Source organism: Microcebus murinus, chromosome 4 (genome assembly GCF_040939455.1).
Source record: "Microcebus murinus isolate Inina chromosome 4, M.murinus_Inina_mat1.0, whole genome shotgun sequence".
NCBI lineage: Eukaryota > Metazoa > Chordata > Mammalia > Primates > Cheirogaleidae > Microcebus > Microcebus murinus.
The window spans coordinates 113,645,564-113,717,652 of record NC_134107.1 but is presented as its reverse complement, the minus strand read 5'-3'; the positions used below and the strand labels follow the sequence as shown (position 1 = coordinate 113,717,652).

The 72,089-nt window shown below is 40.8% G+C and overlaps 1 protein-coding gene and 1 pseudogene across 1 annotated transcript; one reads left to right on the top strand and one right to left on the bottom strand.

The window, feature by feature from the left end:
• Window positions 1-29,796: 29,796 nt before the first annotated feature.
• On the bottom strand, window positions 29,797-32,156 carry LOC105875375 (iron-sulfur clusters transporter ABCB7, mitochondrial pseudogene; annotated as a pseudogene).
• A 30,098-nt stretch (window positions 32,157-62,254) lies between these two features.
• PATE1 (prostate and testis expressed 1) lies at window positions 62,255-64,636 on the top strand. The gene is made up of 5 exons (XM_012772388.2): window positions 62,255-62,306; window positions 62,580-62,615; window positions 63,317-63,352; window positions 63,638-63,760; window positions 64,503-64,636. Exons 1-5 carry the CDS (start codon window positions 62,255-62,257, stop codon window positions 64,634-64,636), a joined length of 381 nt encoding a protein of 126 aa, XP_012627842.1.
• The last annotated feature ends 7,453 nt before the right edge of the window (window positions 64,637-72,089 follow it).

The following is a 72,089-nucleotide window of genomic DNA, read 5'->3' as shown; positions in this document are numbered from 1 at the left end:
AATTCTAACCAGAACCCTTCCTCTGCATTTAACTCTAACCCTAACCTTTACGGTAACCCTAACCCTAACACTACCCTAACCCAAAACCTAACAGTAACCCTAACCCTAACGCTAAACCTATCCTAACGCTAAACATGACCCTGACACTGACCATGACCCTGAACATTACCCTAACCCTGAACCTGATTCTAACGCTGACGCTGACCTTGACCTTGACTCTGACCCGGACCCTAACGCTAATCATGACACTGACCCTGACCCTGACACTAACCATGACCTTGACCCTGAAGCTGACCCTAACCCTGACCCTGACCATGACACTAACACTAACCCTGACCCTGACCCTAAACCTAAAGCCTAACCCTAAGCCTAACCCTAACCCTAACCCGAACCCGAACCCTAACCCTAACCCTAACCCTAACCCAAACCCTAACCCTAAACCTAACCCGAACACTAACACTAACCCTAACCCTAAACCCAACCCCACCCTAACCCTAACCCTAACCCCTAACCCCTAACCCCTAAACCTAACCCTAACCCTAACCCTAATCCAGCCCGTCCTAACTCTAACCCTAACCCTGACCCTGACCCCTAACCCTTATCCTGACCCTTCCCTGAACCTGAGCCTGACACTAACCCTAACCGTATTGCTAACCCTGACCCTAATCCTGACCCTGACCCTGATCCTAGCCTTGACCCTAACACTGACCCTAACCCTGACCCTGACCCTGACCCTGACTCTAGCCCTGACCCTAACCCTGACCCTAACCCTGATCCTGATTTTGACCATGACCGTAGCTCTGACCCTAACCCTGACCCTGACCCTAACCCCTAACCCCTAACCCCTGACCCCGACCCTGACCCTGACCCTAACCCTTACCCTAACTGTGTACATTGTTTTGACAAACACATATAAGAAACACACAATTCTTTCATAAATAATTCCCACATTTGCAATGACTTACACAAAGGAGAAAGTAACTTCCTTATATGCTTGTTCTTCTCTGAGAACTAAAAAACTATCTAAAAGATTTTGGTGACCGCATGTAAGAAACATTCAGTTCTTTCATAAAGAACTTCCATATATAAGTGGTTACAGTAAGACAAACCAGATAGAAAGTGCCTTGCTTATATGCTTGTTCTCTGAGTATGGAAGCAAAGTATACGTTGTATTCAAACACGTATATAACAGTCATTTAGTTCTTTCATAAGTCCCCACATGGGTCAATGACTTAGATCAAAAGTTTCTTGCTTATACGGTTGTTCTCTGAGAACTGAAGACTTGTGTACATTGTTTTCACAAACGCATATAAGAAACAGTTTCATATAGAACTTTATGATTGTTTACAATGACATAGACAAAGGAGATAGAAACTACCTTGCTTAGATTTTTGTACTCCTTTAAGAATTGAAACACTTTATACACTGCTTTCAGTAACATCTATAAGAAACATTTAGTTCTTTCATAAAGAACTTTATATATGTTTACAGTGACGTAGACAAAAGAGCTAGAAAGTGCCTTGCTTAAACTCCTCTCTTCTCTGAGAACTGTCTACATAGTTTTCAGAAACACATAGAGGAAACATACATTTCCTTCATAAAGAACTTCCATATGTAAATGTTAACCGTACTTAGAAAAAGGTAAAAAAAAAGTACCTTGCTTATATGCTTGCTTTTCTCTGTTAACTGAAACAAAATGTACATTGTTTTCACAAACTTATTTAAGGATGTTTTAGTTCTTTCATAAAGAACTTTCATATGTGTGTGTTTGCAGTGATTCAGACAAAGGAGATATAATGTGCAGTGCTTATATGCTTGTTCTCTGAGAATTGAAACACTGTGTAGAGAGATTTTAAAATGCTCTTAAGTATCTTTCAGTTCTTCCATAAAGAACTTTTAAATATAAATGTTTACTGTGACTTAGACAAAGGAGATAGAAAGTGTATTGTTCTTCCCTGAAAACTGTAGTAAAGTGTACAGTACTTTCATAAAGACCTCTCATGTATATATATCCTTACAGTGACTTAGACCAAGTGAAAGTGCCTTACAAACATAAAGACCCTTTCTTCTCTGAGAACTGAAACACTTTTTACATTGTTTTCACAAATGTATTTAAGAAACACTCAGTTGTTTCATATAGAATTCCCATACATAAATGTTTTCAAAGACGTAGACAAAAGAGATAGAATCTGCCTTCCTTATATGTTCTTCTTTAAGAATCGAAGCACTTTGTACACTGTTTTAACTAAAGTATGTAAGAAACAATTCCTTCATTCATACTTTATATATAAAGGTATACGGTGACTTATACAAAGGAGATAGTTCCTTGCTTATACACTTCCTCTTCTCTAAGAACTGTGGAATTGTGTACATAGTTTTGAGAAACACATAAAAGAAACATACAGTTTTTTCAAGAAGAACTTCCAACTAAAATAGCCTCACTTATAACCTTCATCTTCTCTGAGAACTGAAGAATTGTGTACATGGTTTTCAGCAACACATATAAGAAGCATTCAGGAAGGAGGGGAAAATGGTGGAGTAGGGGTGCCCTCCTGGCTCCCTGCTCCCAGAGCGAAAAGTGAAGAAAGCAGATAGCCACACTCGAGCGATCTGCACTTAAACGAGACCAGCTTTGCAAGCCTGCAGACACCCACCAGGAATCGGAGGGATAAGACCATTTGCAGCCTAAAGCAAATGTGAACGGATCATTCTTCGGCAAAACTTGGGGATTTGGAGGCACACATCAGGGAGGGAGCAAGGCGCGGTTTAAGCCGCTGCCGGCTGGCAGTGGCGCCAGCCTTACCCGGTGCAGAGAAACACCCCCTCCTACACCGAGCTCCACTTTCACGTTGGTCGGGAGGTGCCTGAAGTTGGTGAGAAGTGGCAGTGCGGGACTAAGCCGTGTGGAGAGGAGACTAGAGCAGGGAACGCGCTGAGTTCGCCAGAGCACACAGCTGTCACAGATTAAGGCGCGGGAGGGTCCGCGCGCAGCAACCATTCTCCGCGCAGCAGGAACCAGAGCCCACCCAGGAATCTCCCTGCAGAACACTCCCAGGTCAAGGTTAAGGGGAGTTTACACAGAAGGAGGCTTTGACTTTGGATATAGAGGAGGTTTGGGATAGCACTGAGAGGTCAGAGTGTGCAAAGTTAGACTCCTTGATCCATTAGGACCCCCGTCCCTCTGCCCCTCCGGCACTGCTCCTGGCCCTGCATTCCAGCGCTGACTCGGCATTCCAGCGCTGACTTGGGCTCGGGGTTTGGAGAGGAGGTGAAGAGAAAGCGCTGGTACGTGCCACTGCTCCACCAATTTGATATTGAACCGTCACTTGCTGCAGAAGTGGCACTGACTACTTGCTCAGAGAGTGGACCCTGCCTGGACAGGGCAGTGCTACAGGGGAGATTGCCTTTGGCGGATTTAAGGCAGAGAAACATTGCCTTCCACACTCTTCTGCGACCCGGAGCCCCGCCCTGGGCTCCAAAGTCTCTGTCCCAGCCTTGGGGGCAGAGCTGAGGTAGAAACTGTTCTCATTCCTGCCGCTTATCTCCACCTGGGTAATTAAAGAGACAAAAGGCAGGGATAGGTGGGTCCCATTGACTGACTGCCTGCCTGCTTTTGGTCAGTTTCTCCCTGCACAGGTCTCCTGCGTGCTGTGCCCAGAGTGTGGAGCCCGCCTGGGCAGAGCTGGGCATTGCAGGAGGCAGCCGTCAGTGGTTATAAGGCAGAGATATTTTACAACCTCCACATCCGGGCATTTGGGGCTAGGCCTTTGGCTCCAAAGTTTATATCCCCGCCTTGGGGGTGGAGCTAAGATAGAAACTGCTCCCGTTCCTGCCGCTTATCTCCACCTGTGGAATTAAAGAGTCAGAACACGGGGCCTGGTGGATCTGGCTTCAGGACAATCTCTCACTGCACAGGTCTCCCACGCTCTGTGTCCAGAGTGCATAGCCCGCCTGGGCAGGGCCTACCATAGAAGGAGGCTGCCCTTAGTGGCTATAAGGCAGAGAGACTTTAAGTCTACCACCGTCCTGTGTCTTGTGGCTGAGCCTTCGGCTCCAAAGTCTCTGCCCCCACCTTGGGGGCAGAGCTGAGATAGGGACTGTTCTCATTCCTGTCACTTATCTCCACCTGGGTAATTAAAGAGACAAAAGGCAGGGATAGGTGGGTCCCATTGACTGCCTGCCTTCTTTTGGTCAGTCTCTCCCTGCACAAGTCTCCTGCGCTCTGTGTCCAGAGTGCGGAGCCCGCCTGGGCACGGATAGCCTGGTGGGAGACTGCCCTTAGTGGCTATAAGGCAGAGAGATTTTACGTCCACCACGCTCCAGCGACTTGTGGCTGAGCATTTGGCTCCAAAGTCTCTGTCCCCCGCCTTGGGTGCAGAGCTGAGATAGGAATTGTTCCCATTCCTACCACTTATCTCCACCTGTGTAATTAAAGGGACAGAAGATGGGATTCCGTGGGATTGGTTATGGGCCTGCCGGCTTCAGGCCAGTCTCTATCTGCACAGGTCTTCTGCGTTCGGTGTCCAGACCCTGGAGTTTGCCTGGGCAGGGCCTAGCCTAGTAGGAATCAGCCTTTGGTGAATACAAGTCACAGAGACGTTACGACCCACACACTCTGGTCGTCACGACTTGGGGCTGGGCCTTCAGTTCCAAAGTTACTAGCCCCGCCTTGGGGGTGGAGCTGAGATAGGAACTGCTCCCGTTCCTGCCATCTATCTCCACCTGTGTAATTAAGGAGACAGAAGATGGGAGGCCGCTGGAACAGCCTGGAGACCAGCAAGAAGGGTAGGGTAACTGGTTGTGTCCCCTCCACTATATCTCAGACTGCTGGCTCCCTAGCAGGTAGAGAGACCTACAGACACCACCCCGGCGACGGCAACCACCAGAGAGCAACTCCACCTACTGGCTCAAACACTAAAAAAGACGTGTGAATACCCAAATGAAAAACTAAAGGAAAGATACAACAACTGAGCAAAATGGGAAGAAATCAGGGAAGGAACTCGGGAAATATGAAGAACCAAATGGAAAACACACCCCCAAAGAGGAGCACCAGCCCCTTAGAAACAGACAACAACCAAAACCTGGCAACTGAAATGACAGAAGAGGAATTTCAAATGTGGATCATAGGAACACTCACTGACCTGCAACAACAACTCGATAACCAACACAAAGAAACCACAAAAAGCCTCCAGGATATGGAACAAAGGTTCACTAAAGAGATCGACACAGTGAAGAAAACTTTAACCGAAATCCTGGAGATGAAGAATCAGTTAGGGAATTACAAAATACTGTAGAAAGTCTCAAGAACAGGGTAGATCAAACAGAAGAAAGAATTTCAGAGATTGAAGATAACACCTTCCAATTAAATAAATCAGTCACAGAGATAGAGCAGAGAAACCAGAGAAAAGAGCAAAGCTTACAAGAGCTGTGGGATTATGTGAAAAAACCTAACGTGAGGGTCATAGGGTTAGCAGAAGGGGAAGAAGACAACACTCAAGGGTTGGACAAGCTTTTTGAAGATATAATAGAGGAAAATTTCCCAGGCCTTGCTCAAAATATCGATATACAAGTTCAAGAAGCCCAGAGGACCCCTGGGAGATTCAATGCAAACAGGAAGATGTCACAGCATGCAGTCATCAGCTGACCAAAATATCAACTGAAGAGACCCTTCTAAGAGCTGTAAGAAGAAAGAAGCAAGTAACCTACAAGGGAAAGCCAATTTGAATAACACCAGACTTCTCTAATGAGACTTTACAAGCAAGGAGAGACTGGGGCCCACTCTCACTCTTCTGAAACAAAACAATGCCCACCCTAGAATCTTATTCCCTACAAAACTAAGCTTCATATATGAAGGATAAATAAAGACATTCCCAGACAAGCAAAGCCTCAGAGAATTCACCAAGACAAGACCAGCCCTACAAGAAGTATTTAAACAGCGTTATGCACGGAACATCATAATAATAACCCACGAATATAAAAACAACCAAAACCCAAAGATATTAAAGGCCAGATATTACAATGGCTCAAGACAGAAATCATAGCAACAACATCCAACCCAACAGAATGATCAGTAATCTACCTTACCTATCAGTTCTCTCAATAAATGTGAATGGCTTAAACTCTCCACTCAAGAGACATAGGCTGGCTGAATGGATAAGAAAATACAGGCCAAGTATATGCTGTCTTCAGGAAACACATCTAACCTGCAAGGATGCATATAGACTAAAAATCAAAGGGTGGAGATCAATATTCCAAGCAAATAGAAGCCAAAAGAAGGCTGGTGTGGCAGTTCTAATTTCATACGATTTAGTTTTTAAACCAACAAAAGTAGTAAAAGACAAAGATTAGATGGCTATATGAGGATGGTTTTCTATCAGGATTCTCACATCTGTTCCACTGGTCAATGTTCCTATATTTGTGCAAATACCATATTGATTTAATTACTGCAACTTTGTAGTATAGTTTCATATCTGGCATAGTAATGCCTCCCATTGTGTTTGTGATGCCTAAAATGGCTTTTCATATTCAGGGTCTTCTTTGGTTTCATATGAAGTGTAAAATTATTTTTTCTATATCAGTGAAGAATGCTGATGGGATTTTAATAGGTATTGCATTGCATCTGTAGATCAGTTTCAGTTGTATAGACATTTTAATGATGTTGAGTTTGCAGATCCATGAGCATGGAATAGATTTCCATCTGTTTACATCTTCTGCTATTTCCTTCCCTAACGTTTCATAGTTCTCCCTGTAGAGGTCTTTTACCTCCTTGGATAAGTATATTCCTAGGTACTTTAATTTCTTTGTTGCTATTGTGAAGGGAATTGAGTCATTGATTTGGTTCTCAATTAGATTGTTGTTGGCATATATGAATGCCTCTGATTTCTGTGCATAGATTTTGTATCCTGAGACTTTAGTAAATTCATTGATCAGTTCCAGGAGTTTCTTGGTTGAATCTTTGGGGTTTTCTAGATATAATATCATATCATCAGCAAACAGTGAAAGTTTGATCTCTTCTGCCCCTATTTGGATACCTTAAATTCCATTTTCCTGTCTGATTGCTGTAGCCAAGACTTCCAGCACTATGTTGTATAGAATTGGAGAGAGTTGGCAGCCTTGTCTGGTTCCAGTTCTAAGTGGTAATGATTTCAATTTTCCCCATTCAGTATGATGTTGACAATGGGTCGGTCATATATAGCTTGTATCATTTTTAGGTATGTCCCTTCTATGCCTATTTTCTTAAATGTTCATATCATGACAGGGTGTTGAATTTTGTCAAAAGCATTTTCTGCATCTATTGAAAGAATCATGTGGTCTTTGTTTTGGCTTCTGTTTATGTGGTGAACTGCGTTTATAGATTTACGTATGTTGAACCATCCCTGCATACCTGGGATGAAGCCCACTTGGTCGTGATGGATTATTTTTTTGATAAGCCTCTGGATTCGGATAGCTAAGATTTTGTTGAAAATTTTTGCACCTATATTCATTAGTGATATTGGTCTGTAGTTTTCTTTTTTTGTTGCATCCTTTCCTGGTTTTGGTATCAGAGTAATATTCGCTTCATAAAAGGTGTCAGGGAGGTTTCCATTCTTCTCGAATTTGTGGAATAGTTTCTGCAAGATAGGTACTAGTTCTTCTTTGTAAGTGTGGTAAAATTCAGGTGTGAGCCATCGGGACCGGGACTTTTCTTTTTAGGGAGATTTTTAATTGCTGTTTTGATTTCAGCTCTTGAGATTGGTCTGTTCAGGGAATCTATTTCTTCCTGGTTGAGCCTAGGGAGGCTGTGTGTTTCTAGAAATTTGTCAATTTCCTACAAATTTTCTAGTTTGTGTGCATAAAGATTTTTGTAGTATTCATAAATTATATCTTGTATCTCTTTGGGATCAGTTGTGATATCACCTTTTTTATTCCTGATGGAGCTTATTAGAGATTTCTCTTTTCTGCTTTTCGTTAGCTTAGCCAAGGATGTGTCAACTTTTTATTTTTTCAAAGAACCAACTTTTTGTTTTATTAATCTCCTGAATAGCTTCCCTGTTTTCAATTTAGTTTAGTTCTGATTTGATCTTGTTGATTTCACTTCTTCTGCTGGGTTTGGGGTTGGTCTGTTCTTCTTTTTCCAGCTCTTTGAGTCGTTTCATTAGAATGTTTATTTGTGATCTTTTTGTCTTTGATTATAGGCATTTATGGAGATAAATTTTCCTCTCAGAACTGCTTTAGCTGTGTCCCAGAGGAGATGATAACTTATCTCTCCATTGTCGTTTTCTTCATAGAATTTTTTTATTTCCGTCTTGATTTCTTCATTTATGAAGTAAAAATTTAGTAGGAGGTTGTTTTATTTCCACGTTTTGTGTAGAAATGTGAGTTTCTGTTAGGGTTGATTTCTAGTTTTATTCCACTGTGATCTGAGAAGGTACATGGTGTGATTTCTTTTTTTTAAATTTCTTGAGATTTTCTTAGTGTCCTAGGATACATCAATCTTAGAGAATGTCCCGTGAGCTGATGAGAAGAACGTATATTCAGTGGATTTTGGGTAGAATGTTCTGTAGATGTCAGTCAGACCCAATTGTTCTAGAGTTTTGTTTAAGTCCATTATTTCTTTATTAATTTTCTGTTTGGAAGATCTGTCTCGTGCCGTCATTGGAGTGTTGAAATATCCGGCGATTATGGAGTTGCTATTAATCCATTTGCTTAGCTCCAGTAAGGTTTGCTTTATGAATCTGGGTGCACCTAAGTTGGGTGCATATATACTTAAAATTGTTATCTCTTCTTGTTGAAGTGTGCCCTTCACCATTATATAATGACCCTCTTTGTCTTTCACTACTTTTGTTGGTTTAAAAACTAAATCGTATGAAATTAGAACTGCCACACCAGCCTTCTTTTGGCTTCTATTTGCTTGGAATATTGATCTCCACCCTTTGATTTTTAGTCTATATGCATCCTTGCAGGTTAGATGTGTTTCCTGAAGACAGCATATACTTGGCCTGTATTTTCTTATCCATTCAGCCAGCCTATGTCTCTTGAGTGGAGAGTTTAAGCCATTCACATTTATTGAGAGAACTGATAGGTAAGGTAGATTACTGATCATTCTGTTGGGTTGGATGTTGTTGCTATGATTTCTGTCTTGAGCCATTGTAATATCTGGCCTTTAATATCTTTGGGTTTTGGTTGTTTTTATATTCATGGGTTATTATTATGATGTTCCGTGCGTAACGCTGTTTTAAGTACTTCTTGTAGGGCTGGTCTTGTCTTGGTGAATTCTATGAGATTTTGCTTGTCTGAGAATGTTTTTATTTCTCCTTCATATACGAAGCTTAGTTTTGCAGGGAATAATATTCTAGGCTGGGCATTGTTTGGTTTCAAAAGAGTGAGAATGGGGCCCCAGTCTCTCCTTGCTTGTAAAGTCTCATTAGAGAAGTCTGATGTTATTCAAATTGGCTTTCCCTTGTATGTTACTTGCTTCTTTTGTCTTACAGCTCTTAGAAGGGCCTCTTTAGTTGATACTTGGTCAGTCTGATGATTGCATGTTGTGAAGTCTTCCTGTTTGCGTTGAATCTTCCAGGGGTCCTCTGAGCTTGTTGAACTTGTATATCAAGATTTTGAGCAAGGCCTGGGAAATTTTCCTCTATTATATCTTCAAACAGCTTGTCCAACCCTTGAGATTTGTCTTCTTCCCCTTCTTGTAACCCTATGACCCTCACATTAGGTTTCTTCACATAATCCCACAGCTCTTGTAGGCTTTGCTCTTGTCTCTTGTTTCTCTGCTCTATTTCTGTGACTGATTTATTTAATTGGAGGGTGTTATCTTCAAGCTCTGAGATTCTTTCTTCTGTTTGATCTACCCTGTTCTTGAGACTTTGCACTGTATTTTGTTGTTCCTTGAATTGGTTCTTCATTTCCAGGAGTTCGGTTACACTTTTCTTCATTGTGTCTATTTCTTTTCCCATATCCTGGAGGCTTTTTGTGGTTTCTTGGTGTTGGTTATTGAGTTTTTGTTGCAGCTGGGTGAGTGTTCTTATGATCCACTTGCGAAATTCCTCTTCTGTCATATTGGTTGCCTGATTTTGGTTGGTGTCCGTTTCTAGGGGGCTAGTGCTCCTCTTTGGGGGTGTGTTTTCCGTTTGGTTCTTCGTATTTCCTGAGTTCTTTCGCTGATTTTTCCCATGTCGATCAGTTGTTGTTTCTTTCCTTAGGTTATTGTTTGGGTTTCACACACCTTGTTTAGTTTCTGAGGCGTTAGGTGGTGTCTGTGGGTCAGATTGGACCACTCCCTGTATATTGAGTCAGTGGGTGCTGTGGAAAGGCTGTGCAAGATGCCGTCCCTGTCAGTAGGTGGCGTTTGCTTGGAGGAAATGGCTATGCTGTTGATTTTGTGTCCTCTTATCAGCTCTTGTTCTGGGCGGAGCTGGGTTGGGTAAGCCTGCCCTCAGGCCGTTAGCAGGGGTCAAAGTTCTGTCCTCTGCTTCCAGGGAAAGCTGTCAGGGCGGGGCTGGAATGGTCCACACAGGCAGAAAGTTGGGTGTGGGGGTGGGGCTGTCTGAGACCCGCAGTCTGGAGCGGGCCTCGCTTCTTTCCACCCTCCCCAAGTCCGCAGCTACTCCTGGACCTCTGCCAGCAGGGGAGGGGAAACAACAAATCCACCTACCCTTGCCGCTGGTCTCCGGGCTGCTCCAGTGGTCTCAGCTTCCAGTTCTCCTCCGCAGCCTCCTCCCGTGGAGTCCCCCGGGGTCTCAGGTAACCCTCCTTCCGGCCCTCGTCCACTGTATGCTCATCTTCTTGCTTGTTTTTTCTAATTTCTGCTAGAATCTGTCTTTTCTGCAGAGACACTCTGTCTGGCCATGTTATTCGCCCACCATCTTGCTCCTAGTCTCAATTTCTTTAGAGAATTTTTCATTAATTTTCTGTATTTTTCTTGTGGCTTCTTTATGTTGAGTTTCTATTTTCTCTTCAATTCCATTGAGTTTTCTTACAATCCATAATCAGAATTCTTCCTTTGTCAGTTTAATCATATTGTGTAAGCTGGTCTCTATTGATAGAGATCAAATATTTTCTTTTGGGAGTGACTTACCTCTGATCTTTCATGTATCCTGTGTTCTTTCACTGATTCTTTCTCATCAGGCTACTTTGTCAAGAACTCAGTAGGGGGATGGGGCTGGTTTATATTGTCTTAACTCCAAGTCCCTGTAGGGACATTCCTTGACAGTGTTGGGGAGATGCACTCTGGTCCTTTATATCCTTAGAGTTGTTTTAGCCTCTTGGGTTACCTCTGACCTGTTGTCTTCACCTCTTGCCAAAGGAGATTAGTGAGTTTGGACCCATTGCTTAGTCTCCCAGGTGGTGAATCACTCTTGTGTATGTGACCCCACTGCCCTCCACTAGTTTGCAATGGAAGGCACTGTGTTGGGTTGTAATGTTACCCTCTCTTTTGTTGCTTGCAGTTTGCATGAAAGAGTCAATAATAAAAGTATTTCAATACGTTTGTATTAGGCTCTAAACCCTCAAATGGGGTATACAAGTGTCTCCCACTTTGGGGAATGTCTTGCCACTCCCAAAGGTTACTTGAGCCCTGTTACCACTTTAGGTGGGGTAAGAAGAGTGACAGATATCTACAAGCCTGATGGTGTATAATTGTGTGGTTGCTTGATCTGCTGCTAGGGGAGAGCTGCTAATATGTTATTCAGGGCTTTTTACCACACTTACAAAGCATCTCTGTTAGGGGGTTTCAGTTGGTGCAATTGCTAAGGGTTCTGGCCAAGATTTTCCTTCCCAGACCACAAGCCCCAAAGCTGGCAGTGGCCTGGTCACCAAGGGTGAGCCCTAGTGTTATGTTCTTGTCAGATGATCAAAACCAACCTGTTGGATGGAATCAACAGTCTGTCCCCTTTTGCTTAGTTCCAAAGTCCCCCAGATTCACACCAATTGCACAGAGAAACCGACTTTTCTCCTTTCTCCATGCCTCCAAGGGTGGAGTCTGCCCTGCTGGGCTGGGGAGGGGCATTGCCTGAGACCGCTGCACATACAAGCCCAGAAAGTGACTTCTCTCATTACTCTGCTCCTCCAAGAGTGGAGCCTGCTCTGCTGGATGGAGGCAGTAGCGCCGCCTGGGTCCATTGCCTGGGCTTGCACTGCTGGACTGAAGAAGGGGAAGTTCTCATATCGGCAATGTGCCACAGCATTTTTAGGCTATGAACTCCCAAAATGATGGCTTCCCACCTACAGAGAGCCAACACTGGAGGTGACTGCTTGGGGGCAGTGGGTGCTGGGGTTTGCAGGCTGTCTCAACAAGCTGCTGCTGTCTCCACTGCTTCCCTGATGCACTATTTCTTGTCAATCCAGTGGGGGATATGTACCCTCTGTTCCACCCTGTGACAGCCAAATCTTTGGTGGTTTCCAAGGGCAGAGCCTCCCTTTCCACTATCACCTCCCTTGTTCTGGTCCTGGAGACCGCCTGAGTCAAGGTGCCTGTCTCCAGACTCCCTCCTGTGGATCTGGGAAGTGTCCACTCAGACCAGTCCCCCACCACACCACACCCAGTGTGTATCTAGCACAGAGCACTGGAGAGTTCAAAATGTTTCCTGCTTTTGTCTCTTCTCCATGCTGCCTGTCATCCCATGCCACAACTTCACACTGACTTCTGGCACTTCCCTGCCTGAGTGGATGTGGAGGTGAGTGGAGGAAGAGTCGTCCTCCTATGGGTCATATCACACTGTCCCACCCAGCTGAGGGTGCAGCCATCCCACACTCTATTCACTATTGTATATCTTGCACTCTACAGACTTTGTGGTGGATTCTCCAATTCATTATTTTTTTCCCAGCACTTCTTGTCCTGCACTGCTTCTCTGCAGATTCGCAATGCTGTTCCTGTGGGAGAGTGATCCACTCATGTGTAGCTGTCTGCATTCTTTACCTCCTACTCTTGGAGCAGAGAACCAGGTGGTCACTACTAATCCACCATTTTCAGCCCCCTGAAACTTTGAATACAGAGTTTCTGTTTGGGATGATGAAAAAGTTCTGGAAATGGATAGGGTGATTGCACAACACTGTGAGTGCACTCAATGACACTGAATTGTACACTTAAAATGGTTAAAGAAGTAATTTTATGTTATGTATATTTTATATTATTTTTAAAAAACTAGCATAGCCTTGAATTTCTGTTATTGAAATGTTGATCCTCTTTGATTTAGGAGGTAAATTATTACTATAGTAATTATTTCCTATTGAGCAGTTAATATGTGCCAATCACTACACAAAGTGCTTTTTATATGTTGTCATTTAACTTTCATAACAGCCAAGTGAGGAAGTTTTTGTCAGTCCCAGTTTACAGAGGAGGAAATGAAGGCTCAAAAACTTCCATAATATTCCAAAAGTCACATGTGGCTAAGTGAAGTGATGAGCCACAATTATAGCCCACACCTACCTGGATCTGAAGCATGTGTCCCCTGCTCCAGCTCCTGGCTGCCTTGTGGTTGAATCATCTCATGCTACCTGCTGGAACCCAGGGCAGAGCCTGGGCAAGAAACCTGGACAAGGAGACAGCCTTTGGAGTAGAGAGCACTGGTTTTTATCTTACCTTTTATCTTGGTTTAGTGATACGTCAATAATACTGTGTGACATTGGGTGTTTTAACCTCATAAGCCCAGATTCCTTACCTGTAAATTTGACTATCACAAAATCAAAGCAGATACACTATACAAAGTACCTAGCAAGTAGGAAGAGTAGTAATAGCTTCCGTTTATTGTCATTGAGTCCACTGTGCCAGGTGTTTCATTATATATATGCCATCTCTTTTAATTATCACAATGACCATCAAAGTAGGTATATTTATCTTTAGTTTACAGAAGAAGAAACTTGGAATCAGGATGGTCTTTCCCAGAGTTTTGCAGTCCTATAAGTGTCAGAGTCCTGCTGTCTATGTGAGTCTATTTGACTCCAAAACTTGTGCTCTCGACCACTTGACTCTCCTACCTCAATGAGCCACAAAGTTAACAAAACACAGGGATGAGATCAAGAATGGAGAGTTTGATGGCAGAGTCCTGAATAGAGTGGAGAGGGAGCTCTGAGCCACAGTTAAGAGAGCAGGGCCATTGGCTGAAAAGAGGTGAAGGTGAGAAAAGCAGGACTGACCATAGTCATGCTGGCAAGGGTGGGGATCCCTTGGGAACCCTTATAGGGTCCTCATGTCCAGGCAAGCATGGGATGAGTGCAGGCAGATGCCTCTGCCTCTGCATCCAGCTCTGGCATTACCTGCTCTGTGCACTCTACAAAGTCAATTAACCTCCCTGACCCACAACTTCTTTCTCTGCAAAAATGTAAATAATAATCCTCATTGCATTGGAGAGTTTATGAGATGATTTGTAAAGTGGATGACCCAGTATTTGGCACACAGTTGATGAGAAATATGTTTAATATGTTCCTAATAGATACAAACTCATGTAGTCCTCACATCATCAGTGTAAAGTAGGAAGTGGCTCTGGTATAAAGGAGCTAAGTAAGTTGCCCGATGTCACTAGGGCTAGTAAGAAGTGGTGGGATTCAGATACAAGCAATCTTTTCCAGAATTTGTGTCCTTTAATACTTAGGTTCTACAATGACCAGAAATTTTTCCTTCCCACTGCCCTCTTCATACCTCTCCATCCTAACCATCCCCAAGAAGACAGAAAATCCCCTTGTCAAAAGGCAGGCCCTCCCTGTAAGAGCACCCTGTTTCCAGAACCTCCCCAGACTAAGAGTGTAAAGAGCCTAACAAGATCTAGGATGCTAACATTTGAGGAAATGACTTGAGGACCTTTGACAGATCATTCTCTGCTTGGTATCCCTTTCTTCTTATCTGGTCCATTATAAAAACAGCACATGAGTACCCTGTGTATGTTTATGTTATTCATTAGAGTTGTTATTGCAACACATTTGGGGTATTTCAGGTGTCTCAGCACAGCCTGATGCCCTTTCCCACCCTTAGTTGGACTTGGGGTTTGGCCCCCAGCCAGAACAGCAAAACCAGACACTGGGCGTGGTTGGTCTGACTCAGGCCCTGATGGCATTTCAAAGTTCTACCACCTTCCGTCTTTATACACGGCTCATTTCTCTTGGGCCTCTTGGCTCTCTAAAGACAATGTGGGTGGAGGTTGAGAGCGAAGGTATTTCTGGATTTTGATGTATTTCATGAAGGAATAAGCAGGATGCATTCAGAAAGAAGTTTCTGCAAACCAACTGAGTATTTCAAATAAAATTCTTTAGTGAGATAGGACTGAATGGAACGTTGTCTTTTACTGACAAGCTATTGCAATAGCTTTCATTACAACAGAAGAATATATTTTTCTGCCACTTGGTGATGCGTACATATTCCACACATCTTTTTGGGCAGCCCAGGATGGAATATTGGTACAGGTATTCTGAAGAGAGTAAGAAAATAACATAGATCCCAGGTTAGATGTGCGATGGGGCACGGAATGTCACTAAGCATTCTCTCTCTTCCTTTCTGTACCCCCAGGTAGAGCCTGAGACTTAAAGACCCTTCCACAAAAGGAGTTGTCTTCTCCTAGTGCAACTCACCCTGCCCACAGCACAAACAGACATTTATAGCAAAGGAGCTGTAATGGCCATACTATATTAGGGACTAAGTTATTGAGTATCAGAGATGTATGGGAATTTGGTGGTCACTTATTAAAACCCAATCATTGTACAGATAAGAAATTTGAACTCAGAGAAGTAACATATCCTAGACCATCAGCTGAATTAAGGCCAGAGCTGTTGGCACCAGAGAATTCTGAGTACAGATCTATTCTTTTTTCCCCCAGTGAAGTCATAAAAGTCAACCTTCCATCCCTCCCCTTTATTCTGCCCCTACCTCACCTCCAGTGAAATGTTGAGTATACACTTCTTTGGTCTGGCATGCAAAGTCTGGATATTTGGATTGACAGAAACCCGAATTCCTTCTGCAGATCTTGTCAACAAATTCATCACAGGAGGTGCAAAGTGTAGATTTCCTTGTAGGATCTACATCTTATGTGAGAACCATAGTGTGAGACCAGGGGATGACAAATAGTTGGGAGAAGAAAGAAGGGCCACTGATGCAGGTGTCTGCCTTGAGGCTGGGACCCTGGACTTTTCAGACTTCCCTAGCCAGACTTCTGGGGACTTCTAAGGACCTTCCCTTCTAGGCGGATCTCTCTCTGCAGAGTCTAGGTCTACCAGGGAATCTTGTCTTAGGAGTATGGCACTATCAGGAAGTCCTCTGCTTTCCTCTTTTCAGGATCTGCCTGTAGCTCTGTTTTGTGAAGAGGACACTGAGACAGACATTTAATTGCTGGTAACACCGGGCAAGTTTGGCTGAGAGAGAAGACCCAGGATCCAGTGGGGAAAAAGAAAGAAGAGGATCTCCCTTCTGAGTTATTTACCAAGACCTGGGCCTTGGTTGAGACAAGAAATGCTATTGCTCTCTAATTTGCCCATACATAGACCCCCTGGGATTCCTTATCACCTCTTCCCCTAAAGCTTCCCTCCTCACAATTTTACTAGAGTTAGAGTTGGGTGGACAGCTGCAACAGCAGGGTCCCCAAGAAGCACCAGCCAGAGGCTCAGGGACCTAGACCCAACAAGCACTGTCCTTGTATCTCCTGCTTCTCCAGATCAGGACTTTTAGAACATTACTCCCTGACCCCATCACCCCACTCCCTTTGCCTCTCTGTCATGGGACTCACCATCCATGGGAGACCAGCATGAAACCAGGAAGGCTCCTGAGAGCAGGAGGAACAGAAGCCAGTCCATATATGTTGGAGAAAGCTGTAGAGGCAAAGAGTGATGAGGCAGGCAATCAAGTTCCTGGAAGGACTTAGTAATAGTGAACTGGACAGGGTGTGGGGTGGAGATGAAACTGCAGTTTCTTTCCTGGTCTCTTACTCTGTGAAGTATGTCCTGAGCTGTAAAAGGAACTGTTCATTTATATTTTGGGAGGTCCTGCCTCTAGGAGAGTGGGTGTTCTGCTTCCTCTTCCTATTCAAAAGTCAACCCAAGGCCTCAATCAAGAAATGTGTATATGGAAGAGGTGACTCTAGTATCAAGGGAAGATAAGATAGCTTTACTTTATAGGCATGCAAGTGCATGACACACCCACATGTGTTGGAGTCCCTGACTCAGCCATATCCTATAGCACAGGGCGGATGAAGGGGGAGACCATTCCAGTGAAGAAGAGGAAAAGCTTACTTCAGAGTTTCAATATGTCTGATAAGAGTGGAGTTGGAAACCCCATATTCAATTATCATTTGGAAACAGGTCCAGCACAAGGAACCCAAAATATATACATATCAGATTGTTCCAAAAGGTGAGACAGTCACAGAATAGGGAATCTAAGAAGAATATACTCATTAGTTCACAGCTGTGACAAATTGGAGGCATAGAAAATAAAGAAGAGAGTTGGTAATCAAATTTTCAACAATTCAATTTTACTTATATAAACATAAGCAAAGACATTGTATTGAGGAAACCACAGCACCTATTCAAAGGGAAGGCATCTTAAAGGTTGCCAACACTCCAATATGTTTTATTCTTCTCTCATCCACTTCTCTTCCCTCTGACAGCTCATTGATTAATTCCACTTGTTCTTTCCCGTATCTCTTGACTAAGTTATTTTGGGACTATTTCTGTAGACACAACCCAAGCCTAAGTCTCAATTTATTAAACTTGGCTAAAAGAAGTTTCTTTTAATAGTAGTTAGTAGTTCTCTTTTCAAATATGTTACAGGTGAGTTAAAAACATCTCTCTTCAGCCGAGAAGTCCATTCTGAGCCTCACAGCTATAGAACTAAATTCCTTTTAGAACATTTCACAGCATGGTCCACCTAACGAGGCTGTAAGCTGTTCAGAGGCTGAGTCATTCACTATTGACTAGGATGACAGAAGTTATCCCTTCAGTAGCAGCAAACCTGACTCTCCCATTCAAGTACTAACCAGGCCCAACCTTGCTTAGCTTCAAGATCAGATGTGATCAGATGAGATCAGGCACATTCAAGATGGTATAGCCTTAGACAAGCAATCCTGATTCTTAAACACCTTTCAAACAATTGGCATAAAAACTTTAGACATGCAGGGGATTGTAGACCCATATTCATTTAGTGCAAAATCTCAGATAATGTGACAGTGAGGGGCTTGGGAGGGAGAGGAGGAGTATTCAGGGAAGACAAGGTGTATCCAAAGCATGATCAAATGCTTCAGTTCTCTCACTGAAGGATACAGATTTATTTTATCTCTTAAAGAAATGATTTGTTGGTCTAAATTATATCTAAATTATGAAAAGAAATGTGTGATTTGATTTGCTCTAAATAACCGCTCAGGTAAGTATTCCTTGTTAACTACTTCGGTACGAGTGTCGACTATAGTCAGCCACAGATGAACACACACAGTGACTTTAGCAGCCAGCCGTGATATGAAGGCGCACAGCCGAGAGTCGATTTTAGCTGACAGCTCTGATATGACTTTTATAATTTTTCATTTAACAAAATAAAATTATGAACATTTGAAAATAACATAATAAAAACATATATGTATATGCTACCTATTCTGATTTACATTACAAGTAAAGCTGCCTGTAAAGTAAAACAAGTTTTCAGTGTTTTCAAGCTTTGACTTCATCACATAAGAGCAAAATGGATTCATCATCAATCCTCAGCACAAACTATCATGCGGGCTATGAGTGCCAGCTGTGGGCAAGGTTTCACAGCCAGTGAGCGCCGCACCGAAGTGGTTAACTAGGTTTCCTCAATTGGATAAACAGGAGGAGGAACACACACTTTAATAGGCCAGACCAACAGGAGTGGGAACCCCAGCTTCCCATACAGACTATTTTGCCTCTCTTAGCCTTAGTTTTCCTCCAAGAAAGGAGAATTATAATACCCACCACAGAGTTGACATGGGCATCAAATGATTTTAAAAGATAATTACCACATATATAATTATATATAAACAATATACACACAGAGAAACTTAAGCCAACCCAAACCAGAAACACTACGCAAGTATGAATTACTGGAGTGCTGAGACAAAATTAGGAAAAATTCTAATATCATTTTAAATATTGAACAATGAGGAAAAAAGAAACAATGGTAGTTTAGAGGAGAGGCAGGAAGAAATGGTGGAATTTGGGGAAATACTTTGACGGCAGAGCCAATAGGACTTGCTGATAGCTTGAATGGGGAGGAGAGAATAAGAAAAGAAATGGGAGTAATCTATGATTACCCCTATTTTTTCAGCATGAACAACTGGAAGTACTGTTCAGGTATTTGTAAGATGGGAAGGACTGTGAGAGCAATTAGTGGCAGGGTTGGCTGGGTGAGGGATGCGTGGAGGACACAATGTGGGAGTTAGATGAAACTTGAACCAAAAGTTTGTTTTTGAACATAAGTTTGAAATGCCCATTCAAATGGAAGTAAAAAAGAAGGCAGTTGAACCTCAGAAGGGATTTTAGAGAGGAAGCTAAAGATGTCTGGTTCTTCAGTGTACACAGGGTATTTAGAGGTATGAGATGAGGTAACTGGAGGAGATAATAGGGCAAGAGGGCCGAGGACTGAGCAAGTCATATCAATTCCATATCCTTGAGTTTTGGGCACTGAAAATTTTAAACCTAAAACTCAAGCCACTAGGTATTATTATTCTTAGCAGTATTATTGTTGTTGTTTTGTATAACTTTGTTTTGCTTATTTGCATAGAGGCTGTGCCAAATAAACGCAGTATTTTCTGTCTGGTTTTTGGAATGTAGCCTGTATTCTGACCAACCTGTCTAGTAAGAATTCTCCTGAAGGAGTGGAGTTAGATTTGTGCCTGCTAAGTCTTCTCTGAAGAGAAACCCAGAAGAATAGAGGGCATCAGAATTATGGAAGTACCCAAAAGAGGGCCCCCATTCCAACATCCCCTAAAGCCAGAGTGGTGGCACTGAAGATGGGAGGTAGGACAGGAAACAGAGTGGTAAATGACTGCCAAGTAGTGAGAACCAAAATATAACCCGATAATTAAAAATATATGTGTTAATATCATGGCCCAAATTATGCCCCCTGATACTCGTGATGCTAAAATTTTGACAACTATCAATTTTGGAATTGTGGAGACCTGGGCACTTTGGTGGTACCCAAGCATAGAGTCCTCATAAGAATGCCTGTGGGTGTGTATTCTAGATCTCTGTTTGTGGGAGAAGCTTTGGATGGGGTGGAGAGTGTGGAGGTTACAAAAATCTCATATTCTTGGGGCATGTGTGAGCACACATCCTCCGGAATTCTCAAAGACTTGGAGAAAAGGCTATGTCCTCTTCTATCCTTGGATTTTCATCACTTTGTCACATATTTAACTCTTTGAAATTATAAGAGCTTGGATTCCTTTCCTGAGTGGGTTTATATCTTCTAGGTATACTAATGCCCTCTTTCTCCTTCCTCACCCACTTTTGAATGCTGCCGAGAGTTTTACTGCTGCCTTGTTTAGGTGTGCCTTGTTCCCTTTTCTCAACTGAGTGAGCTTTTCTCCTCTTATCAGCTGCCCATCTGCACTTTAATGATTAAAATATGCCTCAGCTGAAGGCCCAAGAAGACAATGTTCTGTTTCCCTTGACCCCATGTGCTGAGTACCAAGCTGTTCCTATAACGGCCCCAAGCTCATCAGGACTGCACACCACTGAACTATTATTACCACAACCCACCTCCTGGCCTGTCTAGAGCTTCATGAAACTCCCAGGAAGATCCACTATTCTTGCCCCTTCGTGAGAGCAGAGATCCAATGTGACTTCCTCTAGCACTTTTTTTTTCATGATACTTATCAAATTGCCTTTATATAACAAAAGTGGACATCCAAGTTAGATAAGTTTAGATATCCATCCATCAATGTCAACAATACAAAACAGAAAAAAAATCTCTTCCATATCAAATTATCATTTAAAATACCTTAAAATCATAAACTATTAAAATAAGTATTCTAGGACCTTTCCTGAGAAACAAAACCGCGATATATATGGTTATGTGGCCATTTATGAGATGCACAAGCTTTCAAACTGAATGATTAGTACCAAACAAATTAGAGCAAATTCATATTGGAAAAGAGAGGAACTTTCTAAGTGAACATACACCAACATTTTAGTTATTTCTAGTAGGTAACACCTTTTTTTTTTCTGTTTTATTTTCCCAGCTAAAACTTGATTATATTATTTGGGTTCTTCCTTGTTATGTCAGGCTTAAAGAAACTCATTAAATTACTAAAAGGAAGGTAAGACCCTATAGTAAAGTGATTCTAAAGCATCAACACAGATTAAAAGTCCTGATCATCTAAAAGGGTATATATATATCTCCTAATTACCTGAAGGTCTTTAATGATTTTTTAAGTGGACATTGATTTACACACATGTGAGCATGTGCATGTACATATATGTGCATGTACAACATCCCATTTACTTGTTTCTTTGTATAACTTCAGACAGCAAAAGCAGTGAATTTAAGATAGAAATAGAGGGGTGGAGCAAGATGGCGGACGAATAACACCGCCAGACAGAGTATCTCTGCAGAAAAGACAGATTCTAGCAAAAATTAGAGGAAAGAAGCAAGAAGACGAGCATACAGCCGACAAGGGCCGGAAGGAGGGGTACCTGAGACCCCGGGAGACTCCACGGGAGGAGGCTGAGGAGGAGAACTGGAGGCTGAGACCAACGGAGCAGCCTGGAGACCAGCGGCAAGGGTAGGTGGATTTGCTGTTTCCCCTCCCCTGCATTCGGGACTGCTGGTGGGCTCCCCAGCGGGTGGAGAGACCTGCAGACACCAGCCCAGAGACCGCCGCCACCTGCCAATGGTGAGCCTGTAGCAGACGTGGCACCAGGTTCCCAACTTCCTCCGGGCACCTCCGGGTGCAGAGACCTGAGCAGCGCGGCAGGCGCCATATTGCCTCCTCTTCGCCTCCCCCACCCTACCCGTGGCTGCCCAGAGAGACAATACAGCCACCAGCCAGAGGCACCTCCAGGGAACGGTACCTTCCCGTTTGGGACCCCGCCCGCCCTCCCAGGTGCTGCTGGCACCGTGTTCCCAGGAAAACGGTGCCGACACAGAGGCTGAGAGACATAGATCCAGCTTGGGCTCCCTGTGGGTGAATTGGGACCGGAAATCCTCTCCCTGGTGGGGATACAGTTTGAACTCTGGGACACAGAGGTCGGACCTGCAGACCAGATCCCCTGCACCGAGGGCTAGCATTGCCCGGGGCACAGAAGGGTTATACATGAACAGCCTACTGAGGTGTGTGTGCCTCCAGGGGCGGATCGGCATCCTAGAGGGCAACCCTCCTCCCAGGAGGAGGCCGTCCGCCCAACCCAGGTGGCGTTCCTGTGCAGGGAACATCCCCGCCGGCATCACAGTCCGGGGAGGCCTGGTAGCTGGAGGTCTGGCCTGCTGGCAGAGTCCCAGGAGTAGCTGCGGACTTGGGGAGGGTGGAAAGAAGCGAGGCCCACTCCAGAATGCGGGTCTCAGACAGCCCCACCCCCACACACAGACTTTCTGGCTGAGCAGGACCATTCCAGCCCCGCCCTGACAGCTTTCCCTGGAAGCAGAGGACAGAACTTTGACCCCTGCTAACGGCCTGAGGGCAGGCTTACCCAACCCAACTTTGCCCAAACAACAACTGTTAACAGGAAACAAAATCAACAGTATAGCCTGTCCCTCCAAGCAAACGCCACCTACTGACAGGGACAGCATCTTGCACAGCCTTTCCACGGCACCCACCGACTCAATATACAGGGAGTGGTCCAATTTCACCCACAGACACCACCTAACACCTCAGAAACTAAACAAGCTGTGTGAATACCCAAACAATAACCTAAGGAAAGAAACAACAACTGATTGACATGGGAAGAAATCAGCGAAAGAACTCAGGAAATATGAAGAACCAAACGGAAAACACACCCCCAAAGAGGAGCACCAGCCCCCTAGAAACAGACACCAACCAAAATCAGGCAACCAATATGACAGAAGAGGAATTTCGTATGTGGATCATAAGAACACTCACCCAGCTGCAACAACAACTCAATAACCAACACCAAGAAACCACAAAAAGCCTCCAGGAAATGGAACAAAGATTCAACAAAGAGATTGACACAGTGAAGAAAACTTTAACCGAAGTCCTGGAGATGAAGAATCAACTCAGGGAACTACAAAATACTGTGGAAAGTCTCAAGAACAGGGTAGATCAAGCAGAAGAAAGAATCTCAGAGGTTGAAGATAACACCTTCCAATTAAATAAATCAGTCACAGAAATACAGCAGAGAAACAAGAGAAAAGACCAAAGCCTACAGGAGCTGTGGGATTATGTGAAAAACCTAACGTGAGGTTCATAGGGTTAGCCGAAGGGGAGGAAGACAACACTCAAGGGCTGGACAAGGTTTTTGAAGATATAATAGAGGAAAATTTCCCAGGCCTTGCTCAAAATCTCGATATACAAGTTCAAGAAGCCCAGAGGACCCCTGGGAGATTCAATGCAAACAGGAAGACGTCACGGCATGCAGTCATCCGACTAACCAAAGTATCAACTAAAGAGGCCCTTCTAAGTGCTGTAAGACAAAAGAAGCAAGTAACATACAAGGGAAAGCCAATTCGAATAACACCAGACTTCTCTAATGAGACTTTACAAGCAAGGAGAGACTGGGGCCACATTCTCACTCTTTTGAAACAAAACAATGCCCAGCCTAGAATATTATTCCCTGCAAAACTAAGCTTCGTATATGAAGGAGAAATAAAAACATTCTCAGACAAGCAAAGGCTCAGAGAATTCACCAAGACAAGACCAGCTCTACAGGAAGTACTTAAAACAGCGTTACGCACGGAACATCAAAATAATAATCCACGGATATAAAAACAACCAAAACCCAAAGATATTAAAGGCCAGATATTACAATGGCTCAAGACAGAAATCATAGCAACAACATCCAACCCAACAGAATGATCAGTAATCTACCTTACCTATCAGTTCTCTCAATAAATGTGAATGGCTTAAACTCTCCACTCAAGAGACATAGGCTGGCTGAATGGATAAGAAAATACAGGCCAAGTATATGCTGTCTTCAGGAAACACATCTAACCTGCAAGGATGCATATAGACTAAAAATAAAAGGGTGGAGATCAATATTCCAAGCAAATAGAAGCCAAAAGAAGGCTGGTGTGGCAGTTCTAATTTCAGACGATTTCGTTTTTAAACCAACAAAAGTAGTAAAAGACAAAGAGGGTCATTATATAATGGTGAAGGGCACAGTCCAACAAGAAGAGATAACAATTTTAAATATATATGCACCCAACTTAGGTGCACCCAGATTCATAAAGCAAACCTTACTGGAGCTAAGCAAATGGATTAATAGCAACTCCATAATCGCTGGAGATTTCAACACCCCATTGACGGCACGAGACAGATCCTCCAAACAGAAAATTAATAAAGAAATAATGGACTTAAACAAAACTCTAGAACAATTGGGTCTGACTGACATTTACAGAACATTCTACCCAAAATCCACTGAATATATGTTCTTCTCATCAGCTCACGGGACATTCTCTAAGATTGACCATATCCTAGGACACAAAGTAAATCTCAAGAAATTTAAAAAATAGAAATCATACCATGTACCTTCTCAGATCACAGTGGAATAAAACTAGAAATCAACCCTAACAGAAACACACATTTCTACACAAAAACGTGGAAATAAAACAACCTCCTACTAAATGATTACTTCGTAAATGAAAAAATCAAGACGGAAATAAAAAATTCTATGAAGAAAACGACAATGGAGAGACAAGTTATCAACTCCTCTGGGACACAGCTAAAGCAGTTCTGAGAGGAAAGTTTATCTCCATAAATGCCTATAACCAAAAGACAAGAAGATCACAAATAGACAATCTAATGAAACGACTCAAAGAGTTGGAAAAAGAAGAACAGACCAACCCCAAACCCAGCAGAAGAAGTGAAATCAACAAGATCAAATCAGAACTAAATGAAATTGAAAACAGGGAAGCTATTCAGGAGATTAATAAAACAAAAAGTTGGTTTTTTGAAAAAATAAACAAAATTGACACACCATTGGCTAAGCTAACGAAAAGCAGAAAAGAGAAATCTCTAATAAGGTCCATCAGGAATAAAAAAGGAGATATCACAACTGATCCCAAAGAGATCCAGGATACAGTTTATGAATACTACAAAAATCTTTATGCACACAAACTGGAAAATGTGGAGGAAATGGACAAATTTCTAGAAACACACAGCCTCCCTAGGCTCAACCAGGAAGAAATAGATTCCCTGAACAGACCAATCTCAACAGCTGAAATAGAAACAGCAATTAAAAATCTCCCTAAAAAGAAAAGCCCCGGTCCAGATGGCTTCACACCTGAATTTTACCATACTTACAAAGAAGAACTAGTACCTATCTTGCAGAAACTATTCCACAACATCGAGAAGAACGGAAACCTCCCCGACACCTTTTATGAAGCGAATATTACTGTGATACCAAAACCAGGAAAGGATGCAACAAAAAAAGAAAACTACAGACCAATATCCCTAATGAATATAGATGCAAAAATTTTCAACAAAATCTTAGCTATCCGAATCCAGACACTTATGAAAAAAATAATCCTCCACGACCAAGTGGGCTTCATCCCAGGGATGCAGGGATGGTTCAACATACGTAAATCTATCAATGCAATTCACCACATAAACAGAAGCAAAAACAAAGACCACATGATTCTTTCAATAGATGCAGAAAAAGCTTTTGACAAAATTCAACACCCTTTCATGATACGAACACTTAAGAAAATAGGCATAGAAGGGACATACCTAAAAATGATACAAGCCATATATGACAGACCCATAGCCAACATCATACTGAATGGGGAAAGATTGAAATCATTCCCACTTAGAACTGGAACCAGACAAGGCTGCCCACTATCTCCACTTCTGTTCAACATAGTGCTGGAAGTCTTGGCTACAGCAATCAGACAGGAAAATGGAATCAAAGGTATCCAGATAGGGGCAGAAGAGATCAAACTTTCACTGTTTGCTGATGATATGATATTGTATCTAGAAAACCCCAAGGATTCAACCAAGAAACTCCTGGAACTGATCAATGAATTTAGTAAAGTCTCAGGATACAAAATCAATACACAGAAATCAGAGGCATTCATATACGCCAACAACAATCTAATTGAGAACCAAATCAAAGACTCAATTCCCTTCACAATAGCAACAAAGAAATTAAAATACCTAGGAATTTACTTAACCAAGGACATAAAAGACCTCTACAGGGAGAACTATGAAACTCTGAGGAAGGAAATAGCAGAGGATGTAAACAGATGGAAATCCATACCATGTTCGTGGATCGGCAGACTCAATATCATCAAAATGTCTATACTACCCAAACTGATCTACAGATTCAATGCAATACCTATTAAAATCCCATCAGCATTCTTCACAGATATAGAAAAAATAATTTTACGCTTCGTATGGAACCAAAGAAGACCCTGAATATCAAGAGCAATTCTAGGCAACAAAAACAAAATGGGAGGCATTAATATGCCAGATATCAAACTATACTACAAAGCTGTAGTCATTAAAACAATATGGTATTGGCACAAAAACAGGAATATTGACCAGTGGAACAGATGTGAAAATCCTGATATAAAACCATCCTCATATAGCCATCTAATCTTTGACAAAGCTGACAAAAACATACGCTGGGGAAAAGAATCCCTCTTCAATAAATGGTGCTGGGAAAACTGGATAGCCACCTGTAGAAGGCTAAAACAGGACCCACACCTTTCACCTCTCACAAAAACCAACTCACGCTGGATAACAGACTTAAACCTAAGGTATGAAACTATTAGAACTCTAGAGGAAAAAGTTGGAAACACTCTCCTAGACATCGGCCTGGGCAAAGAGTTTATGAAGAAGTCCCCAAAGGCAATCACAGCAGCAACAAAAATAAATAAATGGGACATGATCAAACTACAAAGCTTCTGCACAGCCAAAGAAATAGTCATGAAAGTAAACAGACAACCTACAGAATGGGAGAAAATTTTTGCATCCTATGCATCCGATAAGGGACTGATAACTAGAATATACTTAGAACTCACGAAAATTAGGAAGAAAAAATCAAATAACCCCATTAAAAAGTGGGCAAAGGACTTGAACAGAATTTTTTCTAAAGAAGACAGAAGAATGGCCAACAAACATATGAAGAAATGCTCAACATCTCTAATCATCAGGGAAATGCAAATCAAAACCACAATGAGATATCACTTAACCCCAGTGAGAATGGCCTTTATCAAAAAATCTCCAAACAATAAATGCTGGCGTGGTTGCGGAGAGAGAGGAACACTCCTACACTGCTGGTGGGACTGCAAACTAGTTCAACCTCTGTGGAAAGCAATATGGAGATACCTTAAAGCGATACAAGTGAATCTACCATTTGATCCAGCAATCCCATTGCTGGGCATCTACCCAAATGATCCAGTGACACTCTACAAAAAAGACACCTGCACTCGAATGTTTATAGCAGCACAATTCATAATTGCAAGGCTGTGGAAACAGCCCAAGTGCCCATCAATCAAAGAATGGATTAATAAAATGTGGTATATGTACACCATGGAGTACTATTCAGCTCTGAGAATCAATGGTGATATAGCACACCTTATATTTTCCTGGTTGGAGCTGGAACCCATATTACTAAGTGAAGTATCCCAAGAATGGAAAAACAAGCACCAGATATATTCTCCAGCAAACTGGTATTAACTGAGTAGCACCTAAGTGGACACATAGGTGCTACAGTAATAGGGTATTGGGCAGGTGGGAGGGGGGAGGGGGGCGGGTATATACATACATAGTGAGTGAGATGTGCACCATCTGGGGGATGGTCATGATGGAGACTCAGACTTTTGGGGGGAGGGGGGCAAATGGGCATTTATTGAAACCTTAAAATCTGTACCCCCATAATATACCAAAATAAAAAAAAATAATTAAAAAAAAAAAAGAAGACAGAAGAATGGCCAACAAACATATGAAGAAATGCTCAACATCTCTAATCATCAGGGAAATGCAAATCAAAACCACAATGAGATATCACTTAACCCCAGTGAGAATGGCCTTTATCAAAAAATCTCCAAACAATAAATGCTGGCGTGGTTGCGGAGAGAGAGGAACACTCCTACACTGCTGATCGAACTGCAAACTAGTTCAACCTCTGTGGAAAGCAATATGGAGATACCTTAAAGCGATACAAGTGAATCTACCATTTGATCCAGCAATCCCATTGCTGGGCATCTACCCAAATGATCCAGTGACACTCTACAAAAAAGACACCTGCACTCGAATGTTTATAGCAGCACAATTCATAATTGCAAGGCTGTGGAAACAGCCCAAGTGCCCATCAATCAAAGAATGGATTAATAAAATGTGGTATATATATACTATGGAGTACTATTCAGCTCTGAGAAACAATGGTGATATAGCACATCTTATATTTTCCTGGTTAGAGCTAGAACCCATACTACTAAGTGAAGTATCCCAAGAATGGAGAAACAAGCACCAGATATATTCTCCAACAAACTGGTATTAACTGAGTAGCACCTAAGTGGACACATAGGTACTACAGTAATAGGGTATTGGGCCGGGGGGAAGGGGGGAGGGGGCGGGTATATACATACATAATGAGTGAGATGTGCACCATCTGGGGATGGTCATGATGGAGACTCAGACTTTTGGGGGGAGGGGGGGAAATGGGCATTTATTGAAACCTTAAAATCTGTACCCCCACAATATGCCGAAAAAAGAAAAAAGATAGAAATAGAAAAAGACATTAACTTCCTAAGCTTTTTAGATCCCTCCCAGTATAGCAACTCTCAAATTACATCAGGGTTTATAAGTCTTTGAAGAAAAATGTGGCCAGACACAATAGCTCATGCCTGTAATTCCAGCACTTTGGGAGGCCACAGCAGGAGGATCACTTGAGGCCAAGAGTTTGAGACCAGCCTGGGCAACATAGACCTAATCTCTACAAAAAAAAAAAAATTAAAAAATTAACTAGGTGTAGGGGTACACACATGCAGTCCCAGCTACTTGAGAGGCTGCGGCAGGAGGAACACTGAGCTCAAGGGTTCGAGGGTCCAGCCTGGGCAACAGAGTGAGACCCTGTCTCTAAAAATAAAAAAAACAAAATAATAAAATAAAGAAAATGGATAAATTTTGGTCCAAAACAAAAACAATGCCTCATTATGGTGGAAACATAGAATTCCAGTCACTAGATGATAGTTATGGTGCTGCATAATGATGAATATTCTGCATACCAACATGACAATTAAGATTTTTCCTCCAAAAAGTACACAGTTGCAAATACTTACGTATCTATCAAGTAAGACACTGAATTATAAATGCATGTCTATTTCTGACAAGTTCTAACTTTAAATGTGTTTATGAATTCATTTTAACATCAATGAAGTATTTCATTTGGAGGGAGGAGAGAAAAGAAACCATGAGCCTCCTCTTTTTCTTTAAGAAACATTTTCCCTCTAAATTGTTAAGATAAAGGAGGTTTTACCAACTACAAAAATTTGAAAACCAATCTGATTTATATGGTTATGGATATCAAAGGAATGTCAGGCTTCAAAAAGAGTAATGCTAGCAAAAATTATGCATTGAGCATAACCAGGGCAATAACAAGAAAATAATCTGGGGATAAATACAGAGACCACATTAAATAGCTTATGAAAGATGTAAAACTCAAATCCCCTCTTAAGTAAATCTCATCTAAAAGAAGGATTGTAGAAAATGGGAATGTATGATTTTTTTTAATAAACAATTATGCTTCAGTGCAAATGTATAGTCCAAAACAAAAAAGAAAAGGAAAAAAAAAAAAAAAACATCTCATGTGACTTAGCAGGAACAGTTTCCACAGCCTTTCACACTGTTGATAATTTCTTCTTGTAGTTTCTTTCTTTCCTCCTCTTTGGACATATTTTCTTTCTTTGCAACCCATTTGGGGTTATCATGGTTCTGCACATGGCTACCCTGTGTATGCCACATTTCTGAATAGATACTGCCAGGGTTAGCAAGCAAGCCATGGTGGGTACCACGTTCAGCTACCTTACCCTGGTCCAAGACAATGATTTCATATGCATCAACCACTGTTGACAATCTGTGTGCAATGAAAATAAAAGTTCTGTATTTGACCACATCCCTCGTGGCACTAAGAATGGTCTCTTCAGTAATTGAATCTAATGATGAAGTGTCTTCATCATAGAGTATGACTGGAGGGTCCTTCAAAATAGCTCTTGCAATTGCTACTCTTTGTTTTTCTCCTCCTGAAAGCTTGAGTCCTCGTTCACCAACTTGGGTGTCATATCCACGTGGCATTCGAAGAATTGCATCATGAAGTCCAGCTAATTTTGCCACTGCATATACTTCCTCAGTGAAGCACTGATGTTTCCATATAAGAGGTTGTAGTAAATAGTATTATGGAAGAGGACAGCATCCTGAGGTACCACTCCCACTGCCCTCCGAAGGCTTTCCAGGCTCACATCTTGTATATTTTGACCAGCAAGGTAAATGCTACCTTTTTGAGGCTCATAGAAGCGAAACATCAGCCTTACTATTGTGCTTTTCCCTGACCCACTACCTCCTACAATGGCCACTTTCTTTCCTGCAGGGACTTCAAATGATATTCCACTAAGAACTTTCTGCCCCTCAATGTACTCAAAATGCACATTATCAAAGGCCACCGTAGCTGTCTGTGGTGTGATCTGAAGGGAAGGTGGCATCACTTTGTCTTTAATTCGGGGGTCTACCTTGAGTAGAGTGAATAAGGTGTTCATATCTATTAGTGCTTGTCTAGTCTCTCTATATACAGTTCCCAGAAAGTTAAGGGGTAATGAAAGCTGAAAAAGCAGTCCATTCACCATTACTAGATCTCCAACGGTAAGGGTACCTGCCACAGTTCCCTGACTGGCAAGCACCATTATAGCCGTTAAACCAACACTGAAAATAGCATTTTGACCAAAGTTCAGCATAGCCAGAGTGGAGGTACTTTTCAATGAAGCAGTCTCATATGTCTTCAAAAATCCATCATATCTCTGTGCTTCATATTTTTCATTATTAAAATACTTCACAGTTTCATGATTCAGCAGTGAGTCTATATCAGCATTACCTGCATCATTATCCGCTTTGTTCATCTCTATTCTAAATCTAGTTCTCCACCGTATGACTGCAATTGTAAAGGCTGTGTATGCACCAAGGGCTGTGAGGGCTACCAAAGCAAACTGGGCACCACATTTGTAATACAAAACACTGCTGACAAGCATCACCTCAAACATGATGGGAAGAAGATTAAATACCAAAGCACTCAGGACAAAACTGATACCCCTTGTTCCTCTGTCAATAGCTTTAGATAAAGCTCCTGTCTGTCTGCTCAGGTGGAAACCCAGATCCAGGTTGTGAAGATGGAGAAAGACATTTTTGGCTATTCTTCGGATTGAATTTTGGGCTACCTTGCCAAATACTGCATTTCGAACTTCGTTAAAAAAGGCAGCTCCAGCTCTTGATACACCATAGCCAATCAGAACTGCTGTTGCCATGGTTGCAACTGTATCTGGTGCATCACTCAGGTTCAGCATGTTTCCCGACATCTGGTTGAGGCTGTCTACAGCATATTTAAACATGAAGGGGACCACAATATTCATGGCCTTTGCACCACCCAAAAATCCCAAGGAAATGGCAACTCTTGCTCTTAGATCTGGCCTGTCTTTGGGCCACACATAAGAAAGCATTGCTTTTATGATTTTCCGAGTATCAACATCTTTTAACCCTTCTTTCGGGTCTGTGTGGAGCCCTCCTCCTGCGTGACCATGCCAACATGTCCTCTTTTCTCCCAGTGGCCATGCCTGGAGAGCCTTTGTAGCATCTAATAATTGTCTTGAATTGCATTTTCTCACTCTCTGCCATGCAGTATTTCTTAATGACTCTGGGATCTGGCAGATTCGAGCGGTTCCCGAGGCGCCGAGCTGATGTAATCTCCATTGCGGGCCTGAGCGGCAGACAGAGACTAGAGGCCTGACCAGAATCGCGGAGTGCGGCGCTTTTCGAAAGCAGCCGGCGCGGCCGCCCAACGCCAGGATGTGTCGCGAGCAGCGCCATCTTGAGCCCCTCTAGCACTTTTAAATAATGATCAGGGGACACATTTCTCTCAGGGCCTCTTCTTCTTGGCTTTACTTATACAACACTTCCTCCTGCAGTTTCATCATTTCATTCCTTACTCTGAGCCTTTTTTCAAGTTGAATTGCTTAAAATAATCTCCCTTTCCAGCTTCCAGAGCCTCCTTCATTCATTCCTGTAGGCAGCTCCAGCACCCCAGCTCCTCCTTCCTGCACTCAGAGGAGCACAGCCAAGGAGTTCTCTGCTTTTGCTCTGCCTGAGCCCAGTGTTCACAAGATTCCATTTCAATGAATTTAATTCAACAAATGTTTACATACTAAAAAAGAAAGAAAAAAGAATGGGCTCCAGGTGATCAATAGTGGAAATAGAGAGGAGAATGGTAACAGCAATGTGCTGAGGGCAGAACAAGCCTGTACTGTCATGGTTAGACATGGAACAAGGGAGGAAGAGGAGCCCATGGTAATGTTGAGTAAGTTCACATCACGGCTTTTGACTATGTTGTGGGAACTGAGTCAGAAAAGGAGTCCTAAAGGGTAAAAATTTACACCAAGAACTGAAGTTGAGCAGAAGTTTTCTAAGCAAGGAAAAGAGAATGGGGCTTTCTCAGGAAAATAGGAAAATGTCTTTATTTTTGAACCCTAGGATGCAAGTTGAGTGGGACTGAAAGCACAGGAGACCACCAGGAGAGAGAGCAGGACGCCACCTGTGAAGCTTTTCCAGGATCCTCTGGGTTTCCCCATAATGACCCAAGGACTCAACTGCCTTTCTTTCCTCCCCAGACTGCTTCTATCCACTGTATCTATTGGAGATTTTCTCCATATATGGCTAACCGTGGCCACTAGGTTCCATATCCATTTGCACTTCTTGGTTTTAGGATTTTACTGCCAATACTTCAAGCATAGGAATATTACAAGGGTTTTAAAAATCTTACTAAGTTCTTATAATCCCTGGTCTATGGAAACCAGCTCCCTTCTTTCCTTAACCTCCGTTTAAATTCAGATTCTCCATTTACTAGCTGTGTGGCACTGTGTGTGTCTTTTACCCTCTCTATCATCAGTTTTTCAACAGAAAAAAAAATAAGTAATAGTAACTATAAAACAGAATTATGAGAACTAAACTAGTAGATACATAAGCTATTTAATTGTTTGAAAGTAGTTTACCTTTTGAGAAAGCTAGGAAGTAACATCAGTGAAAAAGACAGAGTCCCAAAGAACAGGCCCTTACTGCCCTAAACACACACACACACACACACACACATTGTCCAAATAAACCTTATCAGAACTCTGGAAAATACTCAAAGGTTTACAGACAAAGAAAACAAAGAATCAGAATAAGATCACTTAGGATGACTTAAATAACACGGGAAAGTTTTATAGCATTTTTAACTTAACTTTGTCTCAGCTTGCTCCCCAGTATGGTGGCAGTCTCAAAGACAGCAGCCCACGTTTCTGGATGTGGTTTCAGAAATATTCCAGAGAGAACAAAGTTGACCTCATTCCCAAGGAATTGTTTGTCCGTTTTGGCCTGTCTGCATTTGCCTTTGTTTTATCTAACTTGGAATTCTCTCAGGGTGAAAAGTCAGTTAAGTGGAAGCTTTCTTTGGAACACTGAAAAGCAAATGAACAAGCTGCTGAAACTTTTGGCAAAGGCTTAGAGTTCAGGCAAACAATAGACATGCCAAAAGCCTGGGAGAAAACTCTGGGAAAACCCTAAGTGGGGGTGGGGGGAGAATACCTCTAACCCTTCCTAGGAAAAGGCAAAGATATACAATGTAACCCAAAGGTCAAAAAAAGAAAAAACAAACAAACTTTTATCGGGTGGTGGGCAGATGGGAGGGGGGAGTAGGGGAAGAATTTATACTTACAAAATAGGTGTGATGCGCACCACCTGGGTGTAGGACACACTTGATGTTTTGGTAAGGCAGGGGGTGGGGGGAGGAATGGAAGGGGCAATATGTGTACCCTAACAATATTTGTACCCCCATAATATGATAAAATAAAATAAAATTAATTTTAAAAAACTCTGGGAAAAGAGTTACTTTAGCCAATGCTTATTTGGAGCTGTGTCATCCCCAGAGAGCAAAGTCCCTGTACCATGCATCCCCTAGGACCAAGTGGCCATTATTCCAATGTCCACAAATTTCTATAAATAGAAAGGTCACTGTAGGAGATACAGATCCTCCTACCAGATGGAGTTTTCTGTGAAGACACTTGATGACCTAAAGCTTATTTTTGCTTCCTTGGACACCTAGAAAACTTTGGGGCATCTTTAGTGAAGACTGAAATAAATATCACTGTTTGGTATTTTACCTATTCTTTTTTGAAATATAGAATGATTTTTGCAGAGAAGCTTTGTGGCATCTTAATGTAATTGAACTATGTTGAATCTAAGAGGCAGATTGTGATAATGGATATAGCACCTCTCTGGTTCCACTTGGGGGTTGGATACAGGGTGACCTGTGGTTTTAGACACCCTGTGCTCATGGAAACTCCAAGAAGAATATTCCGTCGGCTGTAGGAGGATGGGGAATAGTATGAGATCTTGTCCACACACTTGTGCAGGTAAGTTGACCTGAAGGCAGAAAGTGGAAATACAAGAATCGGTAGTATATGATCCTAGAAAAAGGCTTGGCTACTTCATAGAAAACAACTCTCTGTAAAAATTTCTCCTAATAATTCTAGAAACAAGTGACACTTTTCTTCATCAAGCTGTGTGACTGTCCCATTTCCCTGATTATCATGAAAGTCTTATGTGTGAATTGAATCCTAGAAGCATTAAAGACTTTCAAAATTGAAAAAAAAAAATAACTTTAGGAAATAAGGGCTCTGGAAGTCTCTCACATATAAAGGAAAACTCAGAAAATCACACATATGTCCAGAACAGGAATGACTTGAGAAAACCCTCAGCTTTAACCTTCATCCAATCTTTAGGCTAAAGCAGGAAGCAACAGCTAATGCAGGATTAGCAAACAGCCTGGCTTAACATTGAAGAAGTACCTCAACACAGAGCAAATCTGCAAAGACAAGGAGAGAATTTTTTTTTATTTTTTTTATTTTTTTTATTTTGGCATATTGTGGGGGTACAGCTTTTAAGGTTTCAATAAATGCCCATTTCCCCCCCTCCCCCCAAAAGTCTGAGTCTCCATCATGACCATCTCCCAGATGGTGCACATCTCACTCATTATGCATGTATATACCCGCCCCCTTCCCCCCTCCCACCTGCCCAATACCCTATTACTGTAGCACCTATGTGTCCACTTAGGTGCTACTCAGTTAATACCAGTTTGCTGGAGAATATATCTGGTGCTTGTTTCTCCATTCTTGGGATACTTCACTTAGTAGTATGGGTTCCAGCTCCAACCAGGAAAATATAAGGTGTGCTATATCACCATTGATTCTCAGAGCTGAATAGTACTCCATGGTGTACATATACCACATTTTATTAATCCATTCTTTGATTGATGGGCACTTGGGCTGTTTCCACAGCCTTGCAATTATGAATTGTGCTGCTATAAACATTCGAGTGCAGGTGTCTTTTTTGTAGAGTGTCACTGGATCATTTGGGTAGATGCCCAGCAATGGGATTGCTGGATCAAATGGTAGATTCACTTGTATCGCTTTAAGGTATCTCCATATTGCTTTCCACAGAGGTTGAACTAGTTTGCAGTCCCACCAGCAGTGTAGGAGTGTTCCTCTCTCTCCGCAACCACGCCAGCATTTATTGTTTGGAGATTTTTTGATAAAGGCCATTCTCACTGGGGTTAAGTGATATCTCATTGTGGTTTTGATTTGCATTTCCCTGATGATTAGAGATGTTGAGCATTTCTTCATATGTTTGTTGGCCATTCTTCTGTCTTCTTTAGAAAAAATTCTGTTCAAGTCCTTTGCCCACTTTTTAATGGGGTTATTTGATTTTTTCTTCCTAATTTTCGTGAGTTCTAAGTATATTCTAGTTATCAGTCCCTTATCGGATGCATAGGATGCAAAAATTTTCTCCCATTCTGTAGGTTGTCTGTTTACTTTCATGACTATTTCTTTGGCTGTGCAGAAGCTTTGTAGTTTGATCATGTCCCATTTATTTATTTTTGTTGCTGCTGTGATTGCCTTTGGGGACTTCTTCATAAACTCTTTGCCCAGGCCGATGTCTAGGAGAGTGTTTCCAACTTTTTCCTCTAGAGTTCTAATAGTTTCATACCTTAGGTTTAAGTCTGTTATCCAGCGTGAGTTGGTTTTTGTGAGAGGTGAAAGGTGTGGGTCCTGTTTTAGCCTTCTACAGGTGGCTATCCAGTTTTCCCAGCACCATTTATTGAAGAGGGATTCTTTTCCCCAGCGTATGTTTTTGTCAGCTTTGTCAAAGATTAGATGGCTATATGAGGATGGTTTTATATCAGGATTTTCACATCTGTTCCACTGGTCAATATTCCTGTTTTTGTGCCAATACCATATTGTTTTAATGACTACAGCTTTGTAGTATAGTTTGATATCTGGCATATTAATGCCTCCCATTTTGTTTTTGTTGCCTAGAATTGCTCTTGATATTCAGGGTCTTCTTTGGTTCCATACGAAGCGTAAAATTATTTTTTCTATATCTGTGAAGAATGCTGATGGGATTTTAATAGGTATTGCATTGAATCTGTAGATCAGTTTGGGTAGTATAGACATTTTGATGATATTGAGTCTGCCGATCCACGAACATGGTATGGATTTCCATCTGTTTACATCCTCTGCTATTTCCTTCCTCAGAGTTTCATAGTTCTCCCTGTAGAGGTCTTTTATGTCCTTGGTTAAGTAAATTCCTAAGTATTTTAATTTCTTTGTTGCTATTGTGAAGGGAATTGAGTCTTTGATTTGGTTCTCAATTAGATTGTTGTTGGCGTATATGAATGCCTCTGATTTCTGTGTATTGATTTTGTATCCTGAGACTTTACTAAATTCATTGATCAGTTCCAGGAGTTTCTTGGTTGAATCCTTGGGGTTTTCTAGATACAATATCATATCATCAGCAAACAGTGAAAGTTTGATCTCTTCTGCCCCTATTTGGATACCTTTGATTCCATTTTCCTGTCTGATTGCTGTAGCCAAGACTTCCAGCACTATGTTGAACAGAAGTGGAGATAGTGGGCAGCCTAATCTGGTTCCAGTTCTAAGTGGGAATGATTTCAATCTTTCCCCATTCAGTATGATGTTGGCTATGGGTCTGTCATATATGGCTTGTATCATTTTTAGGTATGTCCCTTCTATGCCTATTTTCTTAAGTGTTCGTATCATGAAAGGGTGTTGAATTTTGTCAAAAGCTTTTTCTGCATGTATTGAAAGAATCATGTGGTCTTTGTTTTTGCTTCTGTTTATGTGGTGAATTGCATTTATAGATTTACGTATGTTGAACCATCCCTGCATCCCTGGGATGAAGCCCACTTGGTCGTGGTGGATTATTTTTTTGATAAGTGTCTGGATTCGGTTAGCTAAGATTTTGTTGAAAATTTTTGCATCTATATTCATTAGGGATATTGGTCTGTAGTTTTCTTTTTTTGTTGCATCCTTTCCTGGTTTTGGTATCACAGTAATATTCGCTTCATAAAAGGTGTCGGGGAGGTTTCCGTTCTTCTCGATGTTGTGGAATAGTTTCTGCAAGATAGGTACTAGTTCTTCTTTGTAAGTATGGTAAAATTCAGGTGTGAAGCCATCTGGACCGGGGCTTTTCTTTTTAGGGAGATTTTTAATTGCTGTTTCTATTTCAGCTGTTGAGATTGGTCTGTTCTGGGAATCTATTTCTTCCTGGTTGAGCCTAGGGAGGCTGTGTGTTTCTAGAAATTTGTCCATTTCCTCCACATTTTCCAGTTTGTGTGCATAAAGATTTTTGTAGTATTCATAGATTATATCTTGTATCTCTTTGGGATCAGTTGTGATATCTCCTTTTTATTCCTGATGGAGCTTATTAGAGATTTCTCTTTTCTGCTTTTCGTTAGCTTAGCCAATGGTGTGTCAATTTTGTTTATTTTTTCAAAGAACCAACTTTTTGTTTTATTAATCTCCTGAATAGCTTCCCTGTTTTCAATTTCATTTAGTTCTGATTTGATCTTGTTGATTTCACTTCTTCTGCTGGGTTTGGGGTTGGTCTGTTCTTCTTTTTCCAGCTCTTTGAGTCGTTTCATTAGATTGTCTATTTGTGATCTTCTTGTCTTTTGGTTATAGGCATTTATGGAGATAAACTTTCCTCTCAGAACTGCTTTAGCTGTGTCCCAGAGGAGTTGATAACTTGTCTCTCCATTGTCGTTTTCTTCATAGAAGTTTTTTATTTCCGTCTTGATTTCTTCATTTACGAAGTAATCATTTAGTAGGAGGTTGTTTTATTTCCATGTTTTTGTGTAGAAATGTGTGTTTCTGTTAGGGTTGATTTCTAGTTTTATTCCACTGTGATCTGAGAAGGTACATGGTATGATTTCTATTTTTTTAAATTTCTTGAGATTTTCTTTGTGTCCTAGGATATGGTCAATCTTAGAGAATGTCCCGTGAGCTGATGAGAAGAACGTATATTCAGTGGATTTGGGGTAGAATGTTCTGTAGATGTCTGTCAGACCCAATTGTTCTAGAGTTTTGTTTAAGTCCATTATTTCTTTATTAATTTTCTGTTTGGAGGATCTGTCTCGTGCCGTCAATGGGGTGTTGAAATCTCCAGCGATTATGGAGTTGCTATTAATCCATTTGCTTAGCTCCAGTAAGGTTTGCTTTATGAATCTGGGTGCACCTAAGTTGGGTGCATATATATTTAAAATTGTTATCTCTTCTTGTTGGACTGTGCCCTTCACCATTATATAATGACCCTCTTTGTCTTTTACTACTTTTGTTGGTTTAAAAACGAAATCGTCTGAAATTAGAACTGCCACACCAGCCTTCTTTTGGCTTCTATTTGCTTGGAATATTGATCTCCACCCTTTTATTTTTAGTCTATATGCATCCTTGCAGGTTAGATGTGTTTCCTGAAGACAGCATATACTTGGCCTGTATTTTCTTATCCATTCAGCCAGCCTATGTCTCTTGAGTGGAGAGTTTAAGCCATTCACATTTATTGAGAGAACTGATAGGTAAGGTAGATTACTGATCATTCTGTTGGGTTGGATGTTGTTGCTATGATTTCTGTCTTGAGCCATTGTAATATCTGGCCTTTAATATCTTTGGGTTTTGGTTGTTTTTATATCCGTGGGTTATTATTTTGATGTTCCGTGAGTAACGCTGTTTTAAGTACTTCTTGTAGGGCTGGTCTTGTCTTGGTGAATTCTCTGAGCCTTTGTTTGTCTGAGAATGTTTTTATTTCTCCTTCATATACGAAGCTTAGTTTTGCAGGGAATAATATTCTAGGCTGGGCATTGTTTGGTTTCAAAAGAGTGAGAATGGGGCCCCAGTCTCTCCTTGCTTGTAAAGTCTCATTAGAGAAGTCTGATGTTATTCGAATTGGCTTTCCCTTGTATGTTACTTGCTTCTTTTGTCTTACAGCTCTTAGAAGGGCCTCTTTAGTTGATACTTTGGTCAGTCTGATGACTGCACGTAGTGACGTCTTCCTGTTTGCGTTGAATCTCCCAGGGGTCCTCTGAGCTTCTTGAACTTGTATATCAAGATTTTGAGCAAGGCCTGGGAAATTTTCCTCTATTATATCTTCAAACAGCTTGTCCAACCCTTGAGATTTGTCTTCTTCCCCTTCTTGTAACCCTATGACCCTCACATTAGGTTTCTTCACATAATCCCACAGCTCTTGTAGGCTTTGCTCTTTTGTCTTGTTTCTCTACTCTATTTCTGTGACTGATTTATTTAATTGGAGGGTGTTATCTTCAAGCTCTAAGATTCTTTCTTCTGTTTGATCTACCCTGTTCTTGAGACTTTGCACTGTATTTTGTTGTTCCTTGAATTGATTCTTCATTTCCAGGAGTTCGGTTACACTTTTCTTCTTTGTTTCTATTTCTTTTCCCATATCCTGGAGGCTTTTGGTGGTTTTTTTGTGTTGGTTATTGAGTTTTTGTTGCAGCTGGGTGAGTGTTCTTAAGTTCCACATACGAAATTCCTCTTCTGTCATATTTACTGCCTGATTTGGGTTGGTGTCCGTTTCTAGGGGGCTGGTGCTCCTCTTTGGGGGTGTGTTTTCCGTTTGGTTCTTCATATTTCCTGAGTTCTTTCGCTGATTTCTTCCCATGTCGATCAGTTGTTGTTTCTTTCCTTAGGTTATTGTTTGGGTATTCACACAGCTTGTTTAGTTTCTTAGGTGTTAGGTGGTGTCTGTGGGTGAAATTGGACCACTCCCTGTATATTGAGTCGGTGGGTGCCGTGGAAAGGCTGTGCAAGATGCCGTCCCTGTCAGTAGGTGGCGTTTGCTTGGAGGAACTGGCTATGCTCTTGATTTTGAGTCCTGTTATCCGCTCTTGTTCTGGGCGGAGCATGGTTGGGTAAGCCTGCCCTCAGGCCGTCAGCAGGGGTCAAAGTTCTGTCCTCTGCTTCCAGGGAAAGCTGTCAGGGCGGGGCTGGAATGGTCCCGCTCAGCCAGAAAGTCTGAGTGTGGGGGTGGGGCTGTCTGAGACCTGCAGTCTGGAGCGGGCCTCGCTTCTTTCCACCCTCCCCAAGTCCGCAGCTACTCCTGGGTCTCTGCCAGCAGGCCAGACCACAAGCCACCAGGCCTCCCCGGACTGTGATGCTGGCGGGGAGGTTCCCTGCACAGGAACGCCACCTGGGTTGGGCACACAGCCTCCTCCTGGGAGGAGGGTTGCCCTCTAGGATGCCGATCTGCCCCTGGAGGCACACACACCTCAGTAGGCTGTTCACGTATAACCCTTCTGTGCCCCGGGCAATGCTAGCCCTTGGTGCAGGGGATCTGGTCTGCAAGTCTGACCTCTGGGTCCCAGAGTTCAAACTGTATTCCCACCAGGGAGAGGATTTCCGGTCCCAATTCACCCACAGGGAGCCCAAGCTGGGTCTATGACTCTCAGCCTCTGAGTCAGCACCGTTTTCCTGGGAACACGGTGCCAGCAGCACCTGGGAGGGCGGGCGGGGTCCCAAACGGGAAGGTACCATTCCCTGGAGGTGCCTCCGGCTGGTGGCTGTATTGTCTCTCTGGGCAGCCGCGGGTAGGGTCGGTGGAGGGGAGGAGGAGGCAATATGGCGCCTGCCGCACGGCTCGGGTCTGTGCACACAGAGGTGCCCGGAGGAAGTTGGGAACCTGGTGCCACGTCTGCTACAGGCTCACTGTTGGCAGGCGGCGGCGGTCTCTGGGCCGGTGTCCGCAGGTCTCTCCACCCGCTGGGGAGCCCACCAGCCGTCCCGAATGCAGGGGAGGGGAAACAGCAAATCCACCTACCCTTGCCGCTGGTCTCCGGGCTGCTCCGTTGCTCTCAGCCTTCAGTTCTCCTCCGCAGCCTCCTGCCTTGGAGTCTCCCGGAGTCTCAGGTACCCCTCCTTCCGGCCCTTGTCTGCTGTATGCTCATCTTCTTGCTTGTTTTTTCTAATTTCTGCTAGAATCTGTCTTTTCTGCAGAGATACTCTGTCTGGCGGTGTTATTCGTCTGCCATCTTGCTCCGCCCCCCGAGAATTTTTGTTTGTCTGCTTCTTGCTTCAGGCATTTAACCACTTCAGTGCAGTGCTCACCGGCCACAAAACCTTTGCCCACAACTGGCACTCCTAGTGTGCAGGATAGTTTGTGCTGTGCATTGACTATGAGTCCATTTTACTCTTGTGAAATGAAGAAAGATTTAAAGCACTGAAAGCTTATTTTACATTACAGGCAGCTTTACTTGTAATGTAAATCAGAATAGGTAATATATACATATATGTTTTTATTACAATATTTTTAATTGTTCACAATTTTATTTTTTTTATTTCAGCAAATTATGGGGATACAAGTTTTAAGGTTTCAAATAAAGCCCTTCCCCCTTACCCTCACAAATCTGAGTTTCCAGCGTGACCATCCCCCAGATGGTCCACATCTCACTCATTATGTATGTATACACCCACCCCCCTGGCTCCCTACCTCCTGCCCAATACCCTATTACTGTAGTTCCTATGTGTCCACTTAGGTGCTGTTCAGTTAATGCCAGTTTGCTGGTGAGTATATGTGGTGCTTGTATTCCATTCTTGGCATACTTCACTTAGTAGTATGAGTTCCAGCTCTAAACAGGAAAATACAAGATGTGCTATATCACCATTGTTTCTTAGAGCTGAGTAGTACTCCATGGCATATATATACCACATTTTATTAATCCACTTTTGGATTGATGGGCACTAGGGCTGTTTCCACAGCCTTGCAATTATGAATTGTGCTGCTATAAACATTTGAGTGCAGGTGTCTTTTTTGTAGAGTATCATTGGATCTTTTGGGTAGATGCCCAGTAATGAAATTGCTGGATCAAATGGTAGATCTACTTGTATCTACTTGTATTTAAGTTATCTCCATATTGCTTTCCACAAAGGCTGAACTGGTTTGCAGTCCCAACAGGAGTGTAAGAGTCTTCCTATCTCTCCGCATACATGCCAGCATTTATTGTTTGGGGACTTTTTGATAAAGGCCATTCTCACTGGAGTTAAGTGATATCTCATTGTGGTTTTGATTTGCATCTCTCTGATGATTAGAGATGTTGAGCATTTTTTAATATGTTTGGCCATTCTTCTGTCTTCTTTAGAAAAGTTTCTGTTCAAGTCCTTTGCCCACTTTTTGATAGGGTTGTTTAATTTTTTCTTGCTGATTTTCATGAGTTCTAAGTATATTCTAGTTATCAGCCCCTTATCAGACGTGTAGTATGCGAAAATTTTCTCCCATCCAGTAGGTTGTCTGTTTACTTTCATGACTATTTCTTTGGCTGTGCAGAAGCTTTTTAGTTTGATCAGGTCCCATTTATTTATTTTTGTTGCTGCTGTGATTGCCTTTGGGGTCTTCTTCATAAATTCTTTGCCTAGGCCAATGTCTAGGAGAGTGTTTCCAACATTTTCCTTTAGAATTCTAATAGTTTCATACCTTAGCTTTAAGTCTGTTATCCAACATGAGTTGATTTTTGTAAGAGGTGAAAGGTGTGGGTCCTGCTTTAGCCTTCTGCAAGTGGCTATCCAATTTTCCCAGCACCATTTATTGAAAAGGGATTCTTTTCCCCAGTGAAATTTTTGTCTGCTTTGTAAAATATTAGATGGCTATATGAAGATGGTTTTATATCAGGGTTTCAGATCTGTTCCACTGGTCAATATTCCTATTTTTGTGCCAATACCAGATTGATTTAATTACTACAGCTTTGTAGTATAGTTTGATATCTGGCCAATTAATATCTCCCATTTTGTTTTTGTTGCCTAGAATTGCTTTTGATATGCAGGGTCTTCTTTGGTTCCAAATGAAGTATAAAATTATTTTTCTATATCTGTGAAGAATGATGTTGGGATTTTAATAAGGATTGTATTGAATCTGTAGATTAGTTTGGGTAGTATAGACATTTTAATGATGTTAAGTGTGCTGACCCACGAGCATGGTATGGATTTCGATCTCTTTACATCCTCTGCTATTTCCTTCCTCAGTGTTTCATAGTTCTCCCTGTAGAGATCTTTTACCTCCCTGGTTAAGTATATTCCTAGGTACTTTATTTTCTTTATTGCTATTGTGAAGGAAATTGAGCCTTTGATTTGGTACTTAATTTGATTGTTGTTGGCGTATATGCCTCTGATTTGTGTGTATTGATTTTGTATGCTGTGACTTTACTAAATTCATTTATCCATTCCAGGAGTCTCTTGGTTGAGTCTTTGGGGTTTTCCAAATATAATATCATATAATCAGCAAACAGTAAAAGTTTGATCTCTTCTGCCCCTATTTGGATACCTTTAATTCGAACTTCCTGTCTGATTGCTGTAGCCAGAACTTCCAACACTATGTTGAATAGAAGTGGAGATAGTGAGCAACCTTGCCTGTTTCTGTTGGGAGCTGTCCTGAACACAGGAGAGTTAAAGTGTGGTTGCTGCCCGGAACATTGGGGTCCTTGAGACACAGCACCTGGCGCCTTAACTCATAGCTCTGACATTCTTGGCCTTTCTCCCAGATCACGGAGGGTGCTGGAGATAGCAGTAGCAGTATAGAAGATCACTGAAGTAATCCTGTGCACACAGCCCTGGTAGCTTATAGCCCCCCCGAAGCCCTGCACATTCCTTTCCCAGAATTGTTAATTACGCTTGGATGCTCTTTTCCTTGAACTGTCTGAGTGATCATAGTTGATTTGTAGCTTTTTTGATATCAGAAAAAAGTTAAGTTGTAGATTAGAAAACTTCTTAAGCAAGGAAAGGGGCTATCAAAGTGACGCATGGTTGAGAAAAAACAAGAACTGTTTTGCTTTCTGGTTTAATGAAGACATGTACCACCTGTTCCTTTGCATTTTGCTTCTCCTTTGTTCTTATCTGTATAAATATAGCAACTGAAATAAATGAGGTGCGGCAGTCACCAAGGACTCCGTCCTCCCGTCCCCATCGTTTTGTTGTCTCTTCATTTCTCAGCCTCGCCCCCTAACTCCAGGTGCCGCACGTCACCGGCTGGCTCCGGCATGTTTCCAGTTCTAAGTGGGAATGCTTTCAATTTTTCCCATTCAGTATGATGTTGCCTATGGGTCTGTCATATATGACTTGTATCATTTTTAGGTATGTCCCTTCTATGCCTATTTTCTTAAGTGTTCGTATCATGAAAGGGTGTTGAATTTTGTCAACTGGTTTTTCTGCATTCATTGAAAAAATCATGTGGTCTTTGGTTTTGCTTCTGTTTATGTGGTGAATTACATTTATAGATTTACATATGTTCAACCATGTCTGCATCCCTTGGATGAAGCCCAATTGGTGGTGATAGATTATTTTTTTGATAAGCGTATGGATTCGGTTAGCTAGGATTTTGTTGAAAATTTTTGCATCTATATTCATTAGGGATATTGGTCTGTAGTTCTCTTTTTTTGTTGTATCCTTTCCTGGTTTTTGGTATCAGAGTAATATTTGCTTCATAAAAGGTGTCATGGAGGTTTCCATTCTTGTCGATGTTGTGGAATAATTTCTACAGGATAGGGACCAGTTTTTCTTTGTAAGTGTGATAAAATTCAGGTGTGAAACCAGCTGGACCAGGACTTTTCTTTTTAGGGAGATTTTAATTGCTGTTTCTATTTCAGCTCTTGAGATTGGTCTGTTCAGGAATTATATTTTTTCCTGGTGGAGCCTAGGGATGCTGTGTGTTTCTAGAAATTTTTCCATTTACTCCACATTTTCCAGTTTGTGTGCATAAAGGTTTTTGTAATATTGATAAATTATATCTTGTATCTCCTTGGGATTAGTTGTGATATCTCCTTTTTTGTTCCTGATGAAGCTATTAGAGATTTCTCTTTTCTGCTTTTTTGCTAGGCTAGGCAATGGCATTTCAATTTTGTTTATTTTTTTCAAAATTCAATAAAAATTTTTTGGTTCTCAAAAAGAACCAACTTTGTGCTTTATTAATCTCCTGTATAGCTTCCCTGTTTTCAATTTCGTTTAGTTTTGATTTGATCTTGTTGATTTCACTTATTCTGCTCAGTTTGGAGTTGGTCTATTCTTCTTTTTCCAGATCTTTGAGTCGTTTCATTAGATTGTTTATTTGTGATGTTTTTGACGCTTGGTTATAGGTATTTATGGAAATAAACTTTCCTGTCAGTACTGCTTTAGCTGTGTCCTGGAGGATTTGATAACTTGTCTCTCCTGTGTCATGTTCTTCATAGAATTTTTTTATTTCCATCTTGATTTCTTCTCTTATGAAGTAATCAATTAGTAGGAGGTTGTTCAATTTCCACGTTTTTGTGTAGAAGTGTGAGTTTCTGTTAGGGTTGATTTCTACTGTTATTCCACTGTGATCTGAGAAGATACATGGTATGATTTCTATTTTTTTTAAATCTTGAGGTTTACTTTGTGTCCTAGGATATGGTCAATCTTAGAGAATGTCCCGTGAGCTGATGAGAAGAATGTATATTCAGTGGATTTTGGGTAGAATGTCCTATAAATATCAGTCAGACCCAATTATACTAGAGTTTTGTTTAAGTCCATTATTTATTTATTAATTTTCTGTTTGGAGGATCTGTCCTGTGCCAGCAGTGGGGTGTTGAAATCTCCAGTGATTATGGAGTTGCTGTTAATCAATTTGCTTAGATCCAGTGAGGTTTGCTTTATGAATCTGGGTGCACCTATGTTGGGCACATATATATTTAAGATTGTTATCTCTTCTAGTTGAACTGTGCCCTTCACCATTATATAATGACCCTCTTTGTCTTTCACTACTTTTGTTGGTTTAAAAACTAAATTGTCTGAAATTAGAATTGCCATGCCAGCCGTCTTCTGGCTTCCACTTGCTTGGAATACTGATCTCTCTACCCTTTTACTTTTAGTCTATATGCATCCTTGCAGGTTAGATGTGTTTCCTGAAGACAGCATATACTTGGCCTGTATTTTCTTATCCATTCAGCCAGCCTATGTCTCTTGAGTGGAGAGTTTAAGCCATTCACATTTATTGAGAGAACTGATAGGTAAGGTAAATTACTGTTCATTCTGTTGGGTTGGATGTTGTTGCTTTGATTTCTCTCTTGAGCCATTGTACTATCTTGCCTTTAATCTTTGGGTTTTGGTTGTTTTTATATTCGTGAGTTTTTATTATGGTGTTCCATGAGTAACACTGTTTTAAGTACTTCTTGTAGGGCTGGTCTTGTCTTGGTGAATTCTCTGAGACTTTGCTTATCTGAGAATGTCTTAATTTCTCCTTCATATATGAAGCTTAATTTTGCAGGGTACAAGAATATAGGCTGGGCGTTATTTTGTTTTAAAAGAGTGAAAGTGGGTCCCCATTTCCTCCTTCCTTGTACTGCTTCAGTTGAGAAATCTGGCGTTATTCGGATCAGTTTTCCTTTGTATGTAACTTTCTTCTTGCTCCTTACAGCTTGTAGGAGGATCTCTTTTGTTGATATTTTGGTCAGTCTGATGACTACATAGTGTGCTGTTTTCCTGTTTGCATTCTATCTCCCAGGAGTCCTTTTGGCCTCTTGTATTTCCAGTTCTAGGTTACTGGTTAGACCTGGGAAGTTTTCCTCAATTATTTCTTCTAATAGATTATCCAACCCTTGGGTTTTTTCTTCCTCCTTCTCCGAAATCCAGTAGACCCGCAGGTTATTTTTCTTCGTATAATACCAAAATTCTTGTAAGCTTTGCTGATGTCTCTTATATTTCTGCTGTAATTCTGTGAATAACTTATTTGATTTGAATGTGTTATCTTCAATCTCTGAGTTTATTTCTTCTGTTTGTTCCATCCTATTTTTGAGTCTTTCCACTGTGTTCTGAATGTCCCTGAATAAATTCTTCATTTCCAGGATATCAGATAGATTCTTCTTCAAGATCTCAATCTCCTTAGTGAATCTTTGTTCCAAGTCCTGTATCTTCTTTGTAGTCTTTGTGTTGGTTATCCATTTTTTTCTTGCATATCATTGAGCTTTCTTACAATCCAATTTTGGAATTCTTCTTCTGTCATTTTAGTGTTTTGGGTTTGTTCAGTCTCCATTTCTTGAGAGCTGGTGTATCTCCTAGGGGGGAGTATTTTCAGTTTGATTTTTTGAATTATGCTGGGCCTTCCCCATCTGGATCAATTGCTAGAGCTCAGGTGTTCTCTTTTTCCACAATTTTATTTTGATAAATGAAAAATTAGAAAAGTCATATCATGGCTGTCAGCTAAAGTTGATGCTCTGTGTGCCTTCATATCACGGCTGTAGGCTAAAGTCGACGTGTGGTTTATCTGTGGCTATCAACTATAGTCGAGGCTTGGCTGTGTGTGTTCATCTGTGGCTATTGACTATAGTCGACGCTCGTACTGAAGTGGTTAAGGAGCTTTTGACAACTTGATTATGGTGTGTCTAAGGGTCAATCTAATTGATTTTATCCTATGGGGAGTTTCTTGTGCTTTGAGGATGTAAAGATTCATGTCTTTTACCAAATTTGGGAGGTTTGCAGTATTTTTTTTCAAATATTCTTTCTGAACCTTTCTTTCTCTCCAGCCCTTCTGGAATTTCTATCATGTTTGTAGTTGTATGCTTCTGGAGTTTCACAGGTTTCTAAAGTTCTGTTCATTTTTCTTTACACTTTTATATTTCTACTCCTCAAGCTGGATAATTTCAGTTGACCTATCTCTAAGTTCTCTGATTCTTTCTTCTTCTAGGTCAAATCCACTGTCAAATCACTCTTATGAATTCATTTTAGTTACTGTGCTTTTCAATTCCAGAATTTTTATTTGGCTCCTTTTTATAATTTCTATTCCTTTACTTATATTTTTTATTTGTTGAAAAATTGCTCTCGTAGTTTCTTTTAGTCTTTATCTATTGTTTCCTTTAGGTCTTTGCCAAAAAAGAGAAATCTCAAATCAATAACCATATCTTCCACATGAAGAAACTAGAGGGAAAAAAAGCAAGAAGAAGGAGGGAAGGAATAAAAATTAGAACTAAAATAAACAAAATAGTAAACAATAGAGAAAATTAAAAAAACCAAAAGTTGCTTTTTTAGTAAATCAACAAAATTGACAAACTTTTAGTTAAGCTAAGAGAGAGAGACATATAAAATGACTAAAATTGAACATAAAAGGGGCATATTACTACTAGCCTTACAGAAATAAAAAGAACGATAAGGGAATACTATCAACAATTATATGCAAACAGTAGAAATAACCTAGGTGAAATGAACAGGTTTCTAGAAAGACAAACTACCATTGACTCAAGAAGAAATATAAAACTTGAATAGATGTATAATAAGTAAAGAGATTTAATTAGTAATCAAAAAACTTTCTACAAAGACAAGTCCAGGCACTGATGGCTCCATTGATGAATTCTACCAAATATTTAAAGAAAAGTCAATCCTTCAAAGAAATTTATAAGAAATAAATAAGGAGAGAGATATCTCAACTAATACTATGAAGACAATATTACCCTGATAATAAAATTAAAAATAAATCAGAAGAAAAAAACCTACAAATTAATATGATTAATGAATATAAATATAAAAATTATCAATAAAATATTAATAAACCAAATTCAGTAAAATATATTTAAACAGAATTATATATCATAACAAAAGTGTTTATCATAAGAAGTTTAATTAAATATGAAAAAATTATCAATGTAATATATTAATAGAATAATATATGAATAACATGTATAAATAGTATAATAATGGCCATATAAACATCATGATAGATATAGAGAAAGCATTTGAGAAAATTACATAAATTTTCACAATAAAAGCACTTAAAATTATAATAGAAAAAATATTTCTTTATTACACAGCATTGAGAAAGATGGAAACCTACCCAATTCATTCTATGAAGCCAATATCACTTTGATACCAAAGCCAGGAAAGGATGCAACAAAGAAAGAAAACTACAGACGAATACCATTTATAAATATAGATGCAAAAATTTTCAACAAAATCCTATCTAACTGAATCCAGATGCTGATCAAGAAAATAATCCATCACGACCAAGTGAGCTTCAACCAGGGATGTATATGCAAATCTATAAATGTAATTCACCACATAAACAAAAGCAAAAACAAATACTATATGATTCTTTCAATAGATGCAGAAAAAACATTTGACAAAATTCAACACCCATTCATAATAAGAAGACTCAATAAAATAGGCATACAAGGCACATACCTAAAAATGATACAAGCCATATAAGACAGACCCACAGCCAACATCATGCTGAATGGGGAAAAATTGAAAGCATTCCCACTTGGAACTGGAACAAGGCAAGGCTGCCCACCATCTCCACCTCTATTCAACATAGTTCTGGAAGTCCTGGCTAAGCAATCAGACATGAAAGTGGAATTAAAGGTATCCAGATTGGGGCAGAAGAGATCAAACTTTCACTGTTTGCTGATTATATGATATTATATTTAGAATATCCCAAGAATTCAACCAAGAGACTCCTGGAATTGATAAATGAATTTAGTAAAGTCTCAGGATACAAAATTAATACACAGAAATCAGAGGCATTCATACATGCCAGTAACAATCAAATTGAGAACCTAATCAAAGACTCATTACCCTTCACAATAGCAACAAAGAAAATAAAGTACCTAGGAATATACTTAACTAAGGCAGTAAAAGACCTCTATAGGGAGAACTATGAAACACTGAGGAATGAAATAGCAGAGGATGTAAACAGATGGAAATCCATACCATGTTCGTGGGTCAGCAGACTCAACATTGTTAAAATGTCTATACTACCCAAACTGATCTACAGATTCAATGCAATCCCTATTAAAATCCCAACATCATTCTTCACAGATATAGAAAAAAAACAATTTTATGCTTTGTTTGAAACCAGAGAACACCCTGTATATCAAAAGCAATTCTAGGCAATAAAAACAAAATGGGAGGAATGAATATGCTAGATGTCAAACTATATTACAAAGCTGTAGTAATTAAATCAATTTGGTATTGGCACAAAAACAGGGACATTCACCAGTGGAACAGAACTGAGAACCCTGATACAAAACCATCCTCATATAGCCATCTAATCTTTGACAAAGCTGACAAAAACATACGCTGGGGGAAAAGAATCTTATTCAATAAATGGTGATGGGAAAACTGGATAGCCACTTGTAGAAGGCTGAAGGCTGAATCCTCTCACAAAAATCAACAAATGCTGGGTAACAGACTTAAACCTAAGGTGTGAAACTATTAGAATTCTAGAGGAAAATGTTGGAAACACTGTCCTGGACATCGGCCTAGGCAAAGAATTTATGAAGAGGACTCCAAAGGGAATCACAGTAGCAACAAAAATAAATAAATGGAACCTGATCAAACTAAAAAGCTTCTGCACAGCCAAAGAAATAGTCATGAGAGCAAACAGACAACCTATAGTATGGGAGAAAATTTTCACATCCTACACATCTGATAACTGATAACTAGATAACTCATAACATCCTACACATCTGATAACTAGAATCTACTTAGAACTTATGAAAATCAGCAAGAAAAAATTAAACAACCCTATGAAAAAGTGGGCAAAGGATATGAACAGAAACTTTTCAAAAGAAGACAGAATAATGGCTAACAAACATGAAAAAATGCTCAACATCTCTAATCATCAGGGAAATGCAAATCTAAACTGCAATGAGATATCACTTATCTCCAGTAAGAACAGCCTTTATCAAAAAGTCCCAAAGCAATAAATGTTGGCATGGATGCAGAGAGATAGGAAGACTCCTACACTGCTGGTGGGACTGCAAACTAGTTCAAACTCTGTGGAAACCAATATGGAGATACCTTAAAGCAATACAAGTAGATCTACCATTTGATCCAGCAATCCCACTACTGGGCATCTACCCAAAAGAACAAAGGACACTCTGCAAAAAACACACCAACACTCAAATGTTTATAGCAGCACAATTCACAATTGCAAAGCTGTGGAAACAACCCAAGTGACCATAAATACATGAGTGGATTAATAAAATGTGGTATATGTATACCATGGAGTACTATTCAGCATTAAGAAACAATGGTGATATTGCACATTTTGTATTTTCCTGGATAGAGCTTGAATTCATACTACTAAGTGAAATATCCCAAGAATGGAAAAATGAGCACCATGTATACTCACGTGCAAATTGGTATTAACTGATCAGTATCTAAGTGACACATAGGAATTACATTTATTGGGCAGGTATTGGGCAGGTGGGAGGGAGAGGAGGGGATGGGTATAGACATATATAATGAGTGAGATGTGCACCGTCTGGGGTTGGTCCTCTGCTATTTCCTTCCTCAGCGTTTCATACTTCTCCCTGTAGAGGTCTTTTACTGCCTTAGTTAAGTATTCCTAGGTACTTTAATTTCTTTGTTGCTATTGTGAAGGGTATTGAGTCTTTGGTTTGGTTCTCAATTTGATTGTTACTGGTGTATATGAATGCCTCTGATTTCTGTGTATTGATTTTGTATCCTGAGACTTTACTAAATTCATTTATCAATTCCAGGAGTCTCTTGGTTGAATCCTTGAGATTTTCTGAATATAGTATCCTATCATCAGCAAACAGTGAAAGTTTGATCTTCTCTGACCCAATTTGGATAGATTTAATTCCACTTTCATGTCTGATTGCTTAGCCAGGACTTCCAGCACTATGTTGAATAGAAGTGGAGATAGTGGGCAGCCTTGCCTGGTTCCAGTTCTAAGTGGGAATGCTTTCAAATTTTCCCCATTCAGCATGATGTTGGCTGTGGGTCTGTCTTATATGGCTTGTATCATTTTTAGATATGTCTCTTCTATTTCTATTTTATTAAGTGTTCTTATCATGAATGAGTGTTGAATTTTGTCAAATGCTTTTTCTGCATCTATTGAAAGAATCATATAGTCTTTGTTTTTGCTTCTGTTTATGTGGTGAATTACATTTATGGATTTTTGTATGTTGAACCATCCCTGCATACCTTGGATGAAGCCTACTTGGCCGTGATGGATTACTTTTTGATAAACATCTGGATTCAGTTAGCTAGGATTTTGTTGAAAATTTTTGCATCTATATTCATAAGTGATATTGGTCTGTAGTTTTATTTTTTTTGTTGCATCTTTTCTTGGTTTTGGTATCAGGGTTATGTTCGCTTCATAAAAGTTGTTAGGGAGGTTCCATTCTTCTTGATGTTGTGGAATAATTTCTGCAAGATAGGCACCAGTTCTTCTTTGTAAGTGTGGTAAAATTCGGGTCTGAACTTTTCTTTTTAGGGAGATTTTTAATTGCTGTTTCTATTTTGGCTCTTGAGATTGGTCTGTTCAGAAATTCTATTTCTTCCTGGTTGAGCCTAGGAAGGCTGTGTTTTTTTAGAAATTTGTCCATTTTCTCCTCATTTTCCAGTTTGTGTGCATAAAGGTTTTTGTAGTATTCTTATTTTATATCTTATATCTCCTTAGGATCAGTTGTGATAGCTCCTTTTTTGTTCCTGATGGAGCTTATTAAAGATTTCTCTTTTCTGATTTTCATTAGTCTAGTGAAAGATGTGTCAATTTTATTAATTTTTTCGAAGAACCAACTTTTTGTTTTATTAATCTTCTGTATAGTTTTCCTGTTGTCCATTTCATTTAGTTCTGATTTGATCTTGTTAATTACACTTCTTCTGGTGGGTTTGGGCTTGGTCTGTTCTTCTTCCAGCTCTTTGAGTTGTTTCATTAGAATTTCTATTTGTGATCTTTTTGACTTTTGGTTATAGGCATTTATGGAAATAAACTTTCCTCTCATGACTGCTTTAGCTGTGTCCCAGAGGATTTGATAACTTGTCTCTCCATTTTCATTAAGTTCAAAGAATTGCTTTTTCTGCATCTATTGAAATGCTTTTTCTGCAAGTATTGAAAGAATCATATAGTCTTTGTTTTTGCTTCTGTTTATGTGGTGAATTACATTTATGGATTTTTGTATGTTGAACCATCCCTGCATCCCTTGGATGAAGCCTACTTGGCTGTTATGGATTATTTTCTTGATAAGCATCTGGATTCAGATGCTTTGATTCAGATAAAAAAGTTCAAAGAATTTTTTGATTTCTATCTTGATTTCCCCATTGATGAATCGTTTAGCGTAAGGTTAATTTCCACATTTTTGTGTATAAAGGTGAACTCTTTCCATTTATATTTAACATTGTACTGGAGGTCCTAGCTGGGGCAATTAGGCAAGGACAAAAAGGCATTTTAAGGCATTTTTAAAATTTCAAATTTAAAAAGTTAAAGTAAAGCTACCTGCTTTTAAAGATTGCATAATCTGGGGGGAGGGCAGGAAAAAAAAGATTGCATAATCTTTTATATAGAAAGTCCTAAGGAATACACACACAAAAAAAAAACCTTGCAAAATTTGGAAAGAAAATGAACATCCAGATTCATGAAGCTTAAAAAACAAAAGCCATAATAATCAAAACAGCATAGTGCTGACATTAAAACATATATTTAAACTGATTGAGCAGATTAGAGAGCCCAGAAATAAATCCACACATTTATAATCAATTGAACTTTGACAAAGGTGTTGAGAACACAAAATGGGGAAAGGACAATCTCTTCCAATAATGGTGTCAGGAAAATTCGATGTTCACATACAGAAGAATGAAACTGACCCATTATCTGAAACTATATACAAAAATAAACTCAAAATGCACTAATGACTTAAACATAAGACCTGAAACTGTAAAAATTACTGGAAGAACACATAAGGAAAAATCTTCACATTGGTCTGGGCAATGAATCTCACCAAAAGCACAGGTAAAAAAGCAAAAATAGACAAATATGATTACATTATATCAAAAAGTTTTTGTGCTACAAAGGAAACAACAAAGTGAAGAGACAACTAAGAAAATGGGGCGGGAGGAGGAAAAAATGGTGGAGTAGAGGTAACTCTCCGGACTTCTGCTCCCAGAGAAGGAGACATAGATCTTGGTCTCCTATGCGCGAGTGGATCTCCCCACTACATGGACAGCGTTGAGAATCTGCAGAGGAGCAACGTGGAACTCTCATAAAAGGATAAACAAGGTGATTGGGAAATAAGATTATGTTCTCTGGAGAGTGCAAAGCAAACAATAGGGTGGGTGGGAGGGCGCCGGCCAGGTGGTGAAGTGGGATCAGACCCCCAGGAGAACTCCTTGCTTCCCCATTGACCTCCACACCCACCCAGCCAGAGACCTGTCTGAAACTGGTGCAAAATTGCAGCAGGAGAAGGGGGTGCTGGAGAGTGCTGTTGATGGTGAGAGGCAGCAGCATGGTCTCCCCTGAGCTCTGTGCTAGGATGGCTCCAAGATGGGAGGAAACTAATCTTCCCGGATTGGGGAGGCGGTTAGAGGTCTCACCTCCGGTAACCTGCGAGACTAAGCAGGGGCTCTAAGCTGGAACTGCCCCGGGCGGGCGAATAAAACCACACAGGGGGGGTCAGTACAAGTGTGGGCTCTGACTGAACAGGCTGGCGGGTAGACGGGGAAGACGAACCTGCGGGGCATCCTACTGACCCAGGCCTCCAACCTGGCACCGGCCGCACCCTAATCAATCGCCCCCAGTACTGGTGCCCTACGAGTGGGCTAGTGATCGCCATTGAGGGGGTCCACAGCCCAGCCATCAGCGGCCAAGCCCCCCACCCCCACCCAGACTAGAGTCTCTCCTGGCAAATCCTGCCCCTACACAATCTGTGATCAGCTCGTCAGGCCTGGCTCCATCAAGGATCTACTGAGAAGTCTAGCAGCCTAGGGTAGTTGCAGCCACTGGGGTGCAGGGCATGCAGGGCAGACTAGGGAGATAGCCCGCATCTCAGCCCGCATCTCTCTTGCCCAAAGCGGTAGGCTCCACCCCTGGAGGCAGGGCGAGACAAGAAAACCCACTTTCCCCAAAAGCTACCCCTGTCAGGGAAACTTCCAAGTGTGGTGGAAGTGCTCCCCTCAGTGGTTAATCAAGAAATTACAAAAAGTTGACGCCTGAGCTCTAGCAATTGACCCAGATGGGGAAGAACCAAGGCAACTCAAATAATCAAGCCAAAAATACTCCTCCTAGGAGATACACCAGCTCTCAAGAAATGGAGCCTGAACAAACCCAAAACACTAAATTGACAGAGGAAGAATTCCAAAATTGGATTTTTAAAAAGCTCAATGAAATGCAAGAAAAAATAGATAACCAACACAAAGAAACTACAAAGAAGATATAAGAATTGGAAGAAAGATTCACTAAGGAGATCAACATCTTGAAGAAGAATCAATCAGACATCCTAGATATGAAGAATTTATTCAGGGAAATTCAAAACACAGTGGAAAGCCTCAAAAATAAGGTGGACCAAACAGAAGAAAGAATCTCAGAGCTGGGAGACAACTCATTCAAATGAAATAAGTTAATCACAGAGCTAGAGCAGAAAAATAAGAGACATCGGCAAAGCTTACAAGAATTTTGGGATTATATGAAGGAAAATAACATGTGAGTCCACTGGATTTCAGAGAAGGAGGAAGAAAAAACCCAAGGGTTGGAAATCTACTAGAAGAAATAATTGAGGAAAACTTCCCAGGTATACCCAGTAACCTAGAACTGGAAATACAAGAGGCCAAAAGGACTCCTGGGATATACATTGCAAACAGGAAAACACCATACCATGTAGTCATCAGACTGACCAAAATATCAACAAAAGAGATTGCCCTACAAGCTGTTAGAGGAAGGAAGGAAGTCACATATAAAGGAAAACCAATCCGAATACTCCAGATATCTCAACTGAAACAATACAAGGAAGGAGGATACGGGGAACCACTTTCACTCTTTTAAAACAAAATAATGCCCAGCCTATATTCTTGTACCTGCAAAATAAAGCTTCATATATAAAGGAGAAATTAAGACATTCTCAGATAAGCAAAGTCTCAGAAAATTCACCTAGAAAAGACCAGCCCTACAAGAAGTACTCAAAACAGTATTACACATGGAACACCATAATAAAGACTCACGAATATAAAAACAACAAAAGCCCAAAGACTAAAGGCCAGATAGTACAATGGCTCAAGAGAGAAATCAAAGCAACAACATCCAACCCAACAGAATGAACAGTAATTTACAAGATACAATTTATGAATACTACAAAAATCTTTATGCACACAAACTGGAAAATGTGGAGGAAATGGACAAATTTCTAGAAACACACAGCCTCCCTAGGCTCAACCAGGAAGAAATAGATTCCCTGAACAGACCAATGCTAGCCTTTGGTGCAGGGGATCTGGTCTGCAGGTCCGACCTCTGGGTCCTAGAGTTCAAACTGTATCCCCACCAGGGAGAGGATTTCTGCAGAGACACTCTGTCTGGCGGTGTTATTCGTCCGCCATCTTGCTCCACCCCCCGACAGTTCACTCTTTATTGCCTTTCATCTAACCACTCCTTCTCTACTTTACTGATTTCACTGTGGACATGAATGATCTCTATGTGCTCAATCATACTGTCACCTTTCAGGCTTCATTTTAATTGGTCTCTTAGTATTTAGCTCTGCATTTGTGCATCATGCTTGCTGTCTCTGAGTGATGTATTTTTCATGAATTTCGTAAGTAACAAGGGTAATGCTGGCCCAAAGATTACATGTCTTTGTCCTTTTGGATTAAATCAGAATAGCTGGACTAAACTTTGTGCATTCGGGAAGATTGACCAAGAAAGATTTTGGAGTTTTCATTGCTCGAGTGCAGGCTGAAGCACTAAGGAGGCCTGCTGTGCAGGGATTCTGTGGTCTGAGGATACAAAGGCAGCCTCATTAGAAATCTCTTCTGTCTCCTCTACAGTAATCCACAAATGTATACATTTGACCTCCAGCCTTGATTAATTCAAACTTACATATTGATTCAATTTAAAAATGTTTACCTATAGAATATAGATCCTATAAGGGCAAATTTGTTAATGGCATTATTATTGTCTAAAAATGTCTTCATTTCACTTTCATCCTGAAGAATATTTTCTCTGGATGTAGAATTCTATGTTGGAAGCTATCTTATTTTGGCATATTAAAGATGTCACCTACTAACATCTAGCTTGATTCTTATTGAGAATTTAGCTGTCAGTCTAATGATCTTCTGAATGTCTTTTGTTCTCTGGTTGCTTTTAACATTTTATAATTTTCTTTGACTTTCTGAAATTTCACACTCATGCTGCAGTTTTTGTTTCTCCTGCTCAGGTTTTATGGGCCTTCTTTTTTGTTTGTTTGTTTCAAATTAAAGAGTCATGAATTTATTTTCATGTTCTGTCACTTGCTAGTGATATGACATTCAAAAAAGATACCCTCGAAGCCTCATCTTCATCATATATCAACAGATGTAACGATACATCAAAAATCAAATATGATACTTGTATCAAATATCATGCATGTTATGAGGCTTCTTGAATCTCTGGGCTCATGTTTTCCATCAGTACTGGAAAATTCTCAGTGATAATATGTAGTGAAATACTATATTACAAAAAAAGTAAAACCACACAAAAACAACTGCATGATTCCATTTATATCAGTATTTAAAACAGGCAAAAATATTGCGTGATAACACTATAAAATAAAACAATGGTTAGATTCCATAAAAGAAAGGATAGTGTTTCCCACAAAATAAGAAAGAAGAGAGTATAGTTAGGAAAGAGCACTTGGTGTGTGGGGGGTCCTGTGGTTTGTGTAAGAATCAATCTCTTGACCTGGTTTATAGTTACATAGTTTGCTTTAAAAGAATTTAAAATATTAATATATGTTTTATGAATTTTCTGGTGTGTGTACTATATTTCGCCAATATAAAAACCCCACACCTACACACATACACACAAACACACATATGTTGCTCCACAGATTAATATTGCTATATTAGAGACAGAAATGATCTCAGGAGTTTTGCAGGGCTTTGCCCTAAAGGAATGTGTGAACATGTTAGTTCGCATATCAAGAGCTGCCTCACCTCAGGAGGGAATCTCAAAGGTCAGTGGCAGCTGCAATCTCAAAGTTGTTGTTTTCACCTGCTTCCTAGACAAAGCAGGTTTTCATAGAGCCATGGGACAAGAGCTGATAAAAGAGTGCCTGCCCAAGAGAGAGACACCTTCAGCTAAAAGCAATTAGCCCAAGTGACAGTTCCTGCTTGACTCCTGACCACATGTCTCCATCCACAATAACTAGATAAAGAAATATAGAGCCACTATATCTCTGTTTCAGCCTTCTGTTAAGTGATAGCTTTATTTTAGAACTTAAAAGTTTATCTTTGAAAGATTTTGTGACCATTTGCTCATGTAGATAGAATTCATTAAGGGATCTATAGAAGCCTTTTGGGAGACTTTTAACCTAAAATAAACTACGTGTTATTATGTAAACCTATTACCCCTGGCAACCAATCTAGGTACCTATAAATACCTATGTGAAACTTTACTCTGGGCCTCAGAGTTCATGGGAATACTGTGGGGTCTCCTGAGTCACCCCCTTTTCATAAATCTATAAAACTACTTTTGTCTCTGTGTATTCTTTTATTTCTCTATTCTATTATTTTCTACTTTCTATTATTTCTTTATGTTTTGCAATGACCCCTGCCTAAGAGACCCTATTTTTTGCTGGGATTATAGCTAACTCTCTGCACACATAAACACATGACACATACATAGAGAAAAGAACAAGGGGTAAACTGCTTGGGTAACTGGTCAGGAACAGCCTCTCTGAACACAAAAAGATTATTTCTATAGTCTAAAAGGAGATATTTTTAAAGTATGTAACAAACTCAGCAATACAGATAGCTACGTGCCACCTGGGAAGCACTGGCAGTTTGTGAGGAGGTCTCTGAGTGTGGCCTTCATGGAATTTATCATGGAAAGTAGTGGAGGAATCCCTAATTTCTCCTTAGCTTTGGTCACTCTTAGAAAGAGTTCTCAGGGTAAAGCTAGTTTTGTTGATGCAGAACATTGAAATCCAGGACATTTTACTTAATCTGTAAACTATAATAGGAACAATGGATAAATTATTAGCTACTTCTTCATGCTTGAATCCTAGACCTACCTCCCTGGTCTCTTCAATGCCCATTGTATCTTCTCCAATCCTCAGAACAATAGAAAGGAACTATCTAGGGAATTGTGGGCATATTGAGCAATTCTGGGGTTCCCAGAAAATCTTAAGGGATGGCAAGTCTCATGGTAGAAAAGAAAATACATGTAAAGTCTCCCCAGAGACACTTCTTTTATATTTTTTCTTGGGCCTGAGCATATCATCTGAATATTTTCTCTGTCTTTCATGTCCCTCAAGATGGTAGAACCACTGATTTCATCTAGTCTTAGTCCACCAAAGCTGCACTCCTCACTTGCCTTACAGAAATGAGACAGGCTGTTCTGATCTGACCATTCCTTCAAACCCTGACAGAGAAAAAACTGTTCTTTCTTGGCTGGATCACTAATATAAGTCCTATGGTTTGGGGAAACTCCAAGCGTCTGGAGCCATTGGTGCTGCACTGAAACAGTAACTGTGGTTCTTCAACTTATTTACCCACCTCGACAGATGCTGGGTCTGCCCAAGCTGAGATCTCTTTCCTCAAAACTGGGTACTCTCCACCAGACCCACCAGCCTATTCAGAAAGATTATTATGTGAAAACATCTCAATTACCAATGAAACTCAGGATACCATGAATCCCCTGTGAAAAGTAGGTGTATTTCTTTTTAAAAATAATAATAACTGATTGGAAGGTGGATTTCCATTCAAAAAGCATAATTTTTATTGATTTTCATGATAACATTGGAGACACAAAATCAAAATTCTAGCCCATAATCTAAACATCTTCTAATCACAACCAGAGACATAATTAAGTGCCTTATCATGCTCAAAGTTGAGGTATAAGCCAGAGCTTGCTCTTGTGGAATAATTGCATCTCCAGAACTCTGTGTCATGGAGGCGCATTGTGAAAATAGGCTTTACATACTTAAATAGGGTTTGGAGCAATAGGGCAAAAGAGGTCCCTGAATACCTTTAAGTCATGGGTCTGAAATTTATGACATAAGGATAATTTGAGGTGAGGGGGTGCCTTAAGGTGATAAGAAAATATGGATTAGAGGCACAAAGAAAAATGAGACCCTGAGTGACAGAGACCCAATAAGAAAATCAGGTATTAGGGTCACTAAAAGAAAGAGTATGAATTTGGTGAGATTTTAGGAGAAAAGTTAATCAATAAAATAGAGTTCAAATATAAGAAAGGAATACATGTGGGTCAGTAGATCTGGGAGGAGTAAATTTCTGCTGTAGGGGAAGTTGTGTAATAATATCATAGAAGTATAATCAGGTAAGGAGACAGTTTCTGACAGGGCAGAGGAAGAGAACCATTCCTCCTTTCTTGTGGGCTGCCATTAGGCAAAGAATTAAATATAGAATTCCTAGAAGGAAATGAGGGGAGCTCTTCAAAGGTAGGAGAAAGAAGTGTAAAGATGAAAGAGGATATGCTAAATTTCAAGACAGTGGGAGGAAGCAAAGGTAGAGTTCTGCCAGTGAATATGCAGAACACAAAAATCAGTGCTGCCCTGTATGTGTGAACACACATGTGCATATGTATGCATGTGAGTGTGTGTATGTGTAATACATGAATATTTTATAGTGTTATTTTAAAGCTTTATAGCAGGTGCCCCAGATAAACACTTAACTAGTGAGTACCTCTCTTCTGCTGTGCATGGGAATGCCAGTTTGCACTTTGGACATATAATAATAACCTACAAACATTCCCTACCACTTCAGCCATCATCTGGTTTAGACCATTACCCCACTTTGCTGTAGACCCACGTTGTGCCCTATTGCAACCTGCCTCCTTTCAATTGCTGTTTCCGTTCCCTGTGTTGCTTTTCCCTATGCATGAGCACGGACCTTTCCCTCAATTGTCCACAATGACAAGAGACAAAGCTGCAATGTTCATTGCAATTTACCTAGCCTGACATCAAGTCAGAAAGAACAGCTTACCTCCCTCCAGGAGAAGCAGTCTTAAACCTCCCTCATCTAACTAAAGTCTAAGTCTCAGCCACCAGGAAACTCCAAGAAAGGGAAGCAGTTCCCTCCTCAGCTTTCATCTTCAACCCCAGGGTCTTCTTGTTTCCAGGATGACTGATGATAAGAAACTTCATTCCCCTCGTAAGAATCCTCTGTCAGTGCCCCTGAGCCTAAACTTCCCACTTCCTGTCTTCTCCATTCCTCAGAGGTTATATATTTTTAAGGTTCTTTTCTCAGCATTTCTTGCATTCCAGTTATTTGTACTTATGCTTTCTCTCAGCTGTAATGCACACCTTGCCCATGCAACCCAGATTTATACTTCTGTTCTTTCACAGTGTGAAATTGGGAAAAGATTATAGAACCTGGGAATCAGAATCCTGAGGGGTAGGATTGGAATAAATCAGGTTGAGGACTTACCTAGCTATTCCCTCTTACCCCAAATTGACAAGAAGAGAAGTTACAGAGTCACTGATTTCTCTAGGAGCAGGGTATGCCTTCCAAGGACTTCCACAGTGTTCCCACCCCTAAACCTTCCCTGGGAGGCCCAAACTTGCAGGTGTATAAATAGGTGCTCTTGAAGCTTCCTGCCCCAGCCTGGCCCTCCCTCCTTCTAAAATGGACAAGTCCCTCCTGCTGGGACTCCCTGTCCTGCTCTGCTGCTTTAGGGGTGAGTCCCCAGGGCTGACAGGTGAGATGTGTCCAGGATCAGCAGTGGCTTAGAGCTCCTGTCACAGAGCCCTCAGGGAGTCTACGGTAACAGAAGCATGATGACCTGCTGTCTGATGCTATGCTTCCACTCACAGTCTGTTGTGAAAGCCCTTCACTTTCCCCTTAGGGGAAGAAATAAGTGGGTTAGAGAGGAAATTGAGAGGATTTTCACAGAGGCTGTGAGATGAGGTTTGGAGAATGAGGTTAGACAATGTATATTTTTTTTCAACAGTACTGTCTGGATCACTTCTACACAGAGATAATGCAGGTGAGTGGAAATGGATGAGTTTCATGAGAGGGGGAAGGTCTGAGGAGAAGAGACGAGTGGGGCAGGGTGGGTGAGTATGAGGGGGAGGGTAAAAGGGCCCAAAAGTAGACCTTGAGTTTCAACACTCAGCAACCTCTCTCATCAGGAGAGGCTGGGCTGGGGGGTGCTCTTAGGTTTGACAAAATAACATTGGCAGCAACCAGCAGGCTAGGAGTGAGAGTCACAAAGGGCCAGGCAAGGGGGAAAGAGGAGGCGGGATGCTGACTCTACAGGACCTGCATGGCCAAATGTGAAGGAAAGCAGTGTCACCTGAAAGTGAATTTCAGGTATTTGTCCCCATTGTCAGATTCCAGGCACACATGGGTAGGAATGCCACATAGGGTCAATTAAAAAGAAGGGAATAAGGAAAACACCAGTGTGCATTTATATTTCTCCTTCTGGCCTGTGCTGCACTTGTAGGAACAGGTACAGGAGTCTGAGAATCTCTGAAGAGGTTAAGAGAACTGGAAAGAGAAAGCAGGTGCAGAGATGCCTTGTAGATGACGAGGCTTTGGAGGGACAAACAGAGCCTAGAACAGCCCCAGGTTAAGAATACAGGAAGGACCCTGAAGGGGAGCTTACAAGGACCCTACACATGGCTAAATCTCAGACACAATTATAAAGCAAATTAAAATTTGCTTTATTTCTCTTTGCCAGCACAGTAGGTGAAGTAATTGTTCAGAAAAATGATTATTCTAGTGAGTATGAAGCACCTAATCTGATCATCTCAGTCTTGATGATGTTCTTCCCCTTATCCCTCCACCTTTCTTTCCCCTTCCACTTTTCAGGCTAAAACTCCTGAGACCATAAACTTAAGTCACTCTCTTGGCTTAGCCTGTTTAAATGGAGGCAGATGTTCATGCATAACGGGGCTCTGGCAAAGCCCCCAGGCTCCAAGCAGACCTCAACCCTGAAAGGGGAGATGGGTCCTTTCACGGTAGTGACACATTCTCTCACTTCTATTTCCCTACTCTCTGGGCAAGATCTACAAATTGTTCAGTGCAGGATGTGCCACCTCCAGTTCCCAGGAGAAAAGTGCTCCAGAGGAAGAGGAATATGTGCTGCAACAACAGATGAGGCCTGCACAGTGGGGAGGATTTTCAAAAGTAAGTTGTGGGTTGGGGAAAGGAGGAAGGAGCAGAGGAAGCAGACAGGGACATACCAGCCATGGTAAAAGGGGGGACCCTAATATGCTTTTACTATAGACAATCTCATGCCTAGATGACTGATATCTCTACCCCCATCATATACCATAATGAAAAATAGATAGAGGTTTTCTCTAGAGGGTGAGGGTATGTAACTAAGGAGACAGTATTTTGAGAAGCTTGAAGAAAACAGAGGAGAATGAATTGAGGTGGGAGAAGAGGCATGATCTATGCCCAAAGGATAACAGTGAGTCTTTGGGGTGGCGAGGGAGCTCTTGGTCTTTGTGTCTGCCTGGATTTCCTTATGGATGGTTCTAAACTAGACACAGGCTAAATGGCCCTCGATGGGCAAGACTAGAAGTCATGTTTTCTCTCTTTTCCCACCCTTTGTGCAAAGCAATCTGTTGGCATTTATAATCCTCATTTAAACCAGTGTTTCTGAATAGAAACATCCAACTTTGGCAATCCCTCAGTTGCTGCTCTCATTACCATACTACTCCCAATAATATTTTTAGACTGCTCTATTATTGCTTTTTCTTTTGGGAAGCCCCTAACTTGCAACATCTTCCAGTTCTTCACATTTAAATAACATAGCCTCGAATTACACAAGGTTATTTTTCTATGCTTGTGCGGTCTAGAGAAAAGATTTTTTGCAGAAGCCTCAGGGCCAGGCTTGCTGACCTGCTTTTCCTCCCTTCCACAGAGAATGGAACTCCCTGGCTAACCTTCATGGGCTGCCTAAAGAACTGTGCTAATGTGAAAAACATAAAGTGGAGTGTCTATTTGGTGACCTTCGAGTGCTGCAAGGGCTATGATCTGTGCAATGAAAAGCTTTAGAAGTTGCTGGTTCTTCTGTGGCTCCAATGTCTGGCTGCGGTTGTTGTCTCACACTCTTCACAATAACATCCTAAAAATCCCTGCTTCTTTCTTCCCTTCTGTAGCAAGATATTTTAATATTTTTCATGTTTTTTCTCTCCATAATGCACATTAACACTGGCCTCATGGATGGGGGTGGCAATGTGAAAATAAATAACTTGAGTCTTCCTGGGTTTTGTTCGTGAATGCTGTTCCCAGGGCGAGGAGAAGACTAGGACATAGAACTGACTTTGCACCAGAACCACGGAAAGGGAAGGACTTTCTGCCTTCTGGAATGAGCCTCCCTTTGAGGCTGGGAGTTGGAGAAGGAATCTGTGGGATTCTAGAGATAGTACCTGCTCCAGCTTCCCCAGAAAACCCATAAGGGGCATCAATCCCTGGACAGGAAAAGTTGCAGGATGCATCCAAGGAGATGAGACCACCACCAGCAGCTCCCAAGATGTGTCATGGAGGAAGCTGAGAGCCATAGGGTCTGAGGAAGACATTTGTGTTTGGCCACTGGGCACCTCATCAGCAATTGCTGTGGACAGAAGTTCCATGACCAGATGCCTCTCCCACTCAACCTCCCTGCCACACACACTCCAGCTTTCCAGTATACAATTCTAGTATCCTTGGGAAAATAAGGATGGGTTGGAACAAATCTGCTCACAAGAATTGAGGCCGTTTTCTAATAATCTGGTAGAACGAAGCCTGAAAAGAGTGATCAACTACTATTATAAAAACATAAAGAAAGCTACTTTTCATCTCAAGTCAGGGATAGGCCAATATAAAAAAAAAAAAAAAAAAAAAAAGAAAGCTACTTTTCTTCCATAGCCAAATTGTGTTTCCTTTTTTGTCTTCCCTCCAAACCCTTCCTTAATTCCTTTAACAAACATATATTCAAAACATGCTATGTCCCAGGCACTGCCAGACTCTAGGATACAGACATTGTGATCCCTATCCCTATCCGTATTAGCTTAGTCTAATGGGAGAGACAGAACTTAGAGGAATGATAGCTCACATTTACATGGCAATCACTATGAGACACTGCTATAAATATTTTATATCTTCTGACTCATGTGTTCTTCACACAAACCTGAGCAGCATACTACTGCCCATTTGAGTCAGTCAGAAAACAGAAACAGCACCAGTTATTTTTTACAAAGACTTTAAAATGAAAAATTGTTAACCAGGTATTGAAGGACAGAAAAGGCCAAAGGGAAATGTTGAGTTAACAGACAAAAATTGCAATAAACAGCTAAAACTCATAGGTCTAAGGGGACACAGGGAAAAGGTTGTGGTAATTAGACCTTAGAAGCTTGGAGAGGGAGCCAAGGGAGCCCCCTTTGGAACTGGGACCTAGGCATCTCAGGAAGGGTCTCCATGAAGATAAAAATGCATTTGTCTAGGGAATGTGTCCTGTTTAGCTGGTGCTAGTATCTCTGTTGGAGCACCATGAAGCTGGCTCCCAAAGTATGGGGTGGGCGGGAAACCACAAAACAGAAATAACTATAGCTCTGAAACCAACTGCACTGCCAACTGTTGAGAGAAACAGCAAAAGATGTGTCCCTTCTTCCTCTTCTGGCCTTCCAATCTCCCTCTAGCACTGTCTTACTGGCGAAGTTTAACAGGGATCTAGCTTGCAAAGCCAGCATCATAGCGGAGTATGGAAGTGTGAGTTTGAAGCTGAGAGATAATCATTTAATAACCAGCTCAGCCACCTCTTTGGCCACTCAGTCTGCACACATCCTTCTACATGTATTTGAATTCCATTTAATAAGAAAGAGAAATTTAGGCTTTTGCCCACTCAGATACATTTATTCTCCATACAAAACAAGACACTTTTTCTCTAAAGAGAGAGTCCCAAAGTCATCTCTATCTCAGAGTGATAGCCTGGATATTCATTTCTGTGTGATGTTAAATCCTCGTCACATCCATTTAATTCCACCTGTCAACTACCACCAAGTCCCATATAAAATAGTAATTATATAGAGGAAAAAAGAAAGAAAATATGCACTATTTCTATAAAGGTCAAAACATGGCAAAACTAATCTGGTGCTAGGTGTCAGGATATTGTTTGCCCTTAAGTCAATGGAAGGAGCCTGAGTGGGACTTTTGGGTACTGGTAATGTTCACTTTATTCCATTTCTTCATCTGGGTGCTCAATTTGTAAAAATTCTTCAAGTTGTAAACTTATGATTTGTGAACTTTTTCTATATGTATTTTAGTACTCAAAAGATTTTTAAAATTCAACAAAACAAAATATGATAAGAAAGGAAGAAGGTGGACATAGCTACCCAGTGTTTATTTTTTTAACTAGTAATGAAGCTAAAAGTGATATTTATAACTTTCTTGTTCTACTACTAATTCTGCATTTTGTTTCTCTCAACTAGAACCTCACAAGTTCAGGATTATCCGCCCAGTGTGATGATGAAAATATTTTTAAAGGGTTCAAATTTTCAATGGCCTTGCTTTTATTATTTCCAGAGTTTTATATTTATTAATAATTTGACTATTGGACAAGAGGGATGAAGTAACACTTTGAAGAGTCTCTGCATTCCAAAATAGTCACCCCTACTTCCTTATGCAACAGCAATCCAATTCTCTGCCAGTAGAGTAACCCCCATGCTTATTGTGGCATGGAGGAAAAAGGAGCCTTAAATGGTCAGCCAGCTCTCAGATCATCTGATACACTGTTATGTTCCCTGGTGGAACCATTTCCCCCTTGGTAACTAAGACCTCCAAATGAGCAAAAATCTAAGTTGCTGGGATGGGAGAATTTATTACCATTTTACATCTTGATTCTGACTATGGGAAAAGCAGAACCATATATTAGTTGCTGATTCAGAGCATATGCTGCATCTAAGATATAATCTAATCTTTCAAAGGTTTTGTTCCAAAATTACAGTTTAACTGAGATTTCTTTGGACCATTCCATCAGGCTAGTTGCTTCTGGTGATGGGGTGCATAGTAAGATAAGTGACTTGCATGGGCATGAATACATTACTACACCTCTTTGTAGTAAAATGAGCTCCTTGCTTGGAATTAATGCCTTGTGAAAAATCTTGATGGAGAATAAGGCATTCTGTAAGTCCACAACGAATGGTGCTGGCAGCAGAATTATTATAAACAGGAACATCCCTATCCAAAATATGTGTTTATTCCAGTGAGGATAACTTTTACCCATGATGAAAAGAATTTAAAGCCAGCCAAGCTTTTAGCAATTAGCCATGAATTAATATAGGTCTGTCCAGTTTAAATGGATGGCTATGTGTTCTTACACATTGGAGAAGTTTTATTCATTATTGTCTTTCAGGGACACTTCTTACTGGGATTTAATGCTTCATCAGTCCACTCCCAGTTGTTTCAGAATATCCATTTGTAAAGGCCAGTTTTCCCCTTCTCAAATCAATTAATTTAACAGAAAACTAAGAGGCCATTGGTATGTAACAGAAACAAGAATGCAATAGAGCACAGCTACCTGCTCATGCAACTAGCTTGTGCCATCCTGGCCTGCTCAAGACGACCTTTTCTTGACACTTCCCCTTTATAGCAGATTGTTATTGTACTTGCTCAATCTTATGGCTCGATTACCCAGAAAACCTAGTGGGCAACTCAGGTCTCATGATGGGCAACTCAGGTCTCATGACTGATGATCCATAGTTAGAGAAACTGATGACAGAAAGATTAGTTACCAAAGTCATGTAAAAGGAAATTACAAGTGTAAGATTCAAGCTTAGGCTGACAGTCTCAACTCTTTACTCTAAAAGATTATGCTACAAATAACTAGGAAAATATATCTATAATAAATGTAAGAAAAATACAGAGCAATTGAAAAATAAACAGACAACTATGCCAACTAAAGTCGTAGGAAAGATCTTCCTAAGGCAGTTGCACTTAACCTTAGAACTGTGGGCTGACCTGTTGGATCAGGGCAAGGGGGAAATGGTAGGGAGCAGCCGTGTAATAAAATCATCTCTCTTCCAGGTAAAATAAACAAAATATGTAAAATACCTGAGTAAAGAATTTCCCTTCATGACCCTCTCCTTTGAGTGTTGTTTCTTTATTCTCCTGAATTCAGTGATTTTCTTCAGCCCTCTGGAAATCATCATGGCCCTTAAGTTCTCTTTTGTTTTTAGGTAGGTTTAGGATTAGGTTTGGGATTTGGCTTTCTATTTTGGGATGGCAAACTCTCTCCCTACACAGAGACTTACAGAATATGAGACCGGGAGGTGGACTATTTGGTCCCTGTAACATGGAGATGTAGCATGATCTCTGTCTCTCTCTCCCAAAATGAACCCTGGAGAAATTCTGAAGCATGGTTTCTATAAATCAACAAAACCATGAGAAGTCCTGAGGGAGATGTGGAGTTATCTAAAGCAGTGTGTGTGTGGGGGGGGGAAGGATATTGTTAGCCATAGCTTTAGTGTATTAGAGAAGATCTGTTTCAATTATGCTTTTGCTTCTCTTCCAAATCTGTGTGGAACTATATTACCTATTCCTTCAACATAGAAATAGACATGGCCCAGACTGTATTTTTGGTGCAAGAGTATAAAGGAATATTATTAGGTAGGAAGTTGTTAGTTAGTCTGCCCATTCCAATGTCCTAGGAGTTGTAGATTACAATTTAGGAAACCTGCTTCATCCCAATGTTTTCATGCTTTAATGGTAAAACTCTGATAAAGAAGTTGCTTGGTGATATGCATGCAAAGAATAGTTACTATTTCATAGTGCCTGGAAACTACCTCCTTACACTCCTCCACTCTGAATTCTCCAAGACTATTGAATTTGGATCTGAAAATACATTATCAAGTAGAGATTTTGATAAACCCAATTAAATAGAAATTCACACAAAGGTAATTATAAACCTGAAAAGTACAACTATGCCTGCAGAAAATCACACTAAACAGCAGGTACCATCTGAACACAAGCTATTAGGACTAGTGGGAATTCAAGAGAAGTATGAAAATATGTTTAGAGATCATTAAAAGTGCAAGTTGAAACAAAAACCATAAGAAAAAACAGGTGGGAATATTTGGTATAAAGATTAATAGATGAAACAAAGAATACAACAGATGAAATATTAGAGTGGATTAAAAAAAGATGTGCAGGCCGGGCGCGGTGGCTCACGCCTGTAATCCTAGCTCTCTGGGAGGCCGAGGCGGGCGGATTGCTCAAGGTCAGGAGTTCAAAACCAGCCTGAGCAAGAGCGAGACCCCGTCTCTACTATAAATAGAAAGAAATTAATTGGCCAACTGATATGTATATAAAAAAAAAAAATTAGCCGGGCATGGTGGCGCATGTCTGTAGTCCCAGCTACTCGGGAGGCTGAGGCAGGAGGATTGCTTGAGCCCAGGAGTTTGAGGTTGCTGTGAGCTAGGCTGACGCCAACGGCACTCACTCTAGCCTGGGCAACAAAGCGAGACTCTGTCTCAAAAAAAAGATGTGCAAAGAATTAGGCAGTTGGAAGATCAGAATGAAGAATTCACCCATAAGACAGTAAGAAAAAAGATGAGACATGTTATTACTGATTCAATCTCCTTACTCATTATTGATCTGTTCATATTTTCTATTCTTTGATAATTCAGTCCTGGTAGGTTGTATATTTCCGGGAATTTATCTAATTCTTCAGGTTTTCCAATACATATGTTAGTATGTAATTGTTTAGAGTAGACACCTATAAATCTTTGCATTTCTGTGGTATCAGTTATAATCTCTCCTCTTCTGTTTCTTTTTTTTTTTTATTTCAGCATAATATGAGGGTAAAGATTTTAAGGGTTCAACAAATGCCGTATCTCCCCTCCCCCTACAAGTCCAAGTCTCCAGCATGACCATCCCACAGATGGTGCAAATCACAGTCATTATGTATGTATATACCCAACCCCCGCCCCCCTGGCCAATATCCTATTACTGTAGTACCTATGTGTCCACTTAGGTGCTACTCAGTTAATACCAGTTTGCTGGTGAATATATGTGGTGCTTGCTTTTCCATTCTTGGGATACTTCACTTAGTATTAAGGGTTCCAGCTCTAACCAGGAAAATATAAGATGTGCTATATCACCATTGTTTCTTAGAGCTGAATAGTACTCCATGGTATACATATACATTTTATTAATCCATTCTTGGATTGATGGGCACTTGGGCTGCTTCCACAGCCTTGCAATTATGAATTGTGCTGCTATAAACATTCGAGTGCAGGTGTCTTTTTTGTAGAGTGTCATTGGATCTTTTGGGTAGATGCCCAGCAATGGGATTGCTGGATCAAATGGTAGATTCACTTGTATCGCTTTAAGGTATCTCCATATTGCTTTCTACAGAGGTTGAACTAGTTTGCAGTCCCACCAGCAGTGTAGGAGTGTTCCGCTCTCTCCGCATCCACACCAGCATTTATTGTTCAGAGACTTTTTGATAAAGGCCATTCTCACTGGGGTTAAGTGATATCTCATTGTGGTTTTGATTTGCATTTCTCTGATGATTAGAGATGTTGAGCCTTTTTTCATTTGTTGGCCATTCTTGTGTCTTCTTTAGAAAAGTTTCTGTTCAAGTCCTTTGCCCACTTTTTAATAGGGTTATTTGATTTTTTTCTTGCTGATTTTCGTGAGTTCTAAGTAGATTCTAGTTATCAGCCCCTTATCAGATGCAAACATTTTCTCCCACTCTGTAGGTTGTCTGTTTACTTTCATGACTATTTCTTTGGCTGTGCAGAAGCTTTTTAGTTTGATCATGTCCCATTTATTTATTTTTGTTGCTGCTGTGGTTGCCTTTGGGGAGTTCTTCATAAACTCTTTGCCTAGGCCGATGTCTAGGAGAGTGTTTCCAACATTTTCCTCTAGAATTCTAATAGTTTCATACCTTAGGTGTAAGTCTGTTATCCAGCGTGAGTTAATTTTTGTGAGAGGTGAAAGATGTGGGTCCTGTTTTAGCCTTCTACAGGTGGCTATCCAGTTTTCCCAGCACCATTTATTGAAAAGGGATTCTTTTCCCCAGCGTATGTTTTTGTCTGCTTTGTCAAAGATTAGATGGCTATATGAGGATGGTTTTATATCAAGATTCTCACATCTGTTCCACTGATCAATATTCCTGTTTTTATGCCAACCAGATTGATTTAATTACTAAAGCTTTGTAGTATAGTTTTATATCTGGCATATTAATACTTCCCATTTTGTTTTTGTTGGCTAGAATTGCTCTTGATATTCGTGGTCTTCTTTGGTTCCATACGAAGCGTAAAATTTTTTGTATTTCTGTGAAGAATGCTGATGGGATTTTAATAGGTATTGCATTGAATCTGTAGATCAGTTTGGATAGTATAGACAGTTTAATGATGTTTAGTCTGCCAATCCAGGAGCATGGAATGGATTTCCATGTGTTTACATGCTCTGCTATTTCCTTCCTCAGTGTTTCATAGTTCTCCCTGTAGAGGTCTTTTACGTCCTT

What these genes read in the sequence shown, in the direction of transcription:
- PATE1 (XM_012772388.2), top strand. Translation starts at nt 62,255, where the DNA reads ATGGACAAGTCCCTCCTGCTGGGACTCCCTGTCCTGCTCTGCTGCTTT. An exon ending in TCTACACAGAGATAATGCAG is followed by an intron (nt 62,616 to 63,316) that starts GTGAGTGGAAAT and finishes TTGCCAGCACAG; the next exon opens with TAGGTGAAGTAATTGTTCAG. An exon ending in AGTGGGGAGGATTTTCAAAA is followed by an intron (nt 63,761 to 64,502) that starts GTAAGTTGTGGG and finishes TCCCTTCCACAG; the next exon opens with AGAATGGAACTCCCTGGCTA.